The sequence below is a fragment of the Dendrobates tinctorius genome, unplaced genomic scaffold, assembly GCF_039654945.1.
Source record: "Dendrobates tinctorius isolate UK_male_01 unplaced genomic scaffold, ASM3965494v1 ptg000086l, whole genome shotgun sequence".
In the NCBI taxonomy this organism is placed as follows: domain Eukaryota; kingdom Metazoa; phylum Chordata; class Amphibia; order Anura; family Dendrobatidae; genus Dendrobates; species Dendrobates tinctorius.
In genome coordinates, this window is record NW_027361754.1 from 49198119 (window position 1) to 49270207 (window position 72089).

At 42.7% G+C, this 72089-nt stretch overlaps 1 protein-coding gene across 8 annotated transcripts; it reads left to right on the forward strand.

The window, feature by feature from the left end:
* Positions 1-5040: 5040 nt before the first annotated feature.
* On the forward strand, positions 5041-39255 carry H6PD (hexose-6-phosphate dehydrogenase/glucose 1-dehydrogenase). 8 transcript variants are annotated; one of them, XM_073585369.1, is made up of 6 exons: positions 5041-5204; positions 16133-16391; positions 17390-18035; positions 24522-24639; positions 31878-32147; positions 34379-39255. In XM_073585369.1, the coding sequence occupies exons 3-6, from the start codon at positions 17409-17411 to the stop codon at positions 35731-35733; spliced, it is 2370 nt and encodes a 789-aa protein (XP_073441470.1). In that variant the 5' UTR covers positions 5041-5204; positions 16133-16391; positions 17390-17408; the 3' UTR covers positions 35734-39255. The 8 variants fall into 8 exon arrangements, with proteins under 8 accessions (XP_073441470.1, XP_073441472.1, XP_073441473.1 ...); XM_073585371.1 differs by having other exon boundaries at positions 16291-16391; XM_073585372.1 differs by having other exon boundaries at positions 16319-16391.
* Positions 39256-72089: the final 32834 nt, after the last annotated feature.

The window sequence follows — 72089 nt, forward strand, 5'->3', positions numbered from 1 at the left end:
TCAGAATATGGAATAGGATACTAGAGGTGAACAACTGGCTACGATGGTGGTGCAGGCAGCAAGGATTTGGATTCTTGGACCATGGCGTGAATTACCTCTACGATGGACTTCTCGCAAGAGATGGGATACACCTCACAAAACCTGGGAAACACACATTTGCCAGAAGACTTGCCACACTCATCAGGAGGGCTTTAAACTAGAAGAAGAGGTGAGGGGAGGAAAAACAGCAGACAAGAACATGCAGCAGAAGGACAAATTAATCAAGGATACTAGATGTGGTAAAGAGGACCCAAGACAGGGTACTCAGAAGGAAGCTAAGAAAAAGGAAGCAAAACTTCTTTCCTGCATGCTGACCAACGCAAGAAGCCTGACCAATAAGATTGAAGATCTGGAGTTGGTAATGTATGAGGAAAAATACGACATAGTAGGAATAACTGAGACATGGTTAGACGACAGCTATGACTGGGCGGCTAACTTGCAAGGATATGATTTGTTTAGGAGGGATCGTAAAAAAAAGGAAAGGGGGTGGAGTCTGTCTATATATAAAGTCCACTTTAAAGCCCACATTAAGAGAAGATATACAAGAGGGAAATGAAGAGGTGGAGTCTCTATGGGTGGAGATACAAGGAGGGAAAAGTAAGAAAATCCTCATAGGGGTTTGTTATAAGCCACCAAATATAACAGAAACCACTGAAAATGAATGATTGAAACAAATAGATAAAGCAGCAAATCACAATGAGGTGATTATTATGGGGGACTTCAACTACCCCGACATAGACTGGGAAACTGAAACCTGCGTATCTCAGAAAGGAAACCAATTTCTGTCAGTGACCAAGGATAATTACTGTCACAACTTGTGCAGGGCCCAACTAGAGGGACAGCCTGTCATGATCTGACAGTTGTAAATTGCACTGGGTGAACTTTTTTACTTTGGAAAGTTCCAAGGTGTCTTGACTGTCCCCGGTGGTGGTTAGTGGTATCGCACTTTAGGTTTTTTGTGCACGTAATTAGGGATCAGGTGTGACAGCCTATAAAGGTGTGCTAGGGGTGTGCAATCACTGCCTGTGATATTGTGAGATTGTGTTCACTCTGAGTTTGAGAGCCTGGTGGAAGGATGGAGCTGGAGAGGAGTCCTGCGCAGCTTAGCCAGGGGGGACGTGTTTCAGCTATGGTGTCTGGACGAAGGGCTGGTATGGCGTGGTGGGGTCGCAGTGATGGTGTCGGTGGGAAGTGTCTGCATGGACTGGTGGAGTGGCGACTATGGAGAGTGGCACTCACCATGTGGGACTTGGCTGCTGAGCTGGACTCAAGCATGCTTGACTTCATGGCAGAAGCTGGACTCATCTTGGGGACTCTGTTACTAAGCAGCAGCAACTGGTGGTGGACTCTGCTCCAAGGCTGCACTAAGGTAAAGGATCCTGTTATGGTGATGGATCCAGGTGGAAGAGAAGATGCACGCAGGTGGTGGGCTCTGTTGCTAGGAGCGTACGCAACAGAGCAAAGCTAAGTGGTGTTTCCCCTGTATTGTCTTCTTTCCTCATGTGTGTTACTAGTGCAGTGGTGGGATTAGTCTCCGCACCGACCTATTCCCTAGTGAGGGTTTAGGTTCAGGGCGAGCAAGGGGTTAAGGTTCGCGTGCGGCAACAGGTGCGGAGCCTGTATAGGGAACGTAAGGAGTGCAGGGACACTGGCTCAGGGGAGCTTAGGAGGTCTCCACGTCCCCCATTCCCTATCGCAGGGCCCACCATTGTTAAAGTTACCCAGGTTCCCCCTTTATTATCAGATTATTGTATTACGTGTAATACCTAAATTCGCCAGGTGGAGGCGGCGTATCCACCTGCACGTTTTATTATTTAAATGCGCCCCACTGGAGGCGGTGTATCCAGGGTCACGTGTGTTATGGGTTCGCCTTGCGGTAACCGCTGTGTGCCCAGAGACACGTGACCATGACACAGCCCTTCTGGACGTAATTTTAAGCAACAGGCCAGATAGAATAACAGAAGTACGAGTTGATGGGCACCTAGGGAACAGTGACCACAATATAATACAATTCCACTTGTCCTTCAGTAAGGTGCCCTGGGAGGGGGTTACGAAAACGCTGAATTTCAGGAAAGCAAAGTTTAATCAGCTTAGAGAGGACCTTCGCCGAATTGATTGGGACAATGTCCTCAAAAATAGGAGCACAGAAAATAAATGGGAAATATTTAAATCAGTTTTACACACCCACTGCGAGCTAGCCATACTGTACAGAAATAAAAGGGCTAGGAACAGGAGAACACCAATGTGGCTAAATAAGGATGTAAAAAGGGCAATAAATAACAAGAACAAGGCATTTAAGAAGCTAAAACAAGAAGGCAATGAAGAAGCATTAAAAAGTTATACAGAAAAAAATAAAATGTGTAAATAAAACATATACATTTAGAAAAAGTGGAAACTGAGAGACTCCTTGCTAAGGAAAGTAAAACAAACCCCAAACTATTCTTTAATTATATAAACAGTAAAATGATTAAAATTGATGGTGTCGGCCCTTTAAAGAACAATGAGGGTGAAATCATAGAGAGCGATGTGGGAAAAGCAAATGTTTTAAATACTTTTTTCTCAACAGTGTTCACACAGGAAAAGGATTTGCCAGGGGAAATGCAGAGTGATAATGTAAACTCCCCATTAAGTATTACCTGACTAACCCAGGAGGAAGTGCAGAACCGCCTTAGTAAGATTAAAATTGACAAATCACCAGGCCCTGATGGCATTCACCCTTGGGTATTAAGGGAGTTAAGTAATGTGATAGACAGGCCTCTATTCCTTATATTTAAAGACTCTATAGAAACAGGGTCTGTTCCTTTTGATTGGCGGCAAGCAAATGTGGTACCAATGTTCAAAAAGGGGTGTAAAAGGGAACCTGGAAACTATAGGCCGGTAAGCTTAACATCTGTTGTGGGTAAAATTTTTGAAGGGTTTCTAAGGGATACCATTATGGAATATCTCAATGTAATAAATGTTTAACTCCACATCAACATGGATTTATGAACGATCGTTCCTGTCAAACTAACCTGATCAGCTTCTATGAGGATGTAAGCTCTCAAATGGACCAAGGAGAATCATTGGATGTCATTTATCTCGACTTCTCTAAAGCATTTGACACTGTCCCACATAAAAGATTGGTAAGTAAGATGAGAAAGCTTGGGCTAGGGGAAAATGTGTGTAGATGGGTAGGTAGCTGGCTTAGTGATAGAAAACAAAGAGTGGTTATTAATGGTGCATACTCAGATTGGGCCAGGGTTACTAGTGGGGTACCACAGGGTTCTGTATTGGGCCCCCTAATATTTAATATATTTATGATCTAGTGGATGGCTTACACAGTAAAATATCAGTATTTGCAGATTATACAAAACTATGTAAGGTAGTTAACACAAAGGAGGACAGTTTGCAACTACAGACAGATTTGAGTAAATTGGAGAATTGGGCTGAAAAATGGCAAATGAGGTTTAACACAGATAAGTGTAAGGTTATGCACATGGGAAGGAGAAACAGATGCTACAATTACAAGATTTATTTTTTTTATTTTTGATACTTGTCTATTACACTTAAACACACGGGCTGATGACCGGATCATGCAGCTTTATATGAAAATCCCTATTATAATTGCCAGACCTGAATTAACAAGCATTTCTCACCTACTGTGTCCCCCCATTTCCTTGTAGATTGTAAGCTTGCGAGCAGGGACCTCACTCCTAATGTCACTGTTGGGCCGGCAAACTGTAAAGCGCTGCGGAATATGTTAGCGCTATATAAAAATAAAGTATTATTATTACTAAATGGGAAACTGCTGGGGAAATCAGACATGGAAAAAGACTTAGGCACCTTAGTCAATAAGAAGCTAAATTGGAGTGCCCAGTGTCAGGCAGCTGCCACCAAAGCAAATAGGGTCATGGGATGCATTAGAAGAGGTCTGGGGACACGAGATGAAAACATAATTCTCCCTCTGTACAAATCACTCGTCAGACCACACTTGGAGTATTGTGTGCAATTTTGGACGCCGGTGCTCAAGAAAGACATTACTGAACTTGAAAGGGTTCAAAGGCGGGCTACTAAAATGATAAATGGAGTTGGTTCACTACAATACCCAGAAAGGTTATCAAAATTAGGTCTATTTACTCTAAAAAAGAGAAGACTTAGGGGAGACTTAATATATATGTACAAGTATATCAGAGGGCAATACAGAGATCTCTCCAATGAACTGTTTGTACCAAGGACTGTGACAAGAACAAGGGGGCATTCTCTTCGTTTGGAGGAAAGACAATTTCTGCACCAGCATAGAAGAGGGTTCTTCACGGTAAGAGCAGTGAGGCTCTGGAATTCTCTTCCTGAGGAAGTGGTGATGGCCAACTCACTGAATGAATTTAAGAAAGGAATGGATGCTTTTCTTGCGACTAACTATAGATGGTTACGAATAACATAATATAATAGGTAGATGGTTGGCCCAGCTTAGGGGAAGGAATTTTTTTCCCTATGGAGAAAATTGGCTTCTACTCTGTGGGTTTTTGCCTTCCCCATGATCAACAATGCAGAACAGCTGCACTAAAAATAGGCTGAGCTAGATGGACATAAGGTCTTCCTTCAGCCTTCAAAACTATGTTACTATGTTACTATGTTACCAAACCGGTGCCAATGAAAAATGAAACCTGCACACCATAATAGATGGAAGGAAAAAAATACATATATATATTTCAATCAATTTGGGCTATATATACATTTGTAAGAATAGAGGTAAAAAGAAAATAAATACAAAAGTGACTAAATTGCTGCACCCCCCAAGGGGTTAAGTCTAAGTTACATTATAATAATTGTATCGTTAAAAAGGAAAGTAGCGATTCTGGAACAGTGCAGCCACTCTCCACATTGCCTTGGAACAGACTGGGAGAAAAGTCGCAGAGAAAGCCGCACTGTAGCGCCCCCTGTAGCCAGTGCCACAGCCCGCCGTGTGCACATGACATGCGGCATATTCCCCGCCACTTCCGCTCCTGCGGTTTCCCTGCGAGTCACATGTGTAGGAAGAGGAGGCGCAGGAGCGCGGCGGCTGTCACTGCTGCACTGTCGCCTACAGAGGGCGCTGCAGGGACGGGTGTGCGCGTCCTGCACGTGTGCAGACGGGGCGGCGGCAGTGAGCGGGTGACGTCCGCCTGTAGAGGGCGATGCTGGGACGGGTGAGTGATACGTGTGGCCACCGCAGGCCGAGTATGGCGGGGAGCAGACATGTGCGGTACCGGACCGGCTGTGTATCTCCGTGTGCAGCTGCTGCATTCTGCCTGCCTCTTACTTGTTGTGACAGTAGGGGGCGCAGTGATCTGTGACCAAACTACAGCTCCCAGCAGGTGCTGCTGACAGCCACAACCTTGCAGGTCACATCATCTGGCTGAAGATCACAGCTTTCGGCGTTTATTAACCCCTTCACACCTGCACTGCTTAGGTTTAGATTTCAACATTTATTTTTTCCTTTTCTTTTAAACAGGAACATTGACCAAGAGTAAATAAATAATGGAATGTTATTATTTATTTTCTCTCGCTGCTGTGAATCAGTGCTGCTCCATTCATTCCTATGGGAGTGCTGAAGACCAGAGCGCAGCGCTCCGCTATCTCCGGCGGTCCCGTTACGACTGAACGGAGCAGCGGTACACATGATCGACCACCTGGGCTCTTCAGATCGTTAATTGTTGGGGGGTCCAGCAGTCGGACCCCCACTGGTCAACACATTATCAGCTATCCTGTAGGTCGGTGACGATTTGTTCCCAGGAGCCCCCTTAAGTAAAATGTAATACTTTATTTGAAACATTCCCTGTTCTTGGGCAGATTTGGAAAAACTCCTTTAACCCCTTCCTGCGTTAAACACCTGAATATCTGTTGTGGGCAGGGTCCGCTATTGTGGAGGGGACTCGGGCAGTAGGTCCGTACGGGCGCAGCTATTAACCATTTGCATGCTGCAGTCAGCCTCTGACAATGAGCTGGTGATCAGACTGAGTAGCCCCCCCCGAAAAAAAAATCAGATTGTGATGCAAGCGTCAGATCAAAACATGCAATGCAATTCTATGGGTCCGTGAGAAAGAACATCGGATATCATCGTATCGGACATCATCGTATCGGACTGTCAGAATGGAGAAACTTTATTTTGTTGTTACCAAATTTAGATCTGCTCCTCGAGTCTCTCATTGATCGGAATCCATTGTGTGGTTTCTGCCTTCCCTTCATCATATAAAGTATCCTGTTGCTAGAAATCAGGTGAGCGATCAGATCTAATCTGCAGGATCTGCCTCCAGCATCTCATGGAGATGTATCCTGCGGTGTCACAGTAATTATAGGAGAGTAAATATTGGGTCATGCGATAAAAGCGTTTCTCGTCCCTGATCACAAGGCGCACAGGAGTCCCAGTATACCGAGCTCCTGATCAGTCCAAGAGGGATTGTAGTCTGTATCCGTGAAGAAAACGGTAAGATTTTTTTCCTGAAGATTTAGCAATTTAAAAAAAAAAATATTTTAAATGCATTGGAGCAATGACAACTGTCGGCTGCAAGAGGCAACATAGTGTTTACTCAAAAGGTGTTGCAACCTCTCAGTAAAACCTATGGACGCCTCCTTGGGCATTTTATTTATTTTTTATTTATTTTGCTTACATGCTTGTATTTAAAAATTTTTGCATCCTTTGCCTTTGTATCCATGGTCTTTGCTGCCTGCAAAATTAGTTAACTGAGAATCTCTCATCTGCTTTAATGACCGAGTTTGTTTTTTTTTTTTTTCGTTTTTCCCCCCTGTGCTCTTTATTATCATAGCCCACATCAAAATTTATCTGACTTTGTGGTCATAAACTAGCACAGAGGAGCGGATTCTTGAGTAACTCATTCTGTATGTAGCAAAGTACATGGAATCTAAAGGTCCCGTTACATTTAGCGATGCACCAGCGATCCCGACAACGATATGACCCGGTCAGGATCGCTGGTGCGTCGCTAGTGAGCTGCCAAACAGGCAGATCTCACCAGCGACACAGCAGTCCGTCGGGGGTCGTTACTTACCTGTCAGACGGCAGCTCTGGTGACGTCTTCCGCCCGTGTCCATGGAGTCGCTCATCGGCGCCAGCAGGAAGCCGACGACGAGAAATGGACCAGGACGATCTCGCGCGATCAACGATAGCCAGCGGGGGGGGGCGGTCGGAGGTAAGTGTCACGTGTAACGAGATCGCTAGCGATATTGCTGTTGCGTCACTGAATCGGTGACGCGTTAGCTATGTGTGAAGGGGGCTTAAAGCTCTTGTAAAAGTCAAATGGAGCAAATTTTTTTTTTTAATGAAACTCAATTGTAAAAATTATTTTTAGCCCCCCCCAAAAAAACCCATGCATTTAAGACTTTGTTCATACACATTTTTTTTTTTTCAAATCTGATTTAATTTATTTATTTTATTTTAAAAAATCATTTCAGGAATTGCTCTTTCTTTGGAGAGTTCTATGGAAGCGTTCTTTTCCTGAAGCACTTCTTTTTTTTTTTTCAGCCTTTTGATTGGGAAGTGCTTATTTTAGAGTTGATACTATCTACAGTATATACTTTAGTATAAGCCAACCCGAGTATAAGCCGTGACCCCTAATTTTGCCACGAAAACTCATTGACTCGAGTATAAGCTGAGGGTGGTGCAGCACAAGGCTTAATGGTGGCCTAAGAAGATGCTCCATAGATAAATATCCCCCATAAAATGCTGCACAAGGGGTAATGGTGGCCCAAGAAGAATATCCATAGATAAATATCCCCCATAAAATGCTGCACAAGGGGTAATGGTGGCCCAAGAAGATGCTCCATAGATAAATACGGCCCATATATTGCTGCTGCTGATGCTGCTGCAATTTTTAAAAAAAATGGCATACTCACCTCTCTTCGCTGGGGGCCAGGTGCCGGTGTCCTGAGCAGGCGGGGACACCGGCGCGCTATGTGGGACAGGTGCTGGTGACGCCACTGGCTCAGGCCCCCGGCACTGAAGATATTCACCTGTCCCCATTCCACCGCCGCGCGCCGCTCTGTCTCCCAGGTCTCTGCAGTGACGTTCAGCAGAGGGCGCGTACTGACTAGGTCATCGCACCCTCTGACCTGAACGTCACAGTCAGAGGACGCGGAGGACAGAGTGGCGTGCGGCGGTGGAATGGGGACAGGTGAATATAGCACTGCTCCCCGTCCATCCCCCTTCATACTCACCCCCTCCTGGCGCACGGTCTCTGCAGCTCCCCTGCTTCTACATGGTCTCGGCGCTGGCAGCGCTTCCAGGTTTCAGCGGTCACGTGGTACCGCTTATTAACGTCATGAATCTGCGCATATTCATTACTTTAGTGAGCAGTAGCACGTGACCACTGAACGCAGGAATAGCAGGGGCTCCGAGACCATGGAAGGAGCAGGGGGGCTGCAGAGACCGCGCCAGGACGGGGTGAGTATGATCTCTGACACCCGCGCTCCCCCTCCCCCGCCGACCCCCGGTATATGACGAGTATAAGCCGAGAGGGGGCACTTTCAGCCTTAAAAAATGGGCTGAAAATCTCGGCTTATACTCAAGTATATACGGTACTTTAAAGAAGTGACGTGCACTTTTTTTTCTTCCAAACCAGACATTTTTTTTCAAAAGCTGAAGTGGAAGATAATGCTCAAAACACTAAACATATGATGAGTCTTTCATGTGGTTTTGAAGCAAATTTTTTTATGGAGGTTTTTCTTTATGAGAGGATCCTCTCTAAATGAAAAACCTCCTTAAAATAATGCCATATACAAAAAAAAAGCAAAACTTTCTATCTATTTTTGCTGCTTGGCACATAGCGCGGTGCAATAAGCCTGGACTTCTCTTTTTCGTAAGAGTCATACGCTGCGGCTCCTCATATCTATAACTGCCACATCCTGCAGCAATGACTTACCGGGACGTGCTCTGCTTTCTCAGCATTGCTGTGGGGGGGCGCTGCTTGTACAGCGCTCACACTAGGAAATGATGGAAATACTGTATTTCTGTGCTGTGAGCTGTCATCCAATGAAGCGCACAAGGCTAGTACCTACATTCACCGTTCAGTATCCCAGATTGTAGAATTCAAGAATTGTAGAGTCACAAAGCTTACAGGTAAACACCAGAAGGGTAAAGACGCACGTAGCAATTGATTCCCCGCACATTAACATAATATTCGATGTTCTGATACATTACGGTGTAGTAGAATATGGATATTGTCTTTTCAGAGAATTTGCATATTTAATTTCCCAGAGAAACATGCATGACTTAGAAGTCTCCTCACTCTGACATGCCAGGCTTGGCTTGTCACTCTCCACAAGGAGAAACGTCACCTCTTAGGCCCAGTGTGTAGTAGAACAATTGTATAAAAACTTTACAATATTGAATGTATCACTTTTAGATCATTTGCTTCCCACGGGTTATTAGTGTGTCATTGCCATATATTATCGATATTGTATAAAGGACCGAAAGGCTTAATCTCTAGCAGTGTAAGGTCTAAGTCATGTATGAGAAACACTCTTACTTTCATCAGTAGCTTCAGCGCAAGTTTCTTGGATGAAAAAGAAAGTTATTCCACCTTCTCTTTTTTTTAGCGGAATTTTTTTCTTTTCACAGACCCATAGAATTGCATTGCTGATTTTTATCTGACACATCAGACATTTCGCTGTGATTTTGTAAAGACTGCTCTGACCACAGAAAAAAATCGGACATATGAACTTCCCCAGTATGATTTTTATCCATGCAAAAAAACATAAGTAGAAATTGTACATGAACAGATGTCTGAATGAGCATTTTTATATCATTTGAGCTGGAAATTAACAAACATATAGAATTACAGTATTTATATAGTGATATAAAACCTGTCTTTATGGGGATGTTCAGGTGAAATGCGAGATTTACCTTTCCAGAGAAGCATGCGTGGCTTATAAGTCTCCTCACACTCAAATGCCAGGGCAGCCCTGTCACTCTCCACAAGGAGAAACCTTACCCCTTAAAGGGAATCTGTCACCTACCCATTGGCGGGCGATGAAAACGAGGTCGGCCCGGTCCGATGGGCGGTCTTCCCGATGTGTGCCGCCTCCCCATCCTTGCCCGCCGTCCGCAGATTGTTGCTGAATTGGAGTAGGTGTACGCCATTTTTTGCGTGTGCGCTAAGCATTCATAGCTAGCGCACGCGCAGTATGATTTGCCCAACTGCAGGCAATGCCGAAAAGCCGGACTGCGCATGCGCCGGTTAACTAAGCCCCGGAAGTATTTTGCTGTGTTCCAGGGCTTAGTTAACCGGCGCATGCGCAGTCCGGCTTTTCGGCTTTGCCCGCAGTTGGGCAAAGCATACTGCGCGTGCGCTAGCTATGAATGCTTAGCGCACGTGCAAAAAGTGGCGTACACCTACTCCAATTCAGCAATAACCTGCGGACAGCGGGCAAGGATGGGGAGGCGGCACACATCGGGAACACCGCCCATCGGACCGGACCAACCTCGTTTTCATCGCCCACCAAAAAGGGTAGGTGACAGATTCCCTTTAAACCACAGTCCAGATCCTAGCCAAATCCGATCTCATACTTTGCACTGATGAGGCGCAACACCCCGAAACACTGTCTGCAAATTGAGATTTTGTGTGGCTTTTATCCTAAGTCATATGGCAAGGCTCATTAAAGGGTTGATATTTTAGGATCACTTCCAATAGACAGCACTATAGAGTTCTAGTCCTCTGCCTCTCTGAAGAGACAATTTGCAGAGAGAAAAACAGATGAAACTCTGATCAAATACTGATGGTGAAAACTGAGACCCACAATATATGTTTGTGAAATACTCTGCAATTGCCCCAAAATTTTGATAGGAGTATTGGCTGAAATAATTTTTCACAAATGTATAGATGATATGCACCACAAAAGAGCAGATGTTCACTCCACACCTTTCAAAACCGTTTATAAAAGAGATATGGTTTTGTCTTTTCACAAAGTGGCGCTAGAGTCCTGGTCATAGAATCATAGGATGGGAGAGTTGGAAGGGACCTCCTGGGTCATATGGTCCAACCCCCTGCTCAAAGCAGGATTGACTAAATTATCCCAGACAGATGTCTGTCCAGCCTCTGTTTGAAGACATCTATTGAAGGAGAACTCGCCACCTCTCGTGGCAGGCTGTTCCACTAATTGATCACCCTAACTGTCCAAAAGTTTTTTCTAATATCTAATCTGTGTCTCCACCCATTCAGTTTCATCCCATTGCTTCTAGTCTTTCCTTGTGCAAATGAGAATAAAGATGATCCTTCTACAATGTGACAGCCCTTGAGATGTTTGTAGACAGCTATTAAGTCTCCTCTCAGTCTTCTCTTCTGCAAGCTGAACATTCCCAAATCCTGCAACTTTTCCTCATAAGACAGGGTTTGCAGACCGGTCACCATTCTGGTCGCTCTTTTCTGAACTTGCTCCAGTTTGTTGATGTCTTTTTTAAAATGTGGTGCCCAAAACTGGACACAGTATTCCAGATGAGGTCTGACCAAAGAGGAGTAGAGGGCAAGAATGACTGCATGTGATCTTGACTGTATGCTTCTGTTAATATATCCTAGAATTGCATTTGCCTTTTTTGCTGCTGCATCACACTGTTGACTCATGTTCAGTCTGTGATCTATTAGTATACCCAAGTCTTTTTCACAAGTGCTGTTGCTTAGCCCTACTCCTCCCATTCTGTATATGCTGTTTTCATTTTTATTGCCCAGATGTAGTACTTTGAATTTTTCCCTGTTAAAAAACATTCTGTTAGTTGCTGCCCACTGCTCCAGTTTATTTATAGCTTTTTGAATCATCTCTCTCTCTCTTCTCTAGTATTAGCTATCCCTCCTAGCTTGTGTCATCAGCAAATTTTATCAGTTTACCCTCAATTCCTTCATCTCAATCATTGATAAAGATATTGAACAATACAGGGCCCAGGGCAGAGCCCTGTGGTACCACACTTGAGAAATTCTTCCAACTGGATGTGCAGCCATTTATGACCACTCTTTGGGTCCGATCACTAAACCAGTTATGAATCCACCTAACAGTTGCCTTGTCCATTGCATACTTAGTCATTTTTTCAATAAAGATTTTGTGAGATACTTTGTCAAATGCTTTGCTGAAGTCAAGACATAATTTATCTACAGCATTTCCCTGATCCACCCAGTCTGTGATTCTGTCATAGAAGGAAATTAAGTTAGTCTGACATGACTTATTAGTTACAAACCGATGCTGTCTCTGGTTAATCACTTCATTCTTATCCAGGTACTTACATACATGTTGTTTAATAATTTGTTCAAAGATCTTTCTTGGTATAGAAGTCAGACTCACCGGCCTGTAGTTCCCTGGGTCCACCTTCTTCCCCATTTTGAAGATAGGAACAACATTTGCTCTTCTCCAGTCTTCTGGGACTTCTCCTGTTCTCCAAGAATTTTCAAAGATTATGAAGAGTGGATCAAAAATTTCTTGTGCTATCTCCTTCAGTACTCTGGGGTGTAATTCATCTGGGAGAGTTGAGTTTGTTTATGTTACCTAAGTATTCCCTCACTATCTTTCTGCTTATAGATAGCTTGGCTTCTTCTATTCCTTTAATAGGACAGTGAAGATCAGTTGATGTTACATTTCCTTTCTGAGAGAAAACAGATGAAAAACAAGAATTTAAAGGTTTGGCCTTCTCAACATCCTTTCTTACCATTTCATCTTGTAAAAATCCTATAGCATCTATAACTTTTCTTTTACTTTTGACATATCCCCCAAATCATTTTTTATTGCTTTTGATGTCTCTTGCAAGCCTTAATCCATTTACAGCTTTAGATAATCTGATTTGTGCCCTGCAGGTTCTGCATACTGCATTATAATCTTCTTTAGATATGCCTCCCTCTTTCCCTTTGATAAAGATTTATGTCTTCCATTTTAACATGTGTTTAAGTTCTGTGTTCATCCATCAAGGTTTCCTTAAAGGGAATCTGTTACCACTTTTTTGGCATATCATGTAAAAACATCATTCAATTTAGTGTCAGCTCTGCATTATACAAGTACTTTTTATACCCCTTGACTCCCCACCAATGATACATAAATACTGTTTTTATTCCTCCCGCAGTGTATGTAAATATGCTCGGTCCGGTCCAATGGGTGGGCCTTATTGTCCGTCTCTCCCCCCCTCCTGCCGCCTTCTACGCTTTCCTTTCGGGTAATTCCTGCGTTCGCGTAGAGTTACTGTGCATGTGCATTCAAATGGTCCCTCGTGCGTGGGCCATATGCTTTGCCCAACTGTGGGCAAAGCCGAAAAACAGTATTGCGCATGCTCTGGCATTCGCGATTGCGTTCTATGGCCCGGAAATATACTTGTATACTTCCGGGCTATAGAAAGCCATGGCGTATGCCAGCGCATGCTCAATAGTGATTTTATAATTTGCCCACAGTTGGACAAAGCATAATGCGCACGCGCGAGAAGCCATTTGAATGCGCACGCACGGTAACGGTACGCTATCTGTGATATTCACAGAAACGAATACGTACAGCAAGACGAGGAGAGGGGTGGAGATAGACAATAAGCCCCGCTCATCGGACCGGACTGAGCATATTTATATACACCGCGGGAGGAATAAAAATGGTATTTATGTATCATTGGTGTGGAGTCAAGAAGTATAAAAAGTACTTGTATAATGCAGAGCTGACACTAAAGTTGAATGATATTTTTACATGATATGCCAAAAAAGTGGTGACAGATTCCCTTTAAATGCTTCCTATTCTTCCCTCTTTTCGGATTTGTTAACGTTTCTGCTTTGAGAATCTAATTTTTCAAAATTTCCCATCCTTCCTGGACATTTTTGTCCTTAAGGATATCCAGCCATTGGATCTCTCAGATTCTCTTTCTGAGTCCCTTAAAAACTGCCATTCTGAAATTTAACCTTGACGTCTGAGTCTTCACAGGTCTTCCTCCTCTAGTTATCCAAAATTCTAAAATAGCATGGTCGCTACTTCCTAGGGTCCCAGCCACTTTTACCTCCTCAACCATTTCCTCCCTGTTTATAAGGATTAGATCCAAGGTAGCAGAAACCCCTTGCTTTCTTCCCTACCTTTTGGAAGATAAAGTTGTCAGCAAGAGAGGATAAGAATTTGCTTGACCTGTTAGTTTTGCCTGAGAGAGATTCCCAACAAATGTCTGGAAAGATGAAATCTCCCATGACCACTATGTCATATTTTTTGGAGAACTTGGCCATTTGATGCATAAAGAGTTCATATCTTTAGCTTGCACAGGCGACCTGTTAGTAAATGCCTCCAGTGGTGTGCTTTCTGTTGTTCTCTCCTTGTATTCTTACCCAAACGCAGAACTCCCAGTCTCTGAAGCTTGGATCTCTGTGCAGATATGCGCTTTTCTAACATACAATGCGACACCTCCTCCTCGTTTATCAAGTCTGTTTCTTGAAAATAAGTTGTATTCTTCTAGCCTTGTATTCCAATCATGTGTATCGTCCCACCAAGTTTCAGCGATTCCAATGACATCATATTTATTTTACTGCGTTAGTAGTTCCAATTCTCCTTGTTTGTTGCACATCCTTTGTGCATTCATATAGAAACATTTTAGTTTGTGATTGGTTTCTCATCCTCCAATATTTTTATTATTTAGATTTTTTTTTGTCTATGTTCTTCCTTTCCATTTCTAATAGCAGAGTTCTCAATAGTATTTGTCAGGTGTATGGCTTTTTCTGGTCTTTTGCTTCCCTTCCCACATTGTTCTAGTTTAATGCTCTCCTGATGAGTGTAGCAAGGCGACTTCCAAATACATGTTTTCCAGTTTTCGTAAGATACACCCCATCCCTAGCAAGTAGTGCATCATATAGATAATTCACTCCATGATCCAGAAATCCAAATCCTTGCTGACTGCACCATTGATGTAGCCAGTTGTTCACCTGCAGAATCTTATTCCACCTCCTTATTCCATGGCCATTCACTGGGAGGATGGAAGAAAAGACCACCTGCGCTCCCAGTTCTTTCACTTTCTTACCTAAGTTTCTCTGCAGATGGTTTCCAGGTCGTTTCTCGCGGTGTCATTTGTCCCCACATGTATTAGCAGGAATTGGTGGTTGTTTGTAGGTCTGAAGAGTCCTGATATCCTGTCAGACACATCTTTAATTTTTGCACCTGGAAGACACAACATTTATCTTGAGGTTATATCCGGACTGCAGATAGCGGCCTCTGTTCCTCTCAACAAGGAATCCCCCATGGCCACAACTATCCGTTTCTCTCTGAAGAGACGATTTGCCTATTTAATTTCCCATGGCTTATAAGTCTCCTCATTCTGACATGCCAGGCTTGGCTTGTCAACTCTTCACAAGCAGAAGATTTACCCTTTAGGCCAGAAAATAATCCAAATTTTTTACTAACATGCTCCACATTTTTCCGGTAATGTACTGGCCTATAGTATACCACCCAGGAGGAGTTATAGTAGAAGGAAAATGAGTCTAATGTACGCCAAAGATGTGATAGCACTGCTAGATTTGGCACATTTTCTGTCTACATTTGGGCCTGTTCACACATGCAAAAACGCTTTTTTTTCTGTGGATGTCCACGTCAAAAAACAGTAACAATCTGCGTTTATTATTGCTTTTTTTTAACTGTTTATTCCTCTGTTTTTATGCATTTTGGAGTAGATTTGTCGTGACATATTTTAAAATGTAGTTTTTTTTTTTTCAATATAGGAACATTGGGATTCTACTTTTATAAATGCAATTGCGGTTTTTTTTGCTTTTTTTTTTTTTTTTTTTTTTTTTTTTGCCGTGAAACACAATGGGCATGAGCTTTCATGAAATCACATCTATTTTGCTTAAATTTTTAAACCAGCGGATTTCTGCAGCAGAAAAAAATGCAGCATTTATGCTACCTGTGAACATGGTCTTTTGCTGTAAATATGGTATATTTGTAAAAAAAAATTGCATCAAAAACTGCTTAAAAAATGCCAGAAAAAAAGACATTTTTACATGTGTTGTTTTGGGGCGTAAAATAGACGTAGCACACAAAGTGGTAGCCGAACATTACTCTGATTTCCAGCAAAAGTGGAGTGTTGTAATATTATTGTGTCATTGTTCTTTCTTGCTCCGTTGTGATGGAATTTCTTTGTTTGCAGATCTGCTTTTCTCCAATTCCCTCTCCAGTATTAGGTCGACGATACAGAGCGGTTTGGTAATAGTGAGTGCTGGGAAGTCTGCAGATCTCATTGCCAGGAAGAGATGTTTTTTTTCTGCTTGATCCTTGCGTAAAGTTTTCTACTGTAATGATTAACAGGAGGATCATTGACCTGTCCCTCTCCTAGGATCGGCTGCAGGTTTTCTCTGTGCACCGGTCAGACTGCACACGACGGATCCTGAATGAGATCCGCAGACAAGGTAAGAGGCCGATATAGCTGATCATGGATAAACTGATTAGAAACTTCCATAGAAGGAGGGAGCCTGGTCTTGATAGTTGCAGCCGCGGCCCCGATATTGCCCTATGACCAAATTCTGCACAGATCATCCTCATAAATGAACTCTGTTCTGCTGGATCAAAAGGGGAGACTCGTAAATTCGTATATTAAGGAATTACTATTGGGAGTAAACCTGGGAATCGGAGCGAAATCTTGCATCGTTTTTTTTTTATTGTAAAAAGTGGCTGATGTCTCCATGCATTTAGGAGTTCGCCTGTTCTGAATTTCAAAAATTGTATCAAAACCCGATTTATTAAAGCCACACCTATATATCACAAAATTGCGTGTACACTCCATTTACAAGGCATTAACCAAAAGTGTGTTTTGTTTTTTTTTTATCATGCACATGTTGACGATTTTTCTTGCATGCCAAATAATGTAAGGTATGTGCGCAGCGGACGACATCTATTTCAGGCAGCGTCCACCTAAAAAAAAAAAAAAACGCCGCAAAGGCGCCCGATCAAAGGAACCATATCAAAACGACCTTGTTGTGCATTATAATCCTATCCTAGGATATTAAACCATAAAAATGGACGGTATAATGTTACTATGTCAGTAGTTCCTTTTATAAATAGAAGTTATTGAATAAATGGTGTCACTGAAATTAGAACTTGTCCCGTAAGCATAAGGTCACATATGTCTATGCCAACAAAGAACAGGAGGAAAAAAAAAGGCGAAAGTGCAAAAATTAAAAGTTGACCATGGCGAAAAGGGGGGAGGAATGTTAAAGTAACAGTTGATAGATAAATGTTGCAATATTAATAGTATTTTTATTTTGAGACTTTTCTGCTGACTGCACAACCCCGGCGCCGTAATCACTCGGGTTGTGATCAGAATAAATCCGGGTGAATTATACCTCCGTTACGAAGACCAATGTTTTAATTAGACCTGTACTAAAAATTTTGTATTCCTTCCTTTCAGCCGATGCGTGCCGGTCACGATGCCGCTCAGAGCCCTGTTTTGCTTGCTCCTGGTTTCTACTGTTGTGGTTGTGTGTAAGGAGAATAAAGGCCATGTATCTGTCATACTTCTTGGGGCCACTGGTGACTTGGCCAAAAAGTATTTGTGGCAGGGATTGTTCCAGTTATACCTAAATGAGCTCAACAGCGGCCATAGCTTCAGCTTCCATGGAGCAGCTTTGACTTCTCCGGAAATTGCAGAGACATTGCTATTCAATGCTCTCAAGCAGCTGAGCTGCTCAGCCAACGTCCACCCTGATAAGTGCGCCCTCGTCAAGGACCAATTTCTAAAACTGACCCGCTATAGACAGCTGAAAACCGCCGATAACTACACGTCGCTGCACCAGGACATACTGACGTCGTTGGCGCAGGAGGGTCTCCACGAAGCCGGAAGGTTATTCTACTTGTCGGTTCCGCCATTTGCATACGCAGATATTGCACAGCACATCAATGGCAGCTGCCGGCCCCCGCCTGGTGCCTGGCTGCGCGTAGTGCTGGAGAAACCTTTCGGCCATGACTATGAATCTGCCCTGAATCTGGCCAATGTTATGCAGACGTACTTCAGAGAAGAGGAGATCTACAGGGTCGACCATTATCTGGGCAAACAGGTGAGATTTTGGCAGCTCTTATATTTTTTTGCAGTCTTGCATGTGCATATCTGGACTGTCATTAGTGCACAGCAATTGCTATAAAAGCAATTGCCAAATATATTGATCCTGCTTAATTCTCCACCTGCAGGGTATGAAATGCATTAATGGCCTCCATTACGGACGCATTTTATTGGGACGCCCAGGGCTTGTTTTGTGCCATAAATGTCTGACACTGGTGTAAAATACCTAGTGAATCTTCTAACGCACACATTTTTTTGGTGTGTGTGTGTTTTGTATTTTTGTGCTTTTTTATGTTAGTACCTGTGCTTTTAGTGACCTTTTTAAATGTGATTTTTCTCACCACAAATTATCATCTTGTGATTTAGAGATTTGCGTGATTGGTACCGATAACGACGACCAGCAAACCATGCAGGACTCATTATCACTTGCATTTTTTGCATAGGTTAAAAAAAACAATTAAAATCGATGGGGGAAAAAACGGTAGAAATTGCACTAAAGAGCATTGCCATGACAGCACATCATTAGTGATGATTAGTCACTTTTACAGTAGAGATGGCAAACCTGATTAAAGGTGTTGTTGGATAGTTTCATATTGATGGCCTATCCTTAAGGGAGTTTTACACACATAGCGATATCGCTAGCAATATCGCTATAACGTCACCGTTATAGCGATATCGCTATGTGTGATACTTACCTCCGACCGGCTCCCCCGCTGTCCATCGCTGATCGCGCGAGAATGTCCGCCTCCATTTCTCGTCGTCCGCTTCCTGCTGGGGCTTCCTGCTGTGAAGACGAGCGACGCGTGGAGGCGGGCGGGAGGACGACAGGATCGCTGTGTGTGAAAGGTGAGTATCGTGCGCTGCGTCGCTGCTGCATCGCTGTGAGGTCTGCCTGTGTGACAGCTCACTAGCGATCATTTAGCGATGCACCAGCGATCCTGACCGGGTCGGATCGCTGGTCGGATCGCTGGTGCATCGCTAAATGTAAAAGGGCCTTTATGGTCCCGTTTCACTTCGCAACGCACCAGCGATCCCAACAACGATACTACCTGATAGGGATCGCTGGTGCGTCGCTAAATGATCCCTAGTAAGCTGCCCAACATGCAGATCTCTTCAGCGACGCAGCAACGATCCAGCGTTCAAACACAGCGATGCATGCTGGCCAGCGGGACTCCGACGACGAAAAAATGGCCCAGGACATTCCTGCACAATCAGCGATATCCAGCAGGGGGCCAGTCGCTGCTGCGTGTCACATGTAGCGAGATCGCAGGCGAGATCGCTGTTGCGTCACAAAATCGGTGATGCATTAGCAATCTCGCAAGCGATCTCACTATGTGAGACGGGAGCTTTAGGATAGGTCATATAGATCATATTATTGGGGGTGTGACACCTGGCACTGTACCGATCAGCTGTTCCCAGTGACGACAGCATCCAGATGTGCTCAGTTGCAGAACAGCACAGCTCTGCCAACTGCATAGTGGCTGCAGCAGGGCACTGCATATCTATCACTAATCATTCATATAGTGGCAGATGTGAAGTACCTGTCCGTGGCCACTATACAGTTGGCGGAGCTGTGCTGTGCAGCTAAACAATTAATCACATCCGTTTGCTGGCAGCACCAAGAACAGGTACCAGGTGTTGCACCCCCACTGATATGACCAGCGTCGGACTGGCCCACCGGAGAACCGGTGGATTCTCCGGTGGGCCCTGGCATCTGGTGGGCCCTGGCACCTGCAGGCATACAGGGCCAGCAGTTGCCTAGGGCCCCCGCTGCTCCAGGGGCCCCCAGCCAGTGGTGTGTCGCACACCATGCAGCTGCTATGGGGGCCCCTGCCAGCGGAGCAGCAGCCGGTGTCAGGAGGCAGGAGCCCCTGTCCCCGCTGCTAAAGAGAAATGAATATTCACGGCGAAGCAGTGAATATCATTTCAGGTCTCCACACCCCCAGAGGCCCCGCCCCCAGCCCAGTAAACTGCTCTGCATCAGGGCCGGCGCCGCCCTCAGTCCCCTCTGCTCCTGACTCACAGCCAGTGCGCGATGACGTCACTACATCGCGCACCCGCTGTGTGTCTGGCAGAGGGGGCAGCTCCTGACACTGAAGCCGGGATCAGCGTGGGAGCGAGGAGGAGAGGTGAGTATTGTGTTTTGTTTTGTTTTTTTTATATCTCTCTCTCTCTCTATCTATCTATCTATCTATCTATCTCTATATCTCTATCTCTCTCTCTCTATCTCTCTTATATCTATCTTTCTATCTCTATCTATTATCTATATCTATCTATTTCTATATCTATCTCTATCTATCGCTCTATCTTTATATCTATCTTTCTATCTCTACATCTATCTCTATATCTCTATATCTATCTATCTCTATATCTTTCTATATATATCTCTATATCTATCTATCTATCTATTATGTCTATCTATCTCTATATCTATCTATCTTACTCTATCTATCTCTATATCTATTATCTCTATATTTATTATCTATCTAGCTACCATCTATATCTATCTATCTTTATCTATATATATATATATATCTCTATCTAATATCTATATCTATCTATCTCTATACCTATCTATCTATTTATCTATCTATCCGTTATCTATCTCTATATCTCTCGCTATCTATCGCTCTATCTCTATATCTATCTCTATATCTATATATCTATATCTATATATCTATCTCTATATCTATTTCTCTCTATATCTATCTCTATATCTCTCTCTATAGCTATCTATCTATATATCTCTATCTATCTCTATATCTATCTCTCTGTATATCTATCTATCGCTCTATCTTTCTATCTCTATATCTATATATCTATCTTTCTCTATCTATTTATCTCTATATCTTTTCTCTGTAGCTATCTCTCTCTATATCTATATCTATCTCTATATATATATATCTATTATCTCTATATCTATATCTATTTCTCTCTATATCTCTCTATATCTATCTATCTATTTATCTCTCTCTCTATATCTATCTCTCTGTATATCTATCTATCTTTCTATCTCTATATCTATCTCTATATCTATCTATCTATCTATCTATCTATTTATCTCTATCTATTATCTATATCTATCTCTATCTATCGCTCTATCTCTACATCTATCTTTCTATCTATCTCTATATCTATCTATATCTATATCTATCTATTATGTCTATCTATCTAGCTATCTCTATTATCTATATCTACCTATCTCTATATCTTTCTATCTTACTCTATCTTTATATCTATCTGTTATCTCTATATTTATTATCTATCTTTATCTATCTATCTCTATCTATTATCTATATCTATATCTATCTCTCTATCTCTCTCTATATCTATCTCTCTCTCTATCTACCGCTCTCTCTATCTCTATCTATCTCTATATCTATCTATTATCTCTATATCTATCTATCTCTATATCTATATCTGTTTCTCTCAATATCTATCTCTATATCTCTCTCTCTATAGCTATCTATATATTATCTCTATATCTATCTATCTATATATTATCTCTATATCTATCTATCTCTATATCTATCTATCTCTCTATCTATCTATCTCTATATCTATCTGTTATCTCTATATCCATATCTATATCTATCTATCTATCTCTATATCTATCTATCTCTATATCTATCTTTCTATCTAACACTATATCTCTATATCTATCTCTATATCTCATTATCTATCTATCTCTGTCTCTCTCTCTTTATCTATCTATTGATCTATCCATCTATCTCTATATCTATCTATTACATCTATCTATTATCTCTATTATCTATATCTATCTATCTATCTAGCTATCTCTATCTATCTCTATATCTCTCTCTATATCTATCTATCTTTCTAACTCTATCTGTCTATCTCTATACATATCTCTATATCTAGCTATTATCTCTATATCTATCGCTATATCTATCTTTCTATATCTATCTGTCTCTATATCTATCTCTATATCTATCTATCTATCTATCTATCTATCTCTATCTATTATCTCTCTATCTCTATATATATCTCTATATATATTTTTATTTATAGCCATCTATCTATATATATTTATCTCTATATCTATCTATATATGTCTATATTATTATTATTATTATTATTATTATTATTATTATTATTATTATTATATCTGTATATCTCTATCTATTATCTATCTCTATCTATATATCTATCTCTCTATATCTTTCTATCTATAGCTATGTATCTCTATATCTATCTATCTATCCATTATCTATTTTCTATCTATCTCTATATCTATCTACCTATCGATCTATCTATCTATATTTCTTTCTATATCTATCTTTATATCTATCTCTATCTATCTCTATCTCTATGAATCTTTCTATCTATATCTATCCATTATCTACTTTCTATCCATTATCTACTATCTATCTCTATATCTATCTATTTCTACATCTATCTTTCTATCTATATCTATCTAACTCTATATCTATATAGCATTATACCCTATGAGGGGGTGCATTATTCCCTATGAGGGGGGCAGTATTATACCCTATGAGGAGGCAGCATTATAACCTATGAGGAGGGCAGCATTATTCCCTATGAGGGGGGTAGTATTATACCCTATGAGGAGGCAGCATTATACCTTATGAGGAGGGCAGCATTATTCCCTATGAGGGGGGCAGTATTATACCCTATGAGGAGGCAGCATTATACCCTATGAGGGGGTGCATTATTCCCTATGAGGGGGGCAGTATTATACCCTATGAGGGGGCAGCATTATACCCTATGAGGAGGCAGCATTATTCCCTATGAGGGGGGCAGTATTATACCCTATGAGGAGGCAGCATTATACCCTACGAGGAGGGCAGCATTATTCCCTATGACGGGGTGCATTATTCCCTATGAGGGGGGCAGTATTATACCCTATGAGGGGGCAGCATTATACCCTATGAGGAGGCAGCATTATTCCCTATGAGGGGGGCAGTATTATACCCTATGAGGAGGCAGCATTATACCCTATGAGGAGGGCAGCATTATTCCCTATGACGGGGTGCATTATTCCCTATGACGGGGTGCATTATTCCCTATGAGGGGGGCAGTATTATACCCTATGAGGGGGGCAGTATTATACCCTATGAGGAGGCAGCATTATACCTTATGAGGAGGGCAGCATTATTCCCTATGAGGGGGGCAGTATTATACCCTATGAGGAGGCAGCATTATACCCTATGAGGGGGTGCATTATTCCCTATGAGGGGGGCAGTATTATACCCTATGAGGGGGCAGCATTATACCCTATGAGGAGGCAGCATTATTCCGTATGAGGGGGGCAGTATTATACCCTATGAGGAGGCAGCATTATACCCTACGAGGAGGGCAGCATTATACCCTATGAGGGGGTGCATTATTCCCTATGAGGGGGCAGCATTATACCCTATGAGGAGGCAGCATTATTCCCTATGAGGGGGGCAGTATTATACCCTATGAGGAGGCAGCATTATACCCTATGAGGAGGGCAGCATTATTCCCTATGACGGGGTGCATTATTCCCTATGACGGGGTGCATTATTCCCTATGAGGGGGGCAGTATTATACCCTATGAGGGGGGCAGTATTATACCCTATGAGGGGGCAGCATTATACCCTATGAGGAGGGCAGTATTATACCCTATGAGGGGGTGCATTATACCCTATGAGGGGGGCAGTATTATACCCTATGAGGGGGGCAGTATTATACCCTATGAGGGGGGCAGTATTATACCCTATGAGGGGGGCAGTATTATACCCTATGAGGGGGTGCATTATACCCTATGAGGGGGTGCATTATTATATTCTATGAGGGGTCTACATTATATTCTATGAGGGGGCTGCTTTATATTCTATGAGGGGGCTACCCCAACTCCTGCTACATAATTAAGACATGTACAACCTTATATTATACCCGGATATTAGCGTGTTTTACCGCACAATTGGTGGTCTGGTATTTAACTCTATGCAGCTACATAGTGGGCCCCAAGAATGATTTTCTCTGGTGGGCCCAAGGTGTTCCAGTCCGACGCTGGATATGACATTGGTAACCAATTCTAAGGACAGGTCATAAACATAAAAGTAGTGGACAGCCTCTTTAAAGTATAACTGTCCGTTTCGTAGAAATCCTGTAGAAAAGCATGGTTATGCTGCCCTCTTCCCCTACAAGATAAAACTGTTTTTGGTGCACATAGAAGTCTAATATGTCCCCATTCTCAGTAACTTGCCATCAACTTTTTTTTTTTTTTTTTTTTTTTTTAATTTAGGTTCCCTTTTATCAGCATCATGTCAGCACTTTAGGCACTGGAACTTCCTTTACCCTTACTTTCATCGCTCCTATCATTGTCCAATGCCGTGAACTCAAGTCCCACCTCTATCTCTTATGTCCAGGTCCAGATAGACAGAGAACCCCCCCCCCGGGCCTCTTCCAGGAGATTGGCAGGGATGTATTTCTATTCTTTAATTACAAGTCATTTTTCTGTATTTTTTTGTAGACCGTTGAGCAGATTCTTCCTTTCAGACGTCGGCACCAAAAACACCTGGATCCGATCTGGAACAGACACCACGTGGAGAGAGTGGAGATTGTAATGAAGGAAACTGTCGATGCAAAAGGTTTTTCTATTCATTTGTCTTGATTTAGAAAACGACTTATGGAAGTTTTGAGCGTCAGAGGTTTTTAACCCAATGGGTAGTCCGAATTGGTGGTATAATTGACCGGACAGACCAGTAAAGAGATTTTCCGGGAATAGAAACAGTGCCACTCTTGTCCATGGGCTGTATGTGGTATAGCAGTTCAATCCTAGTCATAGTCAGCAATACCAGACACAACTTTCTGCTAGCAATAAATGAATGAATGAACTGTACAATTAAAGACCATTGAGCAAGTTCTACGCACAAATGAAAGGCGACGGAATACAGACAAGTCAATTGGTGCTCATCTATTGCATCGTTCACACTGTATGGATCCCTAATACAGCGAGTGTTATCGGCAGCACGTCCCTTATGCTGCCGACAACGATACTGTAGTGACTCGCAAGAATGATCCAATCAGTGGTTTTGTTCATTTATACTGGCCTATGATTGGAAACAGGAATTTTGCTGAACTCTCTTTTGCCGATTGTCAGGTTAACTAAAAATTGTTTTGCGTTTTATTGCACTTTTCTAAGATCAGTTATCTTAAAGTGGTGTTCAAGTGTCACAAAACTGCTGCCCCGCCTGCAGTTTGTTACCAAAAAAAAAGAGCTTTACTCACCCTCCAATGGTCCAGTGCTGCTCCTGGTGTCTGTTATTGTCTGCAATGCTGACGTTACATTGACAGCGCTGCAGCCAATCGCTGAGCTCAGCGGCTCTACTACAGTTGCTGGCGTGAGTTGCTGGGCTTATCCGGTGTCGACATGATGTCAGCGCTGCAGACAACAACGGACAGCAGAAGCAGTGGTGAAAACAGTGTAGGTCCTAGGGAGGGTGAGTAAAGCAGAGGTTTTTCTCCTTCGTCTCATTGGGGGACACAGAGACTGTGGGTGTGTGCTTCTGCCGTCTGGAGGCCGACACTAAGTGTACAAAAAAAGAGTTAGCTCCTCCTCCGCCGCATACACCCTCGCCCCTAGGCCGGGCGTAACTCAGTTTTTGCTTAGTGTCTGATGGAGGCACACGCAGTCTGGAGTTCCAGACTAGATTTTTTTTTTTTTTTTTTCTCCCTTTTTTTCTATGAAGATAAGATAGGGGCGACGGATCCTATAGAGAGGATCCGATCTCCCCAAATCACCAACGGGCGACCACGTGTGAGTAACCCTCCACGTGTCCTCTCCCGCACCGAGGGACACATCTGGGACTTTTTTCCAGACATCTATTTTTTTATCGAAAGAGGGGCAACGCGTCCTGATTAGAGGACTCGGTTTCCCCACAACTTCATCAGGCGCGTGTGAGCAGAACCAGTGGTCAGCCTCCACGTTGTTCCTCTCCTACAGCAGCAGTGTATGGAGGCCCCGTCCACCCCTTGGTTGTGAGTCCAGGGGGCTGAATCGGAGGCGCAGGTGAGAGCGGGAGCGGGGGTTCCGGTATAGGGGGAAGAGGCCGCGAGTAAAACCGACAGAGCCCCCACCCCACCCCACCCCACCCCACCCCCCCCCACGGGCAGGGTCGGCTCGGATGGTCCTGCTCACCTTTTAACATATGGGGGATCCGCCCCTGGAGCGCACCGCAAGTTGGCGTGGCACCCGGGCTCCGCACGCCGCGTGTATCGGAGCGCGGCCGGAGGCCCGCCGGCGGTCGCGGCCCCGCTGCAATCGCGCGAGTCGCGCGCCGACTTCCGGTGGTAGCCGGAAGTCCCGCCCGCTGACTTCCGGTGGTAGCCGGAAGTCCCGCCCGCTGACGCGGCGGTGGCGGCGGAGACGCGCGATATAGGTTCCGGAGAGACTTCCGCCCTAACTCCTCGCTTCCACGCAGGGGTACTGCAGACAGGAGCCGGTGGGTGAGTGTATCTCCGTTTGGAGAACCACGCTGCTTGTCAGGGAAGAGGTTACCCTCCTCCTTCTCCTTCTACTCTGCCTTCAGCCTGTGCAAGTATGTCTGCCAAAGGGAAAGCTCACTCTTTCCTTTACGCGGTTTGCGTGTCCTGTGGGGTCAGGCTGCCAAAGGCACAGGCGGGTAAATATTGTGAAGCCTGTGAGTCGGAGCGCGCCCAGGAGCCCCCCACTGTTTCTGAACCCAGGGGTCAGGACCCCCCGGAATGGGCGGTGTCCTTATCGCAGTCTATGCTGTCCCTTACAAGGGCAATTGAATCCCTTCAGGCCCCGGGCAGGAGCAGGGAGGGGGGTCTGCCGGCGGAAGAGAGCTCGTCCTCGTCTCAGGACCCTCCAACCATTAGAGGTCGCTCCAGTACCAGGCAAGCTCATATCAAGAGGGTTCGTTCCCCGTCAGCCGGACCCTCCGGGGCTTCGGCGGCGGGTATTAGGGCAACCCGTTCCCCGTCACTGAGCTCTGGGAGCGATCAGGATGAAGGAGAGGAGGAAGAGGCCTGGAATCTAGAAAGTCTGGGGTTCCAGGATTCGGTGGACAGTCTCATTGAGGCAGTCAACCAGACATTAGAGATCGAGGACGATGTGCCCACAGCCTCAGGTCACAAGGTCTCTTTTAAGAAATCCAGGCGACCACATAGAAGATTTGCCACGCATCCGGAGTTTGAGGAGTTAGTCCAGAAACATAGAGAGCACCCGGATAAGCGTTTTGCAATGCAAAAAGCGCTGCAGGCAAAGTATCCGTTTCCTCCTGAGCTCCATAAGGCTTGGGTAGAGTCGCCAGTAGTGGACCCTCCGGTATCCCGTTTAGCATCAAGATCGCTATTGTCGATACCCAGTGTTTCTTCTATAAAGGACCCAACTGATCGCCTCATGGACGGGCTTGCCCGCTCGGTATATGAGGCAGCAGGGTCGGCTCTGGCCCCCTCCTTTGCGGCGACTTGGGTGGCTAAGGCCATGGTTTCGTGGGGGGACGCTCTGTATAAGGCCCTCCAGGACAGGGATCTCCCCGCGGAGGTCTTAGAGGTGGCAAATCAGATGTCAGGAGCAAGTGACTATCTTGTCAGCGCCTCACTGGACGCGGCCGAGTGCTCGGCGGTGGCGGCGGCGAATGCGATCGCCATTAGGCGTGCATTATGGCTGAGACTGTGGAAAGCGGATTCTATCTCTAAAAAATCCTTAACCTCATTGCCGTTTCAGGGCAATCGACTGTTCGGTGAGAAGCTGGATAGGCTTATCTCAGAAGCCACAGGGGGGAAAAGTAGTTTCCTTCCGCAGCAGAGAAGTTGCCCGGCATTCAGGCAAACGCAAAGGCGTTTTCGTCCCTTTCGTAGCCCCTGGGGGGGGTCTTCGGCCAGGGCGTACTCCTCCGCAAACGATGGCCAGAGTAAGGAAAAACAAGTCTCTTACAGGGCCAATCCGCTGGGTAGAGGCCGAGGCCATTTACCCAGAGCGAAGGGGGCCAAGCCCCAAAAGCCTCCAGCTAAATGACTGGAGGCACTCCGTACCTACGGACGACAGAGTGGGCGGACGCCTACTAAGGTTCAGCCACGTTTGGGTCGCAGTGACACGCGACACTTGGGTGGCAGAACTTGTATCGTCCGGGTACAAGATAGAGTTTGTCGGACGGCCACCTCAGCGATTCTTCCGTTCGCGACTTTCCAAAACAGATTCGCAGGCGGAGAGTTTGTTACAGGCTGTAACATCGCTACAGCACAAAGGGGTCATCGCCCCAGTGCCGCAGGGCGAAGAGTCGCAGGGGTTTTACTCCAATCTTTTTTCGGTCCCCAAAAAAGACGGGACTGTGAGGCCGGTTCTGGATTTAAAGATCCTAAACAGATTCATCAGGGTCAGGCGATTCCGGATGGAATCCCTCCGCTCGGTCATTGCAGCCATGGATCCAGGGGAATTCCTGGCCTCAATCGACGTGCAGGATGCATACCTGCATATTCCGATATTCCCCCCACACCAGAGGTTCCTGCGATTTGCGATCGGAGGACGTCACTTCCAATTCGTGGCTCTGCCCTTCGGTCTGGCCACTGCCCCCAGAGTCTTTACAAAGATAATGGCGGTGGTTATGGCCATCCTGCATGCATGGGGCATAACGGTGTTACCTTACCTGGACGACCTTTTGGTAAAGGGGCCGTCGTTTCAGGAGTGCCAGGACAATGTCAGTATTACTCTGGATACCCTGGCCCGTCTGGGCTGGCTGATCAATTGGAGCAAGTCGTCTTTGGTTCCAGCCCAAAAAATCGTGTTCTTGGGCATGATTTTCGACACCTCCCGGGGGCTGGTGATCCTCCCTCAGGACAAGGCGCAAAAAATCAAGCAAGGGATACGGAACCTTCTACAGCCGGGCTCCAGATCCATCCGGTATGGCATGAGTGTTTTGGGCAGAATGGTGGCGGCGATAGAAGCAATCCCGTTTGCCCAGTTCCATCTCCGTCCGCTTCAGCATGCGCTCTTGACAGCATGGGACCGGAGGCTGCTGTCTCTCAGTCATCGGTGCAAGTTGTCTCCGCTGGTACGGAGTTCACTCCGGTGGTGGACTCGCGACTTGTCTCTGGTCCAGGGGAAACCCTTTCCCCCGGAACAATGGTTGGTGGTGACGACCGATGCAAGCCTGCAAGGTTGGGGAGCAGTTTTCCAGAGTCACATAGCCCAGGGGCGGTGGTCCGTTCAGGAGATAGTTCTCCCGATCAACATTCTGGAGATACGGGCAATACGATTGGCCCTTCAACATTTCCAGTGTTTCCTGAGACACCGGCCGGTGCGCATCCAGACGGACAATGCTACAGCAGTAGCATATGTCAACCATCAAGGGGGCACGCGCAGCCAGGCAGCCATGCGCGAGGTCGGACTGGTACTACGTTGGGCGGAGAAGAACCGCGTGGTAATTTCAGCGGTGCACATTCCAGGAGTCGAAAACTGGGCGGCAGATTTTCTCAGCCGACAGGGGGTCGCGGCAGGGGAATGGTCCCTGCACCCCGAGGTCTTTCAACAGATCTGCCAACGGTGGGGGACACCAGACGTGGACCTTATGGCATCCAGAGAGAATGCCAAAGTGCTAAGGTTTGTCGCTCGATCCCTCGATCCGCAGGCAATCGCAGCAGACGCGCTGGTGCTCCCGTGGAGCCAGTTTCGTCTCCCGTACTTGTTCCCCCCGCTGCCGCTGCTTCCAAGAGTTATCAGGAAAATAAGGAGAGAGAAGGTTCCAGCAATTCTGCTGGCCCCAGACTGGCCCCGGCGGGCCTGGTACGCAGATCTGGTCCAACTAGTGGTGGACGTACCCTGGCGTCTTCCAGATCGGCCGGACTTACTGTCCCAAGGGCCGATCTGCCACCCGAACTTAGGGGCCCTGTGTTTGACGGCGTGGCCATTGAATCTTGGCTGTTAACACAGGCAGGATTCAGACGCGATGTGGCGGCCACGATGGTGAGTGCCCGAAAGCCTTCCTCGGCGAGGGTGTATCATCGAACTTGGGAAGTTTTCTTCCGTTGGTGTAGGGATCGTGAAGTGGCTCTTCTGGTTTTTTCGATCCCCAACGTACTGGCTTTTCTACAGGCAGGGCTGGACGCAGGATTGGCCCCGAGTTCCCTCAGAACGCAAATATCGGCCCTGTCGGTACTTTTCCAACGAAAAGTCGCTTCCGTATGGCCGGTTAGGACGTTTATGCAGGGGGTCGCACATTTAGTACCCCCCTATAAGGCGCCGACGGAATCATGGGACCTGAACTTGGTGCTCAGAGCCCTTCAGGAGGCCCCTTTCGAACCATTGCAAGAGGTCTCCTTACCTTACCTGTCCAGAAAGGTAGTTTTTCTAGTAGCCATAACGTCTATTAGGCGGGTTTCGGAATTGGCGGCCTTATCTTGTAAACCACCGTTCCTAACCTTTTATAAGGATAAGGTAGTTTTAAGGCCAGCTCCCCCCTTCTTGCCGAAGGTTGTGTCTGCATTTCATATCAACGAAGACATCGTCTTACCCTCGTTTTGCCCGGCACCGGTGCACAGGGTAGAGAGGGCCTTGCACACCCTGGATCTGGTAAGAGCTCTTAGGAGGTATGTGGCAAGGACGGCGCCATTCCGCCAGACAGACGCTCTATTCGTGGTTCCAGAGGGACGGCGGAAGGGGCTCACTGCGTCCAGAGCGACTTTGGCCAGATGGGTTCGCCTGACGGTCCAAGAAGCTTATCAAATCAGTGGCACGCCGGTTCCGGCAGGGATCAAGGCTCACTCGGCACGGGCAGTGGGTGCCTCATGGGCACTACGACACCAGGCTTCAGCGGAGCAGGTATGCAAAGCAGCTACCTGGTCCAGTTTACATACGTTTGTCAAACATTATAACGTACATACCCAGGCATCCTCGGATGCAAGCCTGGGAAGAAAGATTCTCCAGGCAGCAGTTGCGCACCTCTAATCAGGGGCGCAAATTAGCGGGGATTGGGTGAGCTAAGATCCCGCCCAGAGGACTGCTTTAGGACGTCCCACAGTCTCTGTGTCCCCCAATGAGACGAAGGAGAAACATGGATTTTTGTGAGTACTCACCGTAAAATCCTTTTCTCCGAGACGCTCATTGGGGGACACAGCACCCACCCTATCAGCCAGTTGGCATTTACTTATTTTGAGTTTTACAAATCCTTGTACAAGGTTTAGGGTGGCCCCCTTTTTCAGACATATAGTTTCTTGCCTGAGTTTAAGGCGCGTTTCTCCTACTGCTTATGCACTAAACTGAGTTACGCCCGGCCTAGGGGCGAGGGTGTATGCGGCGGAGGAGGAGCTAACTCTTTTTTTGTACACTTAGTGTCGGCCTCCAGACGGCAGAAGCACACACCCACAGTCTCTGTGTCCCCCAATGAGCGTCTCGGAGAAAAGGATTTTACGGTGAGTACTCACAAAAATCCATGTTTTTGTAAAAAAAAAAAATTTACCCTATGAATGGGGTATTTCTGAAACCGGAACTTTTTTTTTCTTCACAAAATAATGCACTATAGACTAGAACATAGTGTAATTTGCCGACGTGCGCCCCATCTCAATTCTGGGGGTCAACACTAATTTTACGCCCTGAGCCAGGTGGACTGTGTGAGAGCACATGTTGGTGACATGTGTAGAACATGTGGGGTTCAGAACATATAAAAGTTGCCTAATTGCCGGTCATCCTTAGGGCGGTGCAGAGCAGCAAAATATGGATGCAGTAGAGTGGATACAGCCGATGCATCGCTATGTGAAACGTAGAACCTCTCTATTGTTCGGTCTCAGGAGTTGTTTCTTTCCATGACTTCAGTGCCATGATTCCTGGTGATAAAATCCCTAATTCTCTCTCCTCGGTGCTCCACAGGCCGCACCAGCTTTTATGAAGAATACGGCGTCATACGGGACGTTATCCAGAACCATTTGACGGAAATCTTGACCTCGCTGGCGATGGAAGTTCCTGGTAACCTCAGTAATTTCGATGATGTCCTGAGAGCGAAGTTGGAATTACTGGACTCCCTTCAGTCTCCGGAGCACAACAGCGCCGTCATTGGTCAGTATCAAAACTACCTGCCACAGGTGAGAGAGGAGATGGAGAAGAACCCAAGTTTTTTTACCAACACGCAGACGTTTGCAGGTGAGTGGCTTTTTCAAAACTCTTCTTTGCTGGTCAAATAAAAGTTACCTTATGTAAGCATACGTTTACACCGCACCACAAACGGATACATGAGTTGCAGTATAAAGGCCAAAATCATAGGCTAATTACCGAAAAAAAAGGACCCCGTAGTTATTGCCACTTTTGACACACAAGTGCTGTGGCCGTGATCACTTGGTCAGTAGCGGTTCTCGCTCTTCAACTTTTCAGCACATTATCTATGCTAAAGTAAGATTTGCTCCATGCTGCCAGAACCAGACTCACATCCACCTTCTTTGCCTCAGCTGGTTGCTCCAAAATTGTGCGACTTTTCACAGTGATTTATGCCAGATTTCTGCTATAAACATGAATGAGGGCATGAGTCTTTTTGCTGAGTTTTTGGAGCAGAAACCAAGCGAGGAGGATTTGGAGAGTATCCATTTAGTTTCTGCACCAAAAAGCTCAGTGTGAACATAGCCTTTAATTTTGGAAGAGGGGTTTGTTTGTTTTGTTTTTTATACCCCTGCGTCGAACGTTTTTTTACATTCTTTCGATTGGACAGTTTATTAGTTTGGAGCGGCTTCCATCAGGATCTGCTTCAAAAAAGGGACATTTGCTTTTTGTTTTTTTTGTTTTTTTCTTTCTCTAGGCATGTTTCAAAGCCACTTCAGAATTAAAAAAAAAAAAAAAAAAAAAAACTCAGAAAAAAATTCATATAAACAACAAAGAGGATTTCTATTCGAAATGAATAGAAAAAGTTTTCCAAACTTTTTTTTTAGGCTCTGTGCACGTGGCATCTTTTAAAGGAAAAGCTTTTAACAGGCACTTCTGGAAAATGCCGGCAACAGTTTCCTGAAGTGAGTTTTGTCATTATTCTTGCGGTGGCTCCACTGCAGATGTCTTTACACTGGGAAGGCGCCATGTGCATGGAGCCTTTAGAGGTTTTTCAAGAGGATTTTGGAGCAGATAAGGTCCAAAAAACTTTGTTTGAACTTAGTCTTAAGGCCCCGTCACACACAGCGATCTCGCTAGCGAGATCGCTGATTTTGTGACGCGACAGCGAGATCGCTGTGTGTGACGGGGATCAGCGACCACCCCCCCCCGGGCGGGTATCGCTGATCATTCTTGATCGGCCTGGTCCATTTTTCGATCACTGGTCTCCCGCTGGCCAGCACACATCGCTCCATGTGTCAGCGAGAGATCAGCGACGCTGGTTTCCAAGGTAAACCGCGGGTATCCAGGAGTCGCGCGGCTCTTAAATACCCGATGTTTACCTTGGAAACCAGCGTGTAAGCCGCTTTCCAAGGTAAACAGCGGGTGTCCAAGAGCTGCAGCTCCTGGATACCCGATGTTTACATTAGAAACCAGCGTCGCTGGTCCTGATCGCTGGAGGGGCTGTCTTATGACAGCTCACCAGCGATCAGCCTAACGATGTCCCAGCGATCCCATCATGTCGGATCATTGGTGGGATCGCTGGGACATCGTTGTGTAACGGGGCCTTTATTCTTGTCAGTGTAGTGTGTCCCTTCATCGCCTAACACTGATTACACCTCTACTAGTCCTATTGAGAAGGGGAATAGTTATTCTTGATAATCAATTTATTCAAATATTTCCAGAAATAAGGCGGTATAAATCAGAGCGAGATCAGAACACAGTGCATGGACCGGCCGGTGGCTCTACTGACCAAGCGTCACAACTTCATGTATTTATATGCGGCTGTCACCCTCAGATCGGGAGATCCACTGGTCGGCCCGTGCACTGCGTTCCAACTTCATCCTAAGAGTCCAAGTACTAGAAAAAAAAAGAAAACTCCTATATTTAATTTGGAATGTAGGTGCAGTGAAACATCTCTAAAAGGCCACCTCTTTGAGAAGAAATCCCTTATACTGACCACATTTTTATTCTACCATATATTATGCATAATCCCCTTCTTGGAAAAGCCCCCTCCCAGTAGACTATTTTTTTTATTGCAATTTTTCTTGGTTGTCTCAAAGAGGTCTCGCTGTTTTTCACTACTAGGGCTATGTGCACAGAGTTTTTCAAGGAGTTTTTAGCTCAGCAACTCTTCAAATCCTCCTCTAAACTTAAAAACCTTGAATTTCTGCTCTGAAAACTCTTCAAAAAGACTCCATGTGCACATGGCCTACAACAGACTTGTCTTGAGAGCGGACAGGTTTTTTTCACAGTCCTCCTTTGTTACATTTGTGTTTTGACTCTTCATTTCCATTTTGAAGGTGTCCTTATTTATATTGACAATGCTCGATGGGAAGGAGTCCCGTTTCTCCTGGTATCTGGCAAGGACTTGGATGAGAGGACATCTTATGTCAGAGTGGTCTTTAAAGATAATTCTTTTTGTGTCCATAAAGAATCGACGGAAGAAACTGTAAAAAGTTCATGTCAACCCAAACAGATCATCTTCCATATTGGAAATGGGGCCCTCAATTTTCCAGCTGTTCTAGTCTCACGGGGTCTTTTCAAGCCAAATCTTCCCCTAAGCCAATGGAAGGAAGCATTCGAACTCCCAAACATCTCATTTTTTGGCCAACTTATTTCCGATTATTATGTGTATCGTCCAATTCAAGAAAAAGATGCTTATACCGTGCTGATATCAAATATCTACCGTGGAAGAAAGGGCTCCTTCGTTACCACCAAGAACCTGCTAGCCTCTTGGAAGTTCTGGACTCGACTTCTGGAAACTGTGGACAATGAGACGCCCAGGATCTACCCAGGAGGAGCCGAAACCGGGACTTTTCTTGACTTTGTAATAGAACAGAGAGGTCTACGTTTTGTTATAAATGAGGACATAAAGGTTATGGGTATGGACCAAAACACAAATGCATTTGCTTCTGCCCAGTCCATCTTCCTAGGAAACACCATGGTGTCTAATTGGGCAGAGCCGCTCATACAGAAATTGGCACAAGACATCCAAACAGCCGCTGAAGAGGCCATCAAGAGCAAAGGAACTTTCCATTTGGCCCTTTCTGGAGGTTCCAGCCCTGTTGCTTTGTTTCAAAGGTTGTCTAAACACCATTACAGTTTTCCCTGGAAAAATACTCACTTGTGGATGGTTGACGAGAGGTGCGTGCCCTTCACGGACATAGACTCTAATTTTGGAAATCTTGAGAGGCATCTCCTACAGCGTGTGAGGGTCCCCTATGTGAATATACACCCTATGCCGGTGCACAGGAACCAGAGACTCTGTGCTGAGGAAGACAAGACCACCGAGGAGTATGCACAAGAAATATCTGCTCTCGTAAGCAATTCCAGCTTCGACCTGGTGCTTTTGGGCTTGGGTAATGATGGACACACAGCCTCTATCTTCCCTGGCTCCGATGATGGCATCACAGGTGATAAACTTGTGGTGTTCTCAGAAAGTCCACTAAAGCCTACAAACCGGATGAGCCTTAGCCTCCCACTCATTAATAAAGCCAAGAAAGTAGCCATCCTTGTACTGGGTAAAGGGAAGCATGATATTATAACCCTGATCAGCAGAACGGAGAGAAAACCCAAGAAATGGCCAATATTTGGCGTAAATCCAGCTTTTGGCAAGTTAGTCTGGTATATTGATTATGATGCTATGTTTAGATGAAATACCTTGATGATCTGATCCCCAAGTGCCTTATACATGGTCTCGGTTACAAGTCAGGGGGAACTTCCTTTCTGGTACTTGATTAATACACACCTGCCTTTTAATTCCCCATTCTCACACAACATTAGTGAGCACTGAAGCTTTTACAGACTTTTTTAATATACCTTTACATGACGGATGAATCCCTAGAATTAATTTTTTTTTTTTTTTTTTTCCTACCTTTAGTGGGGTTATGTAGCTTTTAAAAAGTATAACAGAACACTGCTCTAGAATATCACCTTTATGAGAAAGCGACCACTTTATCTGGATCAGATATCCATTGGGAAATCTTCAGTTCCACCATATGTTCTGCTTGAGTTCCATCTTCTTTGAGAAGACTTATATGACTTCTTATAAATGCAATTTTCTTTGGCCATCGCCAAGAGGTTTTATTGCATGCCATTCCGTCCATCTCCAATATTTGTCACATGCTGATATGTTTAGTGTTTTGAAAATGAGAGGTTTAGATGCTGTTTAACCCCCTTCCTGCTATCCACCATAAATATTGGGCACACAGGTAAGGAGCAGGCTCAGGAACTGAGCCTGCACTGTACACTTCAGGTACCAGCTGTATTAGGGCACCTGTCTCTAACAGCAGCGATCTACACTAGCTCTGATTGCTGCTGTTTAGCCACAGAAATAATACAGCATTTAAGTGGCGTCATCCGGTGTGGGCAAGTGTTTCGTTGCCCATTCTTCTTCCCCCATGACCTAATCACAGATTGTCTCCTTCACCTTTTCTTTGTACTCCTATGAAGCTATTTTTTTATACAAGCAGGTGCGAGTCCCTTAGGCCACAGTCACACCTTCAGTATTTGGTCAGTATTTTACTATTTTTTAAGCAAAAATCAGGAGTGGAACAAGCAGAAGAAAAGTATAATAAAAACACGTAAAATACTGACCAAATACTGTACGTGTGAACGTGACCTTTAGGGAGACTAAAAAAAAGAAAATGGTTAAAAATAAAAAAAACCTTAGAAAAATGTTTAAAATATCCCCCCCATACTATTTTGCAAAAAAGAAGAAATAAGGGATTTAAAAAAGTAACCATACTTGGTATCCCCACATTCACAAAAGTTCGGAAGTATCAAATTAATTAACCTGTATGGGGAGAAAAAGAAGTGGAGCGCTGGATTTGCTTTTTTGTTTTTTCTTGTCGCTGCACCTTTCCTAAAAATGCAATAAAAAATACAATGAAAATATCTTATGTAATCTAAAATGCTAACACTCACACATCTCCATAAATGGAAGAATAAAAAAAGTTACGACTCTGAAAAATGGTGAAACTATTGTAGATTTTTCAAAAGAGCTCTTTGAATAGGGGAGAATGTATTTTTATAAGAGGTTTCATATTGGGAATTTATTAAAAAGTTTGATATAGAAGTAGAATTTTGATGATTCTATTGATATATCCTGTCTTTCATGTTTGGAAGTTGTTTCTCGAACACAAAAATATTCGAACATTTTTACTTCACCTCTAGAATTAATGAGCAAAAAAAAAAAAATAAGCTAATTGGCCCCCCGAAAAATGTGTGACCCTATTCTAAACTGAAAAAAACGTTATTAATTATATGTCATTGTAGCTGGATTCAAGTATACAGGGATACGTTCTACAAGGATGTCCAGAAATCCGCAAGAAAAAGGCAAGGGGGGGGCGATTCGGGTAATACGACGACCAAGACCCTAATCTAGCAACTAAAAATGGAGATAAAGAGCATCTCCAGTGAAGAAACAAACCTTGTGCTGCAGTCGTATCCATTTTTTTACATTTGGGCCAGAGATGTTGAAACGGTAGTTACTACTTTTGGAAAATATGCAGATTTTTTCTTCTGTGCATTATCTTTTCCAGCAACTGGTGTGACCTCAGCCGACTTCCCACTAAATTTGCTACAGATCTGTGATAAAACAGATTTACGGTATCTTAGGTTTAACTGTTCTTTGCCACTGAATGGCCTCGTACATGTGTTCCTTTGAATGTTAATTTGAAATGGACCACTGAATGTTTCTGAATGACTACTGACTATCTGGGATATTATGTAAACTGTCAATGGTACAATTAACTTAAAGGGAATATGTCATTAGATAATGACCTAGTATTCAAATCAAGTTTTTATGTTAAGTAAATTTAGTTTTTGTTTTATTCGTTTCAATATTCTATAGAAAATATAGAAAAATAATTGTCAGTTTCCACAATGGCCACTAAGTCTAATATTAGATTTATACTTCCTGCTTGGTACAGAATACTTTTCAGCTGTCTCATTATTATCACAGACTGGATTATAATGAGTCACCACTCCTACATACAGTTCTTAACGCAGGATCCATAACTGACAAAAGGAGACGTCACATCTCACCTCCTCCTCCTGTACAATGACTGATAACACCTCTATATGCAATAGATAACATAGGATCCATCATTCACAATATATTATGTCACAGCTCACCTCCTCCTCCTGTACAATGACTGATAACACCTCTATATGCAATAGATAACATAGGATCCATCATTCACAATATATTATGTCACAGCTCACCTCCTCCTCCTGTACAATGACTGATAAAACCTCTATATACAGTAGATAACATAGGATCCATCATTCGCAATAGGTGACGTCACAGCTCACCTCCTCCTGTACAATGACTGATAAAACCTCTATATACAGTAGATAACATAGGATCCATCATTCACAATAGGTGATGTCACAGTTCACCTCCTCCTGTACAATGACTGATAAAACCTCTATATACAGTAGATCAGTAGATAACATAGGATCCATCATTCACAATAGGTGATGTCACAGCTCACATCCTCCTGTACAATGACTGATAACGCCTCTATTTACAGTAGATAATAGAGAATCCACCATTCACAATAGGTTTTGTCACAGCTCACCTCATCCTGTACAATGTCTGATAACACCTCTGTATACAGTAGATAACACAGGAGTCACCATTCACAATAGGAGACATCACAGCTCACCTCCTCCCCCTCCTGTACAACATGCTCAGACTGGAAGCTCAGCAGTTGTTCTACAAAAAGACAAAGCCTGAGCCGCTCTACTGCTGCTAATATCCATGTACCAGACAGGAAATAGAAGTCTAATATTAATCCTAGTGCCAAGTGTGCAAATTGCAAGATTTAGTTTTATTATTTAAATTGTGATATGAAAAAACATTATCAAAATAAAAAAAATACATTTGAATATTTAAACTGTTTAAAGTATAGATTTTGTTTTTCTGTTTTTACACTTTCACGTTTTTTTTGCTGTCAGGAAGGAACTCTAACAAAAAGCTTGATTTGACAATGATGCCACGTTTTCATAGTATTTCCATCACAAACTTTCACTGAAATGTATTTGGCTTTGTGTTGTATTTTTTAATATTAATAAATAAGTAAAAATGTTTTACAGGAAAAAAAATGTGACACCATTTCTAACGTTTGTGTATTTTTCAAAAATAAATTGGATTTTTTTTTCCCCTCAACTTAAACTTGTGAATTTAATCTGTATTTGGAAGGATGTAATTATGTAACTGTGGTTTTTAAGGTTTGTGACAGCCTGCGCTGCTGTGACGCTAAAATCTGTGATCAGCTGCCAAGAGGGTGAGCCTGTCGCCTCATTGACCTCCAGATTTGTCTTTTTGAAATACTCTTTGGGGGACGTTTTTTTTCCTACTTCAATTTATTTATTTGGGGCTAAAAATAATTGTTCCAATTGGGTTTTATAGCCTCTATGTTTCCTCGCACATTCAACTTTGAATGGATCTGTGGTCATAAATCAGCTGCAAGGGCTCATAAAAAGATAGATAAGAATTATAAACTCTACCATCATACTCACTGATGGATTCTCAGCTAACTCATTCTGCAGCCAATATTAGACAATGTTATACAGAGGCTATAAAAATGGTGGAAACATAATTTTTTTTTCTAGCCCCAAATGCTTGCATTTAAGTAAAACAAAAAAACTGGCTCCAACGGCATACAACCCATTTAAGCCCTTAAGCAAGGCTTTTTAAAGGGATATTCCGAGCGGGTTGCACTTTGCTATTTGCATAAATGTCAGTCACCTCTATGGAAGTTGCGGAAACAGCATAACGTAGTCCATTATGCCATTTTGATATTAGCTAGCACCGTCCTTTACATTACTATCTTAGCCATTTATTATCTCTTTAAGATGAATGTTGACATGGCAATACTGCATGATTAAAGGTTTTGAGACACCGAAAAAACACACAGTACGACAAACGTGCTTCGTATACATTTTTTGCAAAAAACTTATCAACTAAATACCCTGTTTTTGTTATCATCTTTTACTAGCACTTGCTGCTTACTGTTACTTATATTTTGCACGTTTGTCATACTGTGTGTTTTTTCTGTGTCTCAGTCTTTGGGTGGTATGAACATTGCCTTACTGACCTGTTCATTTTTGTGCATGTCCCATGTGTTTTTAATGATGAAAGGTTTTGTCCGGCATTAAGGCTACAAGTCTGCAGCTGGCATTGGAGAATCCTCACAGCGTGTGGTGTGAGCTTTTCCATTTCTGCAGTAACATAGAGTGACTTCAGCCTTGTAGTTTAAGACCAGACAACCCCTTTAAATCCCTATTATGGAAACAGGTTTCAATTATTTAACCCCCAGAGGTATTTTCATTTTTCGCTCCCCTTCTTCCCAGAGCCATAACTTTTTTATTTTTCCGTCAATATGGCCAAGTGAGGGCTTATTTTTTGCTGGACGAGTTGTACTTTTGAATGACACAATTGGTTTTAGCATGTCGTGTACTAGAAAACGGGAAAAAAATTCCAAGTGCTGTGAAATTGCAAAAAAAGTGCAATCTCACACATGGTTTTTGTTTGGCTTTTTTGCTAGGATCACTAAATGCTAAAACTGACCTGCCATTATGATTCTCCAGGTCATTATGAGTTCATAGACACCAAGCATGTCTAGGTTCTTTTTTATCTAAGTGGTGAAAAACAAATTCCAAACTTTGAAAAAAAAAAAAAAAAAAAAAAATTGCGCCCTTTTCCGATACCCGTTACTTCTCCATTTTTTGTGATCTCGGGTTGGGTTAGGGCTTATTTTTTTCCGTGCTGAGCTGCCATTTTTAATGATATCATTTTGGTGCAGATATGATCTTTTGATCACCCGTTATTGCATTTTAATGCAATGTGGCGACCAAAAAAACGTAATTCTGGCGTTTTGACTTCTTTTCTTTTTATGACGTTTAGCGTTCAGGTTAATCTTTTTTTTTTGTCGATCGGGCGATTCTGAACGCAGCGATGACAAACGTGTATGTTTGATTTTTTTTTTATTGTTTTATTTTGAATGGGGCGAAGGGGGGTGATTTGACTTTTTATATATTTTTAAAAACATTATTTTTTTTAACTTTTGGCATGCTTCAATAGTCTCCATGGGAGACTGGAAGCTGCCATAACCCGATCGGCGCTGTTACATATAGATGATCAGATCCCCTGTATGTAGCAGAATTACTCACTTGCTATGAGCACCGACCACTGGGCGGCGCTCACAGCAAGCCAGCAGTGAAAACCATAGAGGTCTCCAGGAGACCGCCGGTTGTCATGCCAACCTACCGCTGACCCGCAATCACGTGACGAGGGTCACCGGTGGGTGCGAATTTCTGTCGCGATTGCCGGAATTGCCTGTTAAATGCTGCTGTCTGCGTTTGACAGTGTCATTTAATGGGTTAATAGCCGCGGATGGATCGTGATTCCACCTGCAACTGTTTCGGGCACATCAGCTGTTCTAAACAGCTGCTATGTGTCGGGAAAGATGTGAGCTCACTGTCGGAGCACCCATCAAAGGGAGAGAGTACGGCATCAGCATATATGTACGCCCCGTGTCAGAAAGGGGTTAAACTATAACTGTTGCTTTAAATTTAATTTCATAAATCAATTCTCCTCCTGGATTGATCTTTCATTCTCCGATCATAGGTAAAATATGTATTCACTGAATACAGATTTTTCCATTATTGAGATGGGATCTCATGAGCACCAACTGTCATCTCCTCTGGATCTATCAATATAGTTTTGGTCAACCCATACAAAACTCATACACATACTTCCCTACTTAATCTACATGCGGCTTTATAGTAATACAGTAATAAGTTGAATTCATCTAAAATGGAAGTATTTTCTTTTAATGTCTATATCCAACATTGGACGCCTCCCCCTGTTTGGTGCAGGCTCTGGCGATGAGCACATACTTTTTCTGGCACATGATAGCTGATGTGATCAGCTGTCATGTGCCCCTAACAGCCGCAGGTGGAATCTTGATCCACCCGCGGCTGTTAACATGTTAAATGCCGCTGTCAAACTCTGACAGCGACATTTAACATGCACACACAGGAAGCGCATCATTAACACCGCCCATCGGCGCTCATGTCACTTGACCGCGAGTTGCCGATGGGTTGTCATTAGAGTTGAGCGACTTTGGTCAGATCGGGTTTCGTATAGGATGCAGTATAACCGCACGTACAAGAGCCAGCAGCGCTTGGGGCGGAGCTGTGTCCAAATCGATGCCAAGAGAGAACTTGGAGACATACCCTTAGGGTATGTGCACACGATCAGGAATGTCTCAGTATTTGCTCAGGATTTGATGCAGGTGAAATCTGGATGTCAAACCTGCAACATCCAGCTGTTACAGCATAGTGGATGGGATTTCAAGTAATCCTGTGCCCACTATGCATGCACCGATGCCTGCAGCTCAGCAGCAGAGATGGTCAGGCGGTGCATCTTTCCAGACAGCAGCATGTCTATTTATGTATCTGCGTAAATTACCCATTCACTATCATTAGATGCTGTAAAACCACATTATCTTCCTAGTTGCATGCGTATTAAGTGCGGGAACGCAGCTTACTAAGCATGTATACTAATCTAAATAATGGTGAATCTTGTGACACAGCCGGAACTATATGACACAGGAAGTGGAGGAAAGCACAGAGAGGGTTCCCCTCCTTTTTAATAAATCATTTTTGTTAAAAAATAGCGTGGGGGTCCCCCTATATTTGTTATCCAGCCAGAGTAAAGCAGACTACTGGGACTGGTATTTCAGGCTGGTAAGGATCCAATATCCATGAACCTTACCATTTTGTTAACCAGCCAAGGAAAAAGCAGACAGCTGCGGCCTGGCATTCTTAGGCTGGCGAGGCCCATGGATTTTGACCCTCACCAGCTTAAAAATAGCAGCCTGCAGCCGCCACACAATTGGCACATCCAAAGATGCGCCAACTGTGGCACTTTTCCCGGCTCTTCCCACTTGACCTGTAGTGGTGGCAAGTGGGGTTCATATTTGTGGGGTTGTCACCTTTTGTATTGTCAGGTGACATCAAGCCCACGGCTTAGTAATGGAGAAGCGACTATAAGACACCTATCCATTACTAATCCTATAGTTACATGGTAAATAAAGACATAGCCAGAATAAAGTCTTTAACCTCTTCACGACCGCCCACAGTAGATAAACGTTAGCGCTTGCTGGGCTTTGTGCAGCGCCGACGTTTATCTACTGTCGGCGGTTTTGTGCCCCCCGGGACCCCCACATACCTTCCAACGCGGGGATCCCGGTGCGCAATGCATGCTGGGACCCCCGATGTCTTCGAGACCTGATTGGTTCAGGTCCCGATGACGTCAGCGTCACAGCAGCCAATGGGAGCGATCGCTGGGAAAGCTGCTTGTTTCCCGGCGATCTCCCTCATTGTAACGCGGCTTCTCCCTCTGATCTCACTGACAGCTGATCAGAGGTGAAGCAGCGTTACTGTGTGACTAGATCGCTGCCTGGCACAGCTGATCGCTGCCTGGCACAGCTGTGCCAGGCAGCGATCTTGTCACACAGTAACGCTGCTTCACCTCTGATCATCTGTCATTGTGAGATCAGAGGAGAAGTCGCGTTATGTGCCAGGCAGCGATCTTGACACATAGTAACGCTGCTTCTCCTCTGATCTCACACTGACAGATGATCAGAGGTGAAGTGGCGTTACTATGAGTCAGATCGCAGTGCAGCGATCTTGTGACAAAAATAAAAAAAAAAGTAAAAAAAAAAAAAATGCAGGGGCTAGGGTTAAGGCCCCGTCACACTAAGCGACTTACCAGCGATCCCGACACCGATATCAAGGTGTCAGGATCGCTAGTAAGTCGCTATGTGATCGCTGGTGAGCTGTCACACAGACAGCTTCACCAGCGATCAGCACAGCGATGCCGAGCGCCCGGCATCGCTGGCCATCCTGTAAAAAATAGAATCAAAATAAAAAATATAGTTATTCTCACCTTCCGACGTCCCGTCCAGCCATCCTGCCTCTCTCCACGCTCCGGTCCCAGTGATCCTTTGCACGAATGACCGCGAGATGTCACAGTCTCGCGGGATAACAAAGTCTCGCGGTCATTCGTGCAAAGGAGCACTGGGACCGGAGCGTGGAGAGAGGCAGGATGGCTGAACGGGACATCGGAAGGTGAGAATAACTATTTTTTATTTTTTTTATTATTTTTTACACCTGATCGCTGGTCTCCCGCCTGTCACACACAGCGATGCGTGCTGGCCAGCGGGAGACCAGCGACCAAAGAAATGTCCAGAGATTTCTTCCAGCGATCAGCGATACCGGCAGGGGGGCCGCTCGCTGATCGCTGTCACACATAGCGATCTCGCTGGTGAGATCGCTGTTACGTCACAAAAGTTGTGACTCAGCAGCGATCTCGCTACCGAGATTGCTTAGTGAGACGGGGCCTTTAGGGCTAGGGCTAGGGTTAGGGCTAGGGTTAGGGCTAGGGCTACGGCTGGGATTAAGGTTATGGGTGTGTTGGTGTTAGGTTTGTGGTTAGGGTTATGGTTAGGGCTGAGATTAGGGTTAGGGGTGTGTTGGGGTTAGGGTTGGAATTAGGATTGGGGGTTTCCACTGTTTAGGTACATCAGGGGCTCTGCAAACGCGACATGACACCCACAGACCATTCCATCAAAGTCTGCATTTCAGAACGTCACTACTTCCCTTCCGAGCCCCACCGTGTGCCCAAACAGTAGTTTTCTCCAACATATGGCGTACCAGCGTACTCAGGACAAATTGGACAACAACTCTTAGGGTCCAATTTCTCCTGTTACCCTTGTGAAAATAAAAATTGGGGGCTAAAAGATCATTTTTGTGGAAAAAAAATGATTTTTTTTTATTTTCACGGCTCTACATTATAAACTTTAGTGAAACACTTGGGGGTTCAAAGTGCTCACCACACATCTAGATAAGTCCCTGGGGGGGTCTAATTTCCAAAATGGGGTCACTTGTGGGGGGTTTCCACTGTTTAGGTACATCAGGGGCTCTCCAAATGCGACATGGCATCCGATCTCAATTCCAGCCAATTCTGCATTGAAAAAGTCAAACGGCACTCCTTCCGTTCTGAGCTCTGCCGTGTGCTCAAACAGTGGTTTACCCCCACATACGGGGTATTGGCGTATTCGGGAGAAATTGCACAAAAAATTTAGTGGTTCATTTTCTCTTTTTACACTTGTGAAAATAAAAAAAAATCGTTTTGAAGTAAAATGTTTGTGAAAAAAAGTTAAATGTTTATTTTTTCCTTCCATATTCCATTCATTCATGTGAAGCACCTGAAGGGTTAATAAACTTCTTGAATGTGGTTTTGAGTACATTGAGAGGTGCAGTTTTTAGTGTCAAAAATGGTGTCAATTTTGGGTATTTTCTGTCATATTGACCCCCCAAACTCACTTCAAATGTGAGGTGGTCCCTAAAAAAAATGGTGTTGCAAATTTTGTTGTAAAAATGAGAAATCGCTGGTCAACTTTTAACCCTTATAACTTCCTAAAAAAAAAAAAAATTATGTTTCCAAAATTGTGCAGATGTAAAGTAGACATGTGGGAAATGTTATTTATTAACTATTTTGTGCGATATCACTCTCTGATTTAAGGGCATAAAAATTAAAAGTGTGAAAATTGCAAAATTTTCTAAATTTTTGCCAAATTTTGATTTTTTTTAACAAATAAGTGCAGATCATATCTAAAAATTTTTACCACCATCATGAAGTACAATATGTCATAAGAAAACAATGTCAGAATCAGTAGGATCCGTTGAAGCGTTCTAGAGTTATGACCTCATAAAGTGACACTGGTCAGAATTGAAAAAATTGGCCCGGTCACGAAGGCAAAAACAGGCTCGGGTGCGAAGGAGATAAATTGAAATAATAACACAGACTCCTTTAATAGATATTAATTAAACCATACTTACTGCATCGCCTATTCCACTGACACCCTCGTTCTCCTGTAAGAGAAATAAAATAAAAAAGCAACAGTATACCATACCTGTCCGCCGAGAAGATATACATACTGTCCCACGACGAGTCCAGCTCTGCTACATCTGGATGCCTTTTTATGAACGGTGGCATTATGCCACCACTCAGCCTGACAGCCAGACACAACGGATTTTTAAGCTAATGACCGGAGATGTCCTCGGCGGTCACGTTCTCTGCAGTTCTCGCAGTCAGCTGACCGTGAGAACTTGGCTAGTGACCTTAGATAACCCCGTCCATGGCGGTCCCGTGCACGGCAGTTCTTGCGATCAGCTCAGCTCAATGCAAGAACTGCAGTGTACGCAAACTTCCAGATGAAACAAGGTACAACATTATTTAAATTAGTACACGTGTGTAGTAAGCTGCATTCTCGCACTTAATACACATGTGACTAAGAAGATAATGCAGTTTTACTGCATGTAATGATAGTGAATGGGTAATTTACGCAACAGAGACAGAGCATCTCCGCAATATAAATAGGCATGCCGCGGTCTGGAAAGACGTGCCGCATATGCGTCTCCGCAGGGAAGCCGGAGGCATCGCAGGACGCATAGTGGAGATGGGATTTCATGAAATCCCAGCCACTATGCTGTAATATTTGGCCACTGTGGGTTTGACGCTGTGGAGGTAAGGAGCATCCAACTTGCAGTGTTTACTGACCATGGGAACATACCCTTATTCCAGGGAAATATGTTTTTCCTTAATATGTTAATGAGCTGTTAAGATCTATGGGCTGGACAGAGATCTTCCAGAGAATCTACATCCAGAGATTTCTTTAGAAAAAGGTGTCGTCACCAGTGTGACATCTGTAGATCAGGAGAGTGGACTGTGAGTCATTAGATGTCCTACAATGTTAATCCTTCCTAAACTTCTGTACCTTTTTTTGGATCTTACCTTTCTCAATTATGGGAGACCTTCAGAGCCCTACAGGCATCTCGTATACATTTTATATTGGTAAACAAATGTTACAGAATCCCCAAATTGGCCCTATTGGCAAAGTAGAATCACTGGGGGGATATTGCATTTTATTTTTCCTATTGATGATCCTCTCTAAGAGGTTTTATAAAGTTAGAAATACACAACTGCTTCCAAATATCATAGAATGCTAGAATCGTAGAGTTGGAAGGGACCTCCAGGGTCCTCGTTTCCAGCCCCCTGCTCAAAGCAAGATTCATTAAATCATCTCAGACAGATGTCTGACCAGCCTCTGAAGACTTCTATTGAAGGAGAACTCACCACCTCTTGTGGCAGCCTGTTCCACTCATTGATCACCCTAACTGTCAAAAAGTTTTTTCTAATATCTAATCTGTGTCACCTCCCATTCGGTTTCATCCCATTGCTTCTAGTCTTTCCTTGTGCAAATGAGAATAAAGATGATCCTTCTACTATGTGACAGCCCTTGAGATATTTGTAGACAGCTATTAAGTCTCCTCTCAGTCTTCTCTTTTGCAAGCTAAACCTTACCAAATCCTGTAACCGTTCCTCATAAGACAGGGTTTGCAGACCGGTCACCTTTCTGGTCGCTCTTCTCTGAACTTGTTCCAGTTTGTTGATGTGGGCTGTGATTATCGCAGCTCTATGAACAATTCATCTTAGAATATTACTTACACTTGCTAACCACAAGGTGGTGCCGCTATTCCAGGTTGCAATGTATTCATGTGATAAACTTTGTAACACTTTTTCAGAAATATTTTACGAGTATACACTTTGTTCAATTGCTATTTTTCCATTAAAAAGACACTGTATCCCACCCATCTGGGATTATTAAAGCATTTATTGATAAAGGAATATTTTTTTTATCAGGCTGAATAAAGACTAAGGGCTCATACTCACATGTGAGAAACTTGTCTCGCACGTCAATACCCTGCACTGCCGCCGGCACTCGGATCGGAGCGTTCAGCTACATAAAAATACATGCGCCTGAACGCTCCGATCCGAGTGCCGGCGGCAGTGCAAGGTATTGACGTGCCAGACTCGTCCAAGTTTCTCGCATGTGAGTATGAGCCCTAACAGTAGTTGTAGGCCAGAACTAGAGGTCAGATCCTGGAGTCGTCCATTTGCCCCGCTGCCATGTAAAGTCAAACCAGTAATCTGAAAGGCACTAGAGATGAGGTGGCTTGACTTTTATTTTTGCAGTGTCTCTTGTATGATAGATTTCCCCCATTTTTTTTCATTTGTACTAATAAAATGTGTAGCCAGTTACCAGTTATTGGGGTTGACATGTGCTACAAAAAGTCCATTATTTTTTAGTTTTATCACACCTCTGTTCCTTGGCTTTGTTTTTTCCACTAATTTTCACATTGGTTTCTCTATTTAAAAAAAAAAAAAAATGCATGAAAATCACGCCGCAAAAAAAATGAGCGAGAGTCACCATTGAATCTAGACCTTTTTTGTGATTTTTTTCCTTTCTTAGCGTTTTTTTTTCTTCCTCTACCTAATTCATTATCTGTTTTGTTCTTTTTAAATGGGTTGTCCGGGACTTTAGCATTGAAGGACTATCCTTTTGGATAGCTCATCGATGTCTGATGGTGGGGGTGCGACGCCCAGCACCCCTGTGATCAACTGTTCCTAGTGTCGGCAACGGCCAGAACCGCTCAGTAATTGAGCTGCACAGCGCCATTGACTGTATAGTGGCCGTGGCTGGTAACTGCACATCTGCCACCAATTTAAATCAATAACGTGCGTATGTGCAGTACCTGGCCACGTTCACTATCAAAGGAACTGTGCTGCGCAGGTCAATTACTGAGCAGTTCCAACTGCTGCTGACACTGGGAACAGCTGACCGGCAGTGCACCCCCAATATCAATGTTTGACAACCCTTTAAAGCCACTTTTCTTTTTTTTTTTTCATCGATGTGGGTATAGTTGGCCAATTTTCACGTCATTCATCATATGCAACTTTTTAAAAAGTCAACACTGTTTTGCACGTAACACTTTTTTTGGAGGAGGGTTTTTTTCAGATTTAAATATTGACATTTTAAAGGATTTTGTGAATTTGACCCTTTAAAAGGTCCAAAAAAAAAAATAAACAACGCAACATGAAATTTGTGTGGCATGCTCAACTTTTGTGCACCATTTCGATAAAATTGGCATAAACTCCACCAGTGCAAAAAAGAAAAATTGCCCACAAAAGTGACTTAAATAAGACCTTTGGTAAAGACCATAAAATTAGTACTAGATAAAAAGGAATAAATCTCTAGAACCTTATGGCGGATTTAAAAAGTAAAAAAGGGGGGTAGAGGGAATAAAAGGCAAAAAATGGACCCTTTTGACTTGGTAATGGGGCTTCTTTAGAAAATGCAACAGATGAAAGAGACCATATGTGTGAAAGAAAAGCCAAAAATAATAATAAGTGCTCCGGACACTACATGGGACATAGTGCAGTGAGTGAGACATGTTTGGATTTAGGCTGCTTTTCTTGGTGGGGTTTAGTTAGATCAGTATATAATATTTCATCAGAAGGATTACAAATTCAGTTTGACTAATCTGGTTTTAGATGATGAAGTAAACACGTCGTTATAATGTGCAGTGATGGATGCAAAATCTACAAATTCCCCTGCAAACAATGTAACCAGTAGACAGAACGTAGCAAAATGGGCTGCCAGTCCCCAAATCCTCTGCTGGCTGAGAAGTGACAGTATATATATATATATATATATATACAAATGTGCGCAGCGTAATAACATCGGCGCAGGCTGGAAGCGTTCCCATGATGGCATTAAACGACCCACTGCTGCGGCTACAGGCTGAGATTTAGCAGGTGTTGTAGCCATGATTGTCCTGCAAGGATTTGGCTAAACCTTGTGAAATTCCGAACGTTTAATCGAGGTGTGACCGATGAGCAGAAACAGGGTGGAGACATGATGTATTTATACTGGGAACCTCTGCTTTGGAAACACCTAAATGACATAATAGAATTGTGTAACTATCGATTCCCTAGGATAATGTGACCATCAAAACAATGGAGGCATCCAATCATCGCTGCAAGGTTGTGGGAAGCTGAAGAAGCGTTTATATAGCTACTGTCATTCTTTGTGATATTATTTTTAATACTATTTCCATGCGTATTATTTGTGCAGTGTAAAAGAAAAATCGCTGCAAACCATCAGCAAGTAGTTTGTATTTATCCTTATCTAGCCTTTTAAATACAAAATGGTAACTGCTTGTGGATCTGATTATCTTAGTAATATTTTAAAATCTTACCAAATGCAAATATTAGATATAGAGTTATTTGGTTACAAATATTAGTATTTCTTCATTGATCCAAGCTGTTAATAGGATGAATAGAGAACCATAATAATAACTAATGATTCTGTGTCTCATGCTGGGTAGGAACTATAATGTTTATGTATACTGTTTATGTAACAATTTGTTACACATATCAGAATATAAAACACACATTCATCAGTTTATTACACACACACAGACTCCATGATACAGACACACTGCATGGTTCACACACACGGCTTGGTACACATACATAGATATCAGTATATAACACACACACACCAGTATATTTCATACACACATCAATGTACAGAATGGGCCATTTATATGGATACGCCTAAATAAAATGGGAATTGTTGGTGACACAGACCAGCGCACTGAATTTGCAGAATGGGCAAAACAAAATGTATAATCCACACCCCAGTAAATATCACAACCATCAGTTTATAACACACACATCAGTATGTAACACACATACATTGCACATAGAAGGCATAAATATATACATATTTTAGGGTTTAGGATCCACACATGCACAGTGATTTTATATCAAAACAGTATAACATTCATTGTCTATTTTAAACTTTACAACTCCAAAACGAAAACAGCTTTTCTCCTGTGCAAGTGAGCATAATCAGTCCTTTCTTTAGGCACAATGAAACAACGTAAATATAGCAGCCTCACCAATCTCAGTATTCCAGGCAGTATCAGCCCAAAAAATATTAAACACATTCATAACTGAAACACCTCTGTTCAGCTTCAGCACAACTCCACCAGCTGCTGTTATTAATCCTGTACACCCTGCCCTGTACTGATTATGGGAGCGACCTTTCCCACCCAGGCTATTTTGGCTGCTCCTAAATCCAGGACCCAGAATCCAATCAAGTAAAACCCTCTCTGTAATCTAGTGTTACTGGTACAGATTTTACACTATTGAGGTCAGCCACCCTGGTTGCACATATCTGCGATCCAGGACGTTACCTCCTGCTTTCTTCTGTGTAGTACTCTAACAATCTTTGGCAATCAGTTGACTTTATAGGAAAATGTAATTTCACTATATACTGCAATTTTTATAGGTTAGTATTGCAGTTTATAGAACAAGCAATAAAACAATCTCATGTTCAAGTCCCTGAGAGGATCTAATAAAGTAAAAATGAAGAAACAAATATTTTAAAATTAAATATACTGTATGTATGTATATGTATGTGTGTGTGTATATATATACTGTATATAAATCAAGAAAAAAGGGCAGCACTACCAAAATAATATAGTAGGTGCAAAACCCTATTCAGCAGTGTCCAAACAGCCAAATTATAACAAAAGGAAAAAAATAGGCTGCACTCAAATTAAATGTGAAAACAGTGGATACTTTACTGATCCTCACAAAGCTTGACAAAGACGGGTCACCGTTGAAACGTTGCCACCTGAGGATCAGTAAAGTATCCACTGTTTTCACATTTTATTTGAGTGCTGCCTATTTTTTTCTATATATGTATGTATGTATATATATATATATATACACATACACATACACAGTGCGTTGCAAAAGTATTCGGCCCCCTGGAACTTTTCAACCTTTTCCCACATATCATGCTTCAAACATAAAGATACCAAATGTAAATATTTGGTGAAGAATCAACAACAAGTGGGACACAATTGTGAAGTTGATCGAAATTTATTGGTTATTTTAAGTTTTTGTGGAAATTCAAAAACTGAAAAGTGGGGCATGCAATATTATTCGGCCCGTTTAACTTAATACTTTGTTGTGCCACCTTTTGCTGCGATTACAGCTGCAAGTCACTTGGGGTATGTCTCATCAGTTTTGTACATCGAGAGACTGAAATTCTTGCCCATTCTTCCTTGGCAAACAGCTCAAGCTCAGTGAGGTTTGATGGAGATCGTTTGTGAAGAGCAATTTTCAGCTTTTTCCACAGATTCTCGATTGGATTCAGGTCTGGACTTTGACTTGGCCATTCTAACACCTGGGTACGTTTATTTGTGAACCATTCCATTGTAGATTTTGCTTTATGTTTGGGATCATTGTCTTATTGGAAGACAAATCTCCGTCCCAGTCTCAGGTCTTTTGCAGACTCCAACAGGTTTTCTTAAAGAATGGTCCTTTTTTTGGCTCCATCCATCTTCCCATCAATTGTAACCATCTTCCCTGTCCCTGCTGAAGAAAAGCAGGCCCAAACCATGATGCTATCACTACCATGTCTTACAGTGGGGATGGTGTGTTCAGGGTTATGAACTGTGTTGCCTTTACACCAAACATATAGTTTGGCATTGTTGCCAAAAAGTTCGATTTTGGTTTCATCTGACCAGAGCACCTTCTTCCACATGTTTGGTGTGTCTCCCAGGTGGCTTGTTGAAAACTTTAAACAACACTTTTTATGGATATCTTTGAGAAATGGCTTTCTTCTTGCCACTCTTCCATAAAGGCCAGATTTGTGCAGTGTACAACTGATTGTTGTCCTATGGACAGACTGTCCCACCTCAGCTGTAGATCTCTGCAGTTCATCCAGAGTGATCATGGGCCTCTTGGCTGCATCTCTGATCAGTCTTCTCCTTGTTTGAGATGAAAGTTTAGAGGGACGGTCGGGTCTTGGTAGATTTGCAGTGGTATGATACTCCTTCCATTTCAATATGATCGCTTGCACAGTGCTCCTTGGGATGTTTAAAGTTTTGTAAATCGTTTTGTATCCAAATCCAGCTTTAAACTTCTCCACAACAGTATCACGAACCTGCCTGTTGTGTTCCTTGGTCTTCATGATGCTCTCTGTGCTTCATGCAGAACCCTGAGACTATCACAGAGCAGGTGTATTTATACGGAGACTTGATTACATACAGGTGGATTATATTTATCATCATTAGTCATTTAGGACAACATTGGATCATTCAGAGATCCACAATGAACTTCTGGAGTGAGTTTGCTGCACTGAAAGTAAAGGGGCCGAATAATACTGCACGCCCCCTTTTCAGTTTTTGACTTTCCACAAAAATTTAAAATAACCAATACATTTCGTTCAACTTCACAATTGTGTCCCACTTGTTGTTGATTCTTCACCAAAAATTTACATTTGGTATCTTTATGTTTGAAGCATGATATGTGGGAAAAGACTGAAAAGTTCCAGGGGGCCGAATACTTTCGCAAGGCACTGTATATATATAAAAAATTAAATAATAAACAGATTCAGTATAATGTCTGTAAAAGTCTACTATATCAAAATAGAAAAATATTTAAACGTGATGTTAAATGCCTCGAAAGAAAAATCAGAATTGCCTCTTTGAGGTATCTGCATCACCCCACAAGAAGGACTATCAGAGTTTTGTATGTACCCCAATACAGTATCAATGTTCAAAAACAAGGTCTGAAAAAGGTCCATCAATGGAAAGATTAAAACAAAAAAATTGCACGTCTCAAAAAATAGTGATTCAAAATGTATTTTTACAAAGTTTTGAGTTTTTGAACACTAAAATATAAAAATAAAACCTTTAAGTTTGGTATTACCATAATCGGAATAACATAGAGCTTGTTCATTTTTACTATTACATGAATGCTGTAAAAACAAAACACTATAAAAATGATCCAATTGCATTTTTATCCCACAATTGGAAGTTAAATACTCATCCTGCCCCCAAAAAGCCTTCATATGGCTATGTCAGCAGAGCATTTTTAACAACAAGGCTCTTGGAATAAGGAGGGGGGGGGGAGCAAAAATGAAAAATCCCCGAGAGGGAAGAAGGTAAATAAATGAACCAAGGCTATTTAAAGAATGGGTCACATAGTGGACATTGGTGGCATCACTAAAGTGAAGGCAATTTACATAGACATGATGAAAGTAACAAATTAATCTATTATAATCAATGTTTAGACCATTTATATGATTGTAATAATAATTTAAAAAATTAGCAGCAACATTACAAATGTGCTTAACAGTCTGCTACGTTCCTCGCAGCTTTCGACATGTAAATACTGAAGCAAATTATTGCTAATATTTACAGCATGTTCTAATATTACCCCGGTCGTAAAATAAAATTCATCGCCAATGGCTACACATTGCATTTACCAGCAAGTTGTATTTTAGGGATTTTCCTTCTTCATGGGAAGAAGTTATGTAAATGCTGGTAACACTGAGTCACCTGCCATATGTTTTGACCTGAAAAATAAAAATGATCTAATTTAAGAGTAGGTATAGGAGCAAAAGATTCCCCAATGTATCGTGCTAAAATATTCTATTTTAAATACAAGCAAAAATAAAAATATTTTTTACAAATTACGAATCTTTTTACATTTTTTTTTAATGACCTCAATTTCGAGCCATGGTGTCTTGATGGATGAGCGATCTGTAGGAAGATCGATCTTGTGTAAGCCTAGATTGGTCCACCAGGGCCTTCTCCACCATTATCTTGATAGTATCAAGCCATCGGGTTGCTGGTCTTCCTCTTCGCCTTGCTCCTTCCATTCTTCCGACCATGATGCCCTTCTCCAGTGATTGCTCTTTTCGTTTCAAGAGTCCAAAGTAGGCAAGTCGTAGCTTGGTGATCCTTGCTTTCCAGTGACACGTCTGGCTTCATTAATTCCAAAATTGATTTTTTTTTGTTCTTCCTGTCATCTATGGTATTGGTAACCGTCTTCTCCAGCACATTTCTAAGGCACCAATTCTTCTTCTGTCTTGTTTCTTTATAGTCCAGTTTTCGCATCCGTATATTACCATAGAAAAGACCAAACTATATACGAGCCGTGATTTCATCGCCAGTGAAATGTTTCTCGATTTGAAGACCTTCTCCAGTGACTTCATTGTTGATTTGCCAATAGCTATTCTCCTCTTGACTTCTGGTGTCGTTGCTGCTTCTCTTGAGTGATCATTGATCCAAGTAGGTTGAAGTCTTTTACAACTTCTAGTTTGTCGCCGTCCATCTCAAATGTGTCCCAGTCATGCCTGACAGTAGTCAATATATTTGTCCTCTACGTGTTGAGTAGCAGTTTGAGATTCCCATCTTGACATTGTAGTACGTCCTTCATTCCATCTACGCTTGTTGCTACCAATTTTGTATTGTCTGCGTTTTTAAGATTGTTGATTATTTATCCAGCAATTTTGATTCCTTCTTTTTCAGCAAGTCCAGCCTTCCTTAAAACAGCTTCTGTATATCAATTGAAGAGAGATGGTGGCTGGGTGCAGCCTTGTCTGACGCCTCTCTCTACTTTGCACGATGCCGTGTCGCCGTGTTCTGTTCGGTCTGTTGCTTCTTGGTCAATGTAAAGGTTCCTTATGAGACTGATAATCTGGTTCGGCACACCCATATCCATAATGGTATTCCAAAGTTTCTGGTGATAAACACAATCGAAGGCCTTGCTGTAGTCAATAAAGTAAATTAGATCTTGTTGTATTATCTGGCCTTTTCCATCATCCATCTAATGTTAGCAAATAAATAGTAATATAGAATTTCTTAGAATTTACAGGTGTATTATAATGTTTTGTCTGTCTAGGATAGTGGCAAGTTCATTGAAATGGAAATTACAAGTTTAATACATTTGGTGCCAATCTCGCTAAAGGGAGAAACTCTTACTATTTGTCAATCCGCAGGATTTTCTTTGCATGTTCCTGGAATACCGTAAGCAGCTTTGAATGCAGGGGTTAAACTCCAGCTGATCTGCTCCATTTTTAAATAAGGATCTACTAACGGTTGGAGGGGAGCGGCTCCTGCTTCAGCCAATTACTAATAGACATAGTGAGGAAGAGGAGAGGGCAGCAGAGCTGACATGAGACGCAAAGAGATTTCTTTATATATTCTTCAGGTTTTTTTGTAATACGAAACGAAATATGAACAAAGTAAAGAGGAAATTAAAGATAAAAGGCTGGGATGTTTTTGTATTTTTTTTTTTTTTTTTTAGTTTAATGTTTGGAAAGCAAATACAGATCACTCACGTATTCGTTATGGAAAAAAAGTGACCGGACGTGACTCCTCAGCAGCGTCGGACTGGAACACCTTGGGCCCACCAGAGAAAATCATTCTTGGGGCCCACTATGTAGCTGCATAGTTAAATACCAGACCACCAATTGTGCGGTAAAACACGCTAATATCCGGGTATAATATAAGGTTGTACATGTCTTAATTATGTAGCAGGAGTTGGGGTAGCCCCCTCATAGAATATAAAGCAGCCCCCTCATAGAATATAATGTAGACCCCTCATAGAATATAATGCAGCCATCTCATAGAATATAATACTGCCCCCCTCATAGGGTATAATGCACCCCCTCATAGGGTATAATGCACCCCCTCATAGGGTATAATACTGCCCCCCTCATAGGGTATAATACTGCCCCCCTCATAGGGAATAATGCACCCCCTCATAGGGTATAATACTGCCCCCCTCATAGGGTATAATACTGCCCCCCTCATAGGGTATAATACTGCCCCCCTCATAGGGTATAATACTGTCCCCCTCATAGGGTATAATACTGTCCACCTCATAGGGTATAATGCACCCCCTCATAGGGTATAATGTATCCCCCTCATAGGGTATAATGCTGCCCCCCTCATAGGGTATAATGCTGCCCCCTCATAGGGAATAATGCACCCCCTCATAGGGTATAATGCTGCCCCCTCATAGGGTATAATACTGCCCCCCTCATAGGGAATAATGCACCCCGTCATAGGGAATAATGCTGCCCTCCTCATAGGGTATAATGCTGCCTCCTCATAGGGTATAATGTACCCCCTCATAGGGTATAATGCTGCCTCCTCATAGTGTATAATGCACCCTCTCATAGGGTATAATGCTGCCCCCTCATAGGGTATAATACTGCCCCCCTCATAGGGAATAATGCACCCCGTCATAGGGAATAATGCTGCCCTCCTCATAGGGTATAATGCTGCCTCCTCATAGGGTATAATGCTGCCCTCCTCATAGGGTATAATGCTGCCCCCCTCATAGGGTATAATGCTGCCTCCTCATAGGGTATAATGCTGCCTCCTCATAAGGTATAATGCTGCCTCCTCATAGGGTATAATGCTGCCCCCTCATAGGGTATAATACTGCCCCCCTCATAGGTTGTGAGGAATGTGGAAAACCACAGAAGAAATGCGACTCTAGATCCATAGTATTAACATATTGAACATCTTTATTAGACAAGGACAAAAAAGGACAACTGGAAGACATGTGCAAATGGCTACCAAAGTGCAAGTAGTGCAAAGTGCAAATCAAGCAATCCAGCCCTAGTCAGACCCAGTACCAGAATAAACCATTGTTCATATCCATAAATAGCAGAAAATGAGGAGGTAAATATAGCACATAAAGTACTTAACAATGAGAGGTGAGTAAGGCTGTTTACATATATGAAAAACCAAAAGGGAAATTTCCAATCCACTCAAATATACACATAGCCTACCCTCAAAGGGTTGCTCATACATCAAAACATTACCTCGCTAATTCAGGATGACCGGGCGGACTGCTCGACTCCCCGACGCGCGTTTCGGAGCTCTGAAGCTCCTTCCTCATAGGGTATAATGCTGCCTCCTCATAGGGTATAATGCTGCCCCCTCATAGGGTATAATACTGCCCCCCTCATAGGGAATAATGCTATATAGATATATAGATATAGAGTTAGATAGATATAGATAGAAAGATAGATGTAGAGATAGATAGATATAGAGATAGAGAGAGCGGTAGATAGAGAGATAGATATAGAGAGATAGATACAGAGATCGATAAATAGATAGAGAGATAGTTATAGATATAGATAATAGATAAAGATAGATAATAAATATAGAGATAATAGATAGATATAGAGATAGAGTAAGATAGAAAGATATAGAGATAGGTAGATATAGATAATAGAGCTAGATAGATAGACATAATAGATATAGATAGATATAGAGATAGATAGAAAGATAGATATAGAGATAGATGTAGAGATAGAAAGATAGATATAGAGATAGAGCGATAGATAGAGATAAATAGATAGAGAAAGATAGATAGATATAGAGATAGAAAGATAGATAGATATAGAGAGAGATAAATAGATAGATAGATATAGAGATAATAGATATATATAGAGATAGATAGATATAGATATAGAGAGAGATAGATACAGAGAAAAGATATAGAGATAAATAGATAAAGATAGATAGATATATAGATATAGAGATAGAAAGATAGATATAGAGATAGAGCGATAGATAGATATACAGAGAGATAGATATAGAGATAGATAGAGATATATAGATAGATAGCTATAGAGAGAGATATAGAGATAGATATAGATATATAGATATAGAGATAAAGATAGATATAGAGATAGATATAGAGATAGAGCGATAGATAGCGAGAGATATAGATATAGAGATAGATAGATAGATAGATAGATACAGAGAAAAGATATAGAGATAGATAACGGATAGATAAATAGATAGATAGGTATAGAGATAGATAGATAGATAGATATAGATATTAGATAGAGATATATATAGATAAAGATAGATATAGATGGTAGCTAGATAGATAATAAATATAGAGATAATAGATAGATAAAGATAGATAGATATAGAGATAGATAGATAGACATAATAGAAAGATATAGAGATATATATAGAAAGATGATAGATAGATATATAGATGTAGAGATAGAAAGATAGATATAAAGATAGAGCGATAGAGATAGATATAGAAATAGATAGATATAGATAATAGATGGAGATAGATATAGAGATAGATAGATATAGATAATAGATAGAGATAGAAAGATAGATACAGTAGATATAAGAGAGATAGAGATAGATAGAGAGACAGATAGAGAGAGCGAGAGAGATATAAAAAAAAAAAAAAAAAAACCACGATACTCACCTCTCCTCCTCGCTCCCACGCCGATCCCGGCCTCAGTGTCAGGAGCTGCCCCCTCTGCCAGACACACAGCGGGTGCGCGATGTAGTGACGTCATCGCGCACTGGCTGTGAGCCAGGAGCAGAGAGGACTGAGGGCGGCGCCGGCCCTGATTTACAGCTGTAGTCTGCAGAGCGGCTTACTGGGCTGGGGGCGGGGCCCCTGGGGGTGGAGACTGTGAAATGATATTCACTGCTTCGCAGTGAATATTCATTTCTCTTTAGCAGCGGGGACAGGGGCTCCTGCCTCCTGACACCGGCTGCTGCTCCGCTGGCAGGGGCCCCCATAGCAGCTGCATGGTGTGCGACACACCATTGGCTGGGGGCCCCTGGAGCAGCGGGGGCCCTAGGCAACTGCTGGCCCTGTATGCCAGCAGGTGCCAGGGCCCACCAGATGCCAGGGCCCACCGGAGAATCCACCGGTTCTCTGGTGGGCCAGTCCGACGCTGCTCCTCAGTGTTTCTGTATGGATGATGCATAATATATGAGTATAATCCTGCACGCAGAGCACATTTTCTCCATAACCAGACATTTTCAGAGTAAAAATACATGTTTGCTTTCCTGAGTAATGTGGTCTCCAAACTACCTCTGGTTTACTGCTTTGAAGTCAGGATTCAAATGGAAATCCATAGTGGATTTGACATTGCAGAAGACAAATTTGGATATAAAGACGTGATAAAGGGAGAGGGTCAGCATGATTTTATATGTGTATGGAAGTAGTGGGATGGCTGTATTGGCACTTATTGTTAAAAAATAAATAAAAATAAGATACCTTTGTTTTATAAATCTAGTGTGTCAGACTTGAGAAATCTGTATATGCAAATCAGGGTGGGGATGCAAAAGGGGCGTGTGCACTTCTTTTAAGTCCATTAACACATCCCCAGTGCACTTCCAGGCTTATTTGCATATAAGAAATTAGATAGAATGTAACACCAATCTGAGATAAAAACAATGAGCATATACCCTTCAATAAATAGTAGTAGTACATACTGTATAATAGCATAATTAGTTAAAACTATTTTGATCAAACAAGGTAAAGGTCATCCCACCGTGACAAGGTGTACTCTAGTGATGAGCGAGCGTGCTTGGATAAGGTGTTATCTGAGCATGCTCGGGTGCTAGCAGAATGTCTTCAGCATGCTTGCATGCTATGTTTGAGTCCCCACGGCTGCACGTTCGACAGCCGCAACACATGCAGGGATTGCCTGACAAAAAGGCTATCCCTGCATGTGTTGTGGCTGCCTAACAGCTGCGAGGACTCAAACATAGTATACAAGCATGCAGAAGATACTCTGTTAGCACCCGAGCATGCTCAGATAACACCTTATCCAAGCATGCTTGCTCATCCCTGGTGTACTCCAATCAGCATAGTCATTAACTCTATATAGACATGATGCACAGCCCTAAAGTGGGGGCACGCCCCTGTTTGTACAAGGGAATAAAGCAAAACCAAAAAAGTGAGTTGAAAGTACTAATAGATGGGAGTCCTGACTTGGGGATCTTCCTCTGTTAAAGGGAGTCTGTCACCTCATTTTTGGCCTATAAGCTGCGGCCACCGCCATCAGGGGCTTATCTACAGAATTCTGTAATGCTGTAGATAAGCCCCCAATGTAACCTGAAAGATGAGAAAAAAGAGTTAGACTATACTCGCCTCGATGTTCGGTCCGGTCCGATGGGTGTCGCGGTCCCGTCCGTCACCTGCCATCTTCATACGATGACGTCCTCCTCCTTGCTTCTCCCTTGGCTCCTGCGCAGACGTACTTTCTCTGCCCTGTTGAGGGCAGAGCAGAGTAATGCAGTGCGCAGGCGCCGGACCTCTCTGACCTTTCTCGGCGCCTGCGCACTGCAGTACTTTGCTCTCAATAGGGCAGATAAAGTACGCCTGCGCAGGAGCCGAGGGAGAAGCAAGGAGGAGGACATCATCGTATGAAGATGAAAGGCGCCGGACCGTGACACCCACCGCACCCGACTGCGCCCCTGGTGAGGGTAATCTAACGTGTTTTTCTTATCTTTCAGGTTTCATCGGGGGCTTATCTACAGCATTACAGAATGCTGTAGATAAGCCCGATGGTGGTGGCCGCAGCTTATAGGGCTAAAATGGGGTGACAGATTCCCTTTAACGCTATATGTACGATATGTATATATTAATTTATTTTGGGCTGCTGATACTATTTGCCATATTTTATATGTGCAATTTCTGTTTTCTTCATGTTTGCATTGAAGGCTTCAATTACAAAGCAAATTCATTCAAAATTGACAGGAATGACAACACTGCACTAGTATTATTCTTGCCATTAAAATGACTGACTCCAGGATGAAGTACCAAAAAGACCCCACTTTAAGTTACTGGAGCCCTTCAAGCACTGGTGGTATCAGATGACAGCCTGTATGTAGCAGAATTATTTAAAAGCACAGTATGTGCATATTTCTAGTTCCTAAACTGAACAGTAACTGTATTTATATTGGTAGATGTTTGGCCCTCAGAATGAATTTCTCTAGTGACCCTACTGGTAGGTGTGCCGACCGGGGGTGACTCATTTCTTCGCCGCGAACAGACTGAGACAGAGACTGTAGTGCGTCCAACAGGTCCTCTTTATTGGCCGTCCTCTTGACGACCCACAGCAACACACAGCAGCTGCTCCACAAACTTCTCAGCACCACACAACAGCTGCTCGACTCTGCACACAGGCACGGGTACCTCGACTACCGTCTTCCTCCTGAATGACGTCCCTCGCAGCACTTTCACTGCAGCTGCCCTAGGCCTATCTACTGCAGCGCTTCGCCTGCCCGAGCCCGTCCGTCTTGTGGTACCACAGGCTCTCTCTGTCTGTGGCTTCTCTTGTCAGGGCCACCCCCCTGACTGTCTCTAGTGTCAGTCCCTTCCAGAGCTTCTTCCCTCTGTCCACCTCTCTCTGTAGTCTTCAGCTCCTCTCCCCGGACTGAACCTTCTGGAACTCTCTCTCTTCCTTTTATTCCCTCTCTCACTGGGAATTTCCCTCTAGAGTTCCTGTAACCCCGCCCCCCATGACTGTGCGTTTTCTTAAGCCATAAGCTAATGTTTAGTCCTGCTCTCACTGCTCCCTGCTCCCATCTTGTGGCCAAACTGCAGTACTACACTCATTCTCCACTTTTCCCAGCTGTTCCCCTTCTGCTAATGCAAACATCCATCTAAAGTGCACCAACCACCTCTTCTCCCTACAGACAAGTCTGTACGTCAGGTCACCTTCCCTACAACCCCAGTGTACCCCAACCTGACACTGTATCAGAAATAATGCAAAAACTACTGTCTTGTTATAATAGCACTTGCTAAGAGGGGGATATGTGCGCAGGGGTCTGTGCAACTTTAGCAAAGCTCTTGCATGGGTATGGCAGAAAAGTGTCAGGACACACAAAACATCGCAGCTTAGTCCAATCAGAGTGACCATGATGGCGATCTATATACAGTGTGTCCGTAAAGTCATGGTGCACTTTTGACCAGTCAAAGGAAAGTATACAATAACAAAGTCCATAAAAATCAGGGAATTCTTCAATGTGTACATTAAACGTATCAATGACATTAATCACGGAAAACAGAGAATCACAGATGTTATTCACTCTGTTACACCCTACGTCCTTACCCGTGTGTGGCAAGAACTTCACTATCGTTTGGATGTGTGTAGGGAAACAAATGGAGCCCACATTGAACTGCTCTGAATAGGTATGATACTGGGATAGTTTTTCTTTTATTTGGAGCAGCTTTCACATTTCTATTGTTTTTTGTTACTTTCCAGTGACTGGGCAAAAGTGCACCATGACTTTACGGACACACTGTATAATATATGGTGATATGATATAAAACACCAGGTTTTCATCATGTAAAAGAAATCATACCAAAAATAGTCATTTCAGAACTTTTCCCATTAGTCATTTGTAGGGTGTGCAGGAATACGATCTATGGACTCTCAATCCATCTCACAACTTTCTGGATTTAAAGGATCTGCTGCTAAGATCATGGTGCCAAATACCACTAGACGTCAAAGGTTTTGGAAATATCACGTCTCTATGGCTCAAAGATTTTTTTTATGTGGCACTTGGGGGAGTCTATACAATGATCTACAAGCGATAGGAAGATTTTGTCTGATCAGTTGTTTGTTAATTTTGTATTTTACGTTCAGTATTGTTTATACCAACTTCATGTTTAGATGCCAAAATAGTAGGTCATGACATTGTTAGATTTCTTTTTTTCTCTGGTCAAGGGTCTGAACTTTGGGGTCCAGTTGGTCTTGGGTCTGAATTTATTTGGGGGTCTGGTCAGTCTATAGAGTTTGTTGCGTGTTAGAGTGATTCACTTTGGATACTTATGTCATAAAACTGGGTGACACTATGAAGAAGAACTACAAATAATAATGTTGATTGTCTGTGACCATTCCACCATACTTGGTCTATACGTAAAACGTGAATGTAGCTTCAGGAAAATAGAAATAATTGCTGATTTATATAAATTATAAACCAGATGTGTCCATGGAAATGCGGATCTGTGTGCAATGTGGTTAATGGCAGAGTCTGTGTTTAGACTGAGCAAGTGACTCATCAGGATAATTTGTATTGGTGACACTACTGAACGATTCCGCAGCCTCACTGAATGGAAGATATAGTGTGGTCCACAGCTGGTGACCGACATGACTTATGGCAAGAAGTGATGTATGCGGAGATTGTCATGGAGCGATCAATGACACTAACCTGGTAAACACTTAAACTACTATTTTTTTGTTGCAAGGTCTAATTTTACTACTTTGCAATAAACTTTGGCCCTGATTTTATTATTTTTTAATTATTTTTGTCTTGGCAAATTTTAAGCCATATTATTCCAAATGGTGCCTGATGTTGATTTTGGCGCAAATAGAAACATACTTTTTTTTAACATTTTGTTTTGTAAAAAGTCACTTTTAATTTTAAAATGTTGCAGATAAGTCGTCAACCATGTGCAAAAAATAGTTTTGGAATTCACAAATTCACTGGCGTACTGACAAAAGTCTGAAAGGGTGAAATATCTGAAATATACAAATACGCTGACATTGTGGCACAAACCTGGGAAATGATGAGGGCTGAAAAAAAATAGTGTAAAAAAGATGCAAAAGTCATACTGAATTTGGAGCAAACATAAAAATACCTAAAAGAAAACAAACTTTTACTCTTAAAAAATGCAATGAATGATGAACTCGGCCTTTGTGTTTCACCATTTTAAAGACCTCGGCTTGCTGTCAATGAAACATTCTTTTAAAGTTGAGAATCCATAAACAGTTGTGTGAAAAAGTGTTTGCCCCTGATTTCCTATTCTTTTGCATGTTTGTCATACTTAAAAGTTTCAGATCACCAAACAGATTTAAATATTAGACAAAGATAACACATGTAATCACAAAATGCAGTTTTTAAATTAAGATCTTTTTTTTATTAAGGGAAAAAAAATCCAAACCTACAGTGCCTTGTGTGAAAAAGTGATCGCCCCCTACACCTAATAACTGGTTGGGCCACCCTTAGTAGCAACAACTGCAATCAAGCGTTTGCAATAACTGATAAGGAGTCTTACAATGCTCTGTAGGAATTTTGGCCCACACATCTTGCAGAATTGTTGTATTTCAGTCACATTGGATGATTTCCGAGCATGAACCGCCTTTTTAAGGTCATGCCATAACATCTCAATTGGATTAAGGTCAGGACTTTGACTAGGCCACTCCAAAGTCCTAATTTTGTTTTTCTTAAGCCATTCAAAGGTGGACTTGCTGGTTGTTCTGGATCATCGTCCTGCTGCATAACTCAAGTGCGCTTCATCTTGAGGTCACGAACCAATGGCCGGACATTCTTCTTCAGATGTTTTTGGTAGACCACAGAATTCATGGTTCCATTCACCACAGCAAGTCTTCCACGTCCTGAGGCAGCAAAGCAGCACCAGACCATCACACTACCACCACATTTTACTGTTATGATGTTTCTTTTCTGAAATGTTGTGTTATATCTATGCCAGATGTAATAGGACATACACTTTCCAAAAAGTTCACCTTTTGTCTCGTCAGTCCACAGAGTATTCTCCCAAAAGTCTTGGGGATCATAAAGATGTTTTCTGGCAAAACTGAGACGATCCTTTATGCTGTTATTGCTCAGCAGTGGTTTTTGTCTTGGAACTCTGACATACAGGCCATTTATGCCAAGTTTTTTTCTTATGGTGAAGTCTTGAACACTGACCTTAACTGAGGCCTGCGATTCTTTGGACGTAGTTGTGGGGTCTTTTGTGACCTCTTGGATGAATTGTCGCTGCTCTCTTGGAGTAATTTTGGTTGGCCAGCCACTCTTGGGAAGGTTCACCACTGTTCCATGTTTTCGCCAGTTGTGGATGATGGCTCTCACTGTGGTTCATTGTACTCCCAAAGCTTTAGAAATGGCTTTATAACCTTTTCCAGATAAAGAAGTTTCAGGGCGCTTCCTTCAGAGAATCCTTAACCCCATTTGGAGGAAGAAGGTTATATAGCCAAATAACTGAGTATCTCTGATGTTAAATCAGATGATATTTTATTGGCTAAGTAAATTGCAAAATTTTATAAAAGACAATAAAAATATTAAAACATTTTTTGTTATAAAAAAAACAACACGTTTCGGCCATGTAGGCCTTCATCAGGTGTATAAAAAATGATTTTGTTGTAGGCTATTTATACCCCATTTTCATTGCTAATGGGTGTGGTTATAACAACTGAGGAACCAATCACTAATTATCAAACTTTTTAGCAGTTAAAGTACGTATATTGTAACTTCATACCCAATAAAAGAATGTTGTGCACGCATATTAAATAACATCATCCCTCCTTGTTTTTTGTTTTCTTTGGAAAAGGAAGGAAGAAATTTTTTTTTTTATTTTTTCTTATTTTTTTAAACATTTTTTTGATTTTTTTTTAAATATATTTTTTGTTATTTATTTATTTATGATCTTTAGTACCTGTAGTGCTTCTAGTTTACCGCCTGACCGCTTGCACCAAGAGAAGTGAGGTGTTTAATCAGGCATATGAACAGGTTTTTTTTTTCTCTTTTTTTTTGTGGAACATGTACACTGACATGTCTGATTGCCTAAAATTTACAGATATACTGTTTTAACCCTGAAGGAGGGATGATGTTATTTAATATGCGTGCACACTGCACAACATTCTTTTATTGGGCATGAAGTTACAATATATGTACTTTAACTGCTAAAAAGTTTGATAATTAGTGATTGGTTCCTCAGTTGTTATAACCACACCCATTAGCAATGAAAATGGGGTATAAATAGCTTACAACAAAATCATTTTTTATACACTTGATGAAGGCCTACATGGCCGAAACGCGTTTTTTTTATAACTAAAAATGTTTTAATGTTTTTATTGTCTTTTATAAAATTTTGAATTTTACTTAGCCAATAAAATATCATCTGATTTAACATCAGAGATACTCAGTTATTTGGCTATATAACCTTCTTGCTCCAAATTGGGTTAAGGATCCTCTGAAGGAAGCGCCCTGAAACTTCTTTATTTGCAATATCACGTGGAAGAAAGTTTCTTTCTGGGAAAGGAAAACTATCTCCATGCTATTACAGACGGGCAGAACACCGGTGGAAGGATCACCCTTGTTTGCAAACTTTTCCCAGTGTTTTGCCTCCTTGCACAACCACACCAGGTTAGCAAGTTTGAAGTTGTATTTTTCTCACCAAACTGAATTGACTCATCCACTATGCTTAGATAGCGCTCTCCCTCTTTTTTCCTCCTCTTCCTCTCTTTCCCAGGACCTTATTCACATAACCTTTTCCAGACTAATAGATCTCAATTACTTTGTTTTTCATTTGTTCCAGAATTTCTTCAGATTGCAGCATGATGTCTAGCTTTTGAGGTCTTTTGGTCTACTTCACTTTGTCAGGCAGGTCCTATTTAAGTGATTTCTTGAGAAATTGAGAGAAAAGGTGTGGCAGTAATCAGGCCTGGGTGTAGTTAGGGAATTTGAACTCAGCTTCCCAAAGATGTGATGAACCACAGTTTAATTTATGTTTTAAGGAGGGAGGGCAATCACTTTTTCACACAGGGCCTTGTAGGTTTGGATTTCTTTTTCCCTTAACAATGAAGACCTTTATTTAAAAACTGTATTTTGTGATTACTTGTGTCATCTTTGTCTAATATTTACATTTGTTTGGTGATCTGAAACATTTAAGTGACAAACATGCAACAGAATAGGAAATCAGACACAACTGTAGATCTAATGTTTATCACAACAAAGTATTTGCTACAATTATATCCAGATGATGCACATGTGCCGCTACAGTGAGTGAAGAGGGATATCCTGGTGCACATACAGTGGGGAAAAAAGTATTTAGTCAGCCAACAGTTGTGCAATTTCTCAAGCTTAAAAAGATGAGAGGCCTGTAATTGACATCATAGGTAGACCACAACTATGAGAGTCAAAATAAGAAAACAAATCCAGAAAATCACCTTGTCTGATTTGGCAAGATTTATTTTGCAAATTATGGTGGCAAATAAATATTTGGTCATTAACAAAATGTCATCTCAATATTTTGTTAGGCTATGTGTTATAGCGTTTCTGGCCCTGCGGGTCCGCAGCAGTGTCTGCTGCGTTGTACAGTGCCATTGTTTTCAATGGTAATACCAAAAACGCTGTGCACATGCTGCGGATTTTTCCGCTGGTTACAATCCGCAGTATGTTAATTCTTTGTGCGGATTCCGCTGCGGTTTCACACCTTCACCATTGTGAGGTGTGAAACCGCAGGCTAATCCGCAAGTAAACCGCTGGTATTTTGACCTGCGGATTTAACTGTGGATTTTTCAAAATCCGCAGCACTTCCAACTACGTGTGCACATAGCCTTATATATCCTTTGTTGGCAATGACAGAGGTCAAATCTTTTCTGTAAGTCTTCACAAGGTTCTCACACACTGTTGGTGGTATGTTGGCCCATTCCTCCATGCAGATCTCCTCTAGAGCAGTGATGTTTTGGGCCTGTCGCTGGGCAACACGGACTTTCAAATCCCTCCAAAGGTTTTCTATGGGGTTGAGATCTGGAGACTGGCTACGCCACTCCAGGACCTTTATATGCTTCTTGCACAATTGGTGGCTGACTAAATACTTTTTTCCCACTGTAAGAAGACTCTAGAATTATACGTTGACCATAGCAAGTGCTTTAGGGGCTAAGGGTGCATTTACATTGCGCTTTTCTCCACATTTGAGGGTCCCGTAAGGAGATGCGTCAGAACTCCCCTTGCAAAACGGGATTTGCCCGTAAATGCCAATCGGGCCATAGATTATAATGGTGCCAGCAGAACGAACGTGTGCTCTGACGTGCATCATTTTTCGGGTGTATACGCTTTTTAGAGGTGCACACCCAGACGACTGTACGCAAGTCCTGACGGGGCACATGAACATCAAGTTACAGCTTATAAATTCAGGTCATTCTCTTGGAGCTAAACACAGCAGGACACAAATCTTAGCCCTGTCCACTGGGTTTGCTACAATGTATTACTGTACTTCACATGTGTCAGCCTGGATACAATTGAATAAAGAAGAATTTAAAGGGAATCTGTCACTAGAAAAAAAACGTTATCACCCTGTAGATATGGGGTTGATCTGCAGGTTAATAGCGTTATTATGCTGGCCTGCGCCTACAGTTAGCCCAACACTGCCAGGAGAAAATGTACTTTATTTTCCCCAGCAGCATTCCCGTTTGTCACGGGGATGGCGCCATGTCAGTCACTGATCTAAGTATAGCAGCATGTCCAAGTTAGATCAGATAGGATCGCCCTCGGGCCAATGTTAATCTATAGTGCTGTGCACATATCCGATTTTCTCTCTGAGACAACCGGGTCCGAGGAAGAGAGTGCAGTATGTCCGACTTGGATCCGATTGGATCTCACTTGGCCATGCAAATCAATGAGTCCGTGGAAAACATCGAATTGCATTCAGATGGCAGTCCGATGGAAGAGATGGAGAAATCTTTTTTTCCATCTCCTCCTCATCCAAAGAAAAATCAGATCACACTATGCAAATAAAATACAGTGGTGTGAACCTAGCCTTGCGAAGGATAAAATCTGCAGTCAGGGCTGAATTAAAATGTGTCAACTTACTGATTGGATTTCTTTGACTCAATGTTTTTAATCCAAATATGAAGAAAACACAAAGAATAGAAATAGTATATTAGAAAGTGCACAACTTTATGCAATAGATAATTTTTTTTTTTTTAGATAAAACTGAAGGACCCCTTTACGTTAATAACTATAATTATCAATCTTCTTTAAAGAATGTAAGACTATAGATACCTTTGGGGAGATGGTTTTTTTTTTTTACTTTTCAATTCAAATTTTTCTTAAAGAGGTTATCAAGTTCTGGGGCAGACTGCCGAATTATGACATGTGTCACAGCAACCTGGTATACATGGTGCGAGCGGTCGGTCATACGATGACTTGTTCGTGATTTACATACTTGTTGTCCTGTTCCAACTAAACTTCTTCAACTTCTCTTAATAAAAGTGAGTTAGAGAAAAAACTGGACAGGCCATGTTTAACTAAAAGTCCATAAGGGGGCTTGTTCCACCTGGGAGCTTGGATCTCTTATATCTGTACTTTCCTGATTTGTTATGTGCTGGTTTATGACAACAGACCACACCAGATGAAATTTGATGTAGTCATAAATTGACTTAGAGAAGCACAGAAACAGACAGATCAAATAAAAGGCTTACAAACTCTAGTTCAGAACAGCTCACTAATAGTTCTCAGTTAACCCATTCTGCAGCCTGCTATGTAAGGGAAACATACAGCCTGAAAAAAAGCCAAATGGTGAAAAATTCTTGATGAAACCAAATAGCAAAAAATATTTTTAACCTTAAATACATGGATTTAATGGGAGTCTGTCAGCTGCCCTGGCCCCTCTAAACTACCACCGTGGCTCTATTCCCCGTTATTTCTGCATTCTTACAATCTCCTTGTCATGCTACTGCAGTGCAGTATAGTGCAACCTCCACCAAGGGGTGCTGGTGAGGGAAAAGAGGTTGCACCCACACAGTGTAGCAACACTGAGCAGCAGCACAAGCGCCACCAAGTGGCGAAAGAGTGGTCAGACGAGCCGAGTCTGAAACAGTCAGGAGCAGAAGTACCAGAGGTCATAGCAGTCCACGTGGTCAGAAACAAGCCAGGGGATCAGCAAGGGTCGGAAGCTGATAAGACAAGAGACAGAAGCAGGTCCGAATGCAAGCCAAGTTAAAACCAGGGAGTCAACAAACCTATAGGGAAACACTAAGTCAGGACAGACAGAGGGAATAAACAGACACGGGGCACGTCAGGGATCACAGCAGGACTAATCAGGATATACGAGAATCAGATACACACGCCAAAGGCAGAACTATAGCTGACACAGCCTAAACCTGAAACCAGACTGAGGGCAGAAACACACTGCCGTATTTTTCATCCGAGAATCGCATTGTAAAACTCGCACTGGCTGTCTGCTCTCCTGACCTGAGCTTGACAGCTGCATAGTAATCCATCATGCTGTCATGCTCAGGAGAAGTGCCGGCCAGTCCGTGCAGTGCGATGTGATTATCGCAGGAGAAATACGCCAGTGTGTCTCTGCCCTGAGGCTGAGAAACATTAACCCCTGAAATAACACTTCTTATGTGTTTGAGATCGCTATGCACTTTCAAAATCAGGGTTTATTCCGCATTCACGCTATGCAAATATCTTAGTTATAGTCTGGCATTTATTACCATGGACTAGTCCTATCTCCCATCTTGTATGAGCGCGCTTCTGAGTGCCAGTTAAATAGTTTGCAAGAGCAACATCACTGTCTGCTGCTTGCAAATCTCATGCATGCTCATGACATTCTGCATTCCTGTGCTTGCCCAGTGCGCTGATGAAGGATACACCCAGCTTCATTGCTCATTACGATAGAGAGAAAAACACTGAATACACGAGTCCAAGAAATAATGTGAAAAAGTAAATTTTATTATGTTCTTTACATAGCTAAGTGAGGTAATTAACTTTGGGGAGTGCGCATCCAAGAGACAATCTGCTTGTGCAAAAGGTACCTAATGTGAGGATTTATCTACCATATATTCAGTACTTATTGTGTCAACTTTTTGAATCATGTCTCTCTTATAAGTGATTTTAGTATATACAGCCGATCACCAATGCCCCACTGGACTGGTTCTGAGACATTTGCATAGCGTGGGCGCAGAATAAAACTTGATTTTGAAAGTTTATAAAGATCCCAGAGATACGAGATAGGGGGATACACAAATGAAGCACCATCAGGGGGCAGAGGCTGCGGTCACTGCCACAACCCCTGCCAACTCCATGAAAAGAAGCATCATCAGTCACATTGGTTTCAGGGGCTGGACTAGTCCACGAACACTGTGCAGTGTGCACAATGACAGTGTGCTCTCTGTTACCGGCTCAGATCAGTAATGAGCCAGCGCCAAAGTGTGTTGTCAGAATACCTGTCATGCAGAGACAAGTGATGACACTTGTGAGGGCGGCTCTGATGTCTGTACACCGGATATTCTAACACCGTGCTCTTTTACTGGCTTGTTATTGCTGATCTGAGCCGGCAACAGAGAATGCACTGTCATTGTGCACATCGCGCAGACATTAGCCCAGGCCCTGAAATAAACATCACCGATTACACATAATTTCATGCAGGGGGTAGGGGCTGCGGAATTGACCCCTGATGATGCTCTGTTTGAGTATCCCAGCATGCATAGGGATTCTGAAATGAAGAGTCATCAGAAAGGAAGTAATAACAAAAAAGAAAAGGAGTTAGATAATGTAGATAGTGAAGACAGGGAATTTTTAGTTAAAGTATATTAGAAAATAGATTACATTATGACAGATAAGGATTTAGGATGAAAATTACTTTGCCCTTCGGACCAC

What these genes read in the sequence shown, in the direction of transcription:
- H6PD (XM_073585369.1), top strand. Translation starts at nt 17,409, where the DNA reads ATGCCGCTCAGAGCCCTGTTTTGCTTGCTCCTGGTTTCTACTGTTGTG. An exon ending in ACCATTATCTGGGCAAACAG is followed by an intron (nt 18,036 to 24,521) that starts GTGAGATTTTGG and finishes ATTTTTTTGTAG; the next exon opens with ACCGTTGAGCAGATTCTTCC. An exon ending in GGAAACTGTCGATGCAAAAG is followed by an intron (nt 24,640 to 31,877) that starts GTTTTTCTATTC and finishes GGTGCTCCACAG; the next exon opens with GCCGCACCAGCTTTTATGAA.